The sequence below is a fragment of the Sphaerodactylus townsendi genome, linkage group LG03, assembly GCF_021028975.2.
Source record: "Sphaerodactylus townsendi isolate TG3544 linkage group LG03, MPM_Stown_v2.3, whole genome shotgun sequence".
Lineage (NCBI taxonomy): Eukaryota > Metazoa > Chordata > Lepidosauria > Squamata > Sphaerodactylidae > Sphaerodactylus > Sphaerodactylus townsendi.
Genome location: NC_059427.1, coordinates 127,869,715 through 127,935,276, shown reverse-complemented (window position 1 = coordinate 127,935,276; position 65,562 = coordinate 127,869,715). Strand labels below are relative to the sequence as shown.

The 65,562-nt window shown below is 43.2% G+C and overlaps 2 protein-coding genes across 8 annotated transcripts in view; both read right to left on the bottom strand.

Annotated features, from left to right (window-relative positions):
• Window positions 1-5,124: 5,124 nt before the first annotated feature.
• Window positions 5,125-24,374, bottom strand: CHMP6 (charged multivesicular body protein 6). 2 transcript variants are annotated; one of them, XM_048489803.1, is made up of 8 exons: window positions 24,242-24,374; window positions 21,327-21,436; window positions 15,314-15,401; window positions 13,013-13,099; window positions 12,838-12,903; window positions 12,419-12,499; window positions 10,274-10,328; window positions 5,125-7,554 (listed from the first exon to the last, which is right to left on the bottom strand). In XM_048489803.1, exons 1-8 carry the CDS (start codon window positions 24,302-24,304, stop codon window positions 7,502-7,504), a joined length of 603 nt encoding a protein of 200 aa, XP_048345760.1. In that variant the 5' UTR covers window positions 24,305-24,374; the 3' UTR covers window positions 5,125-7,501. The 2 variants fall into 2 exon arrangements, with proteins under 2 accessions (XP_048345760.1, XP_048345761.1); XM_048489804.1 differs by having other exon boundaries at window positions 24,147-24,283.
• Window positions 24,375-63,624: 39,250 nt separating this feature from the next.
• Window positions 63,625-65,562, bottom strand: part of RPTOR (regulatory associated protein of MTOR complex 1) — a 458,205-nt gene continuing 456,267 nt past the window's right edge. For all 6 annotated transcript variants that reach the window (XM_048488432.1, XM_048488434.1, XM_048488435.1 and 3 more), the window contains one exon: window positions 63,625-65,562. This exon is cut by the window's right edge and continues 379 nt beyond it. The gene's annotated coding sequence lies outside the window, so the exon portion shown is untranslated.

The following is a 65,562-nucleotide window of genomic DNA, read 5'->3' as shown; positions in this document are numbered from 1 at the left end:
TTGGGCTGGGCTAAACTGGCAGAGGCTGGGCTTATTATTGTGTTGTGATTTCGGCAGAGCTTTCATTGTAAGCCCTTTCTTTATTATAGCTTTCTGTTAAGGCATGGCGCAGAGGAACCAGAATGGAATATGAAAGGAGTTCTTCTAATGGCTTCAGTGACTTGGAATGTGCAAACAAGAATGAAGTGGAGAGAAAAATAAGATGGATGGGAGTATCAGTGCATTGAAGATTCCTGAACTTACATTCCTTCTGACTCTTATATTAAGCAGGCAGTAGTAAATGCAGGACCACAAATTGTTCAATTGTTCTCTAGGGATGCCATAGAAAGATGAAAATAGAGTATATGACTTGCATGGTTGGCTGGTTAAAGAGAGGTCCCCCCCCCTTTTTCATGCTGTTTAAACAAGCAGAACCAATTTGAGATCCCAAGGTAGCAAGAGGATTGACTGCAGAGGATATTGGAGGAAATCACTCCCATGTAATGGATCACAACTGATGCTACTTTGTTTGGCACTCTCGCCTGTTTGTTGTTTGAACAGAGAAAATATGTTCTGGTTTATTGCCATGACTCTGCTTTCAGAATCCATTGGTGCAAACTGGTCTCTTTATCAGTTGGAAGAGTACATGAATATCTGGAGAAGGGCCGAGGCAGAAGTACCATAATCCATATGAAGGACAACAGCTCCAATTGAATATAAAATGTGTCTATTGAGAACAGAATTAGAGAGCAGATGGTTCAACCTAATACTTTGGGTTAGGACTTTGGGGAGGGGGAGGTTGCTCCTCAGCCTTCTGCAATTCCTCCTGTGGAGTGCCAAATGGCTCTATTACAGCCACCACTGTTTATGAAGCTGCTGATATCCAGTAAAAGAATGAGGACCCTCTGGGCACTCCTAAGGCTTGATTGACTTCAGGGGCAGGGTGAAAGATGTTTGCCTTGGCAGGAGACTGTGTGGAGGTCACAGAACCACCTTAACAGAAAATATGGATGGAGCAGCAGTGGCGTTGTGGTTAAGAGCAGGTGTACTCTAATCTGAAGGAACTGGGTTTGATTCCCTGCTCTACCGCCTGAGCTGTGGAGGCTTATCTGAGGAATTCAGATTAGCCTGTGCACTCCAACACCCACCAGCTGGGTGACTTTGGGCTAGTCACAGTTCTTCAGAGCTCTTTCAGCCCCACTTACCTCACAGGGTGTTTGTTGTGAGGGGGGAAGGGAAAGGAGTTTGAAAGCCCCTTTGAGTCTCCTATAGGAGAGAAAGGGGGGATGTAAATCCAACTCTTCTTCCTCTTCGTCTTCCTGTCCGCTGGTGCACCTGGATGTTCTCTAGTTCAGTGCTAGAGCATGTTGCAGGGGTTCCGTTCAATCCCTGATATTCCAAGTAGCAAACTTCAGAGCAAGTTCTCTGAGAACCATTGCTTGTAAAGCACGTTTCACAAGTTCTGAAAGATTTGCAATGGTGTACAGAGTTCTTGTAAACTGATAATCGAGTACAGAGGAATGCTTTCCACCCAATCAATAGGTGGTGCTCTAAACATCAACTCCCTTTAACATGGCATCAGTCAGAGGCAGAGCATTATCAACATTTTTCTTAGAGGAGCATGTCCACATGTGGCCCGACCTGTCTTCAGGAGGCATGCCAAAGCATTTTTGGTGAGGCAGGCTTCTTAACTTCCACACAGCCTGAATTCTTTAGCAGGCTCCAGGGATCCATTCTCTTTTCTATGCTGTTTAAGACTGACACAAGAAATTGAATTTCATGCCATATATAGAGCTCTGGCAAGAAAGGATGATGCACTTGGCTATAAAAGATCATATAGAGTTTTCCAGAAATGTGTGCCAAAAACTTGAGGACATTTAGTCAGACTTGATTAGTTGATTAGTGCATTTCATTTGTGGAGTGTTGCTTTCAAAATTTATTAAATAATGAAAAATACGTTGATACAAAATCTTTAGATTGCCTACAATGGATGCCATCAATATGCTAACACAACTAAGTCATGTTTATCTGTAGAAGGCTCAGGGTGCTTTTACCTCTTACTGGCCGCTCTCTAGAGGCTGCAGTCAAACAACTAAGACTGAACAAGCTGAAGTTAAATCCATATACAATGGAGGTGATGTCAGCTGGTAAAAAGAGTGTCCTGGATGGTAATTTGTTGCCTGTGTTAGATGGGGTGTAGCTGAAACTTGTATATTCAGTAAAGACAGAAGAAGAGGAGGAGGAGGAGTTGTTGTTGTTTGGATTTATATCTCCCTTTCTCTCCTGTAAAGAGACTCAAAAGGGGTTTACAATCTCCTTTCCCTCCCTCCCCCCAACAAACACCCTGTGAGGTGGGTGGGGCTGAGAGAGTTCTGAAGAACTGTGACTAGCCCAAGGTCACCCAGCTGGCATGTGTTGGAGTGCACAGGCTAATCTGAATTCCCCAGATAAGCCTCCACAGCTCAAATGGCAGAGCGGGGCATCAAACCCAATTCTCCAGATGTGAAGGTCCTCTATGACGCCCCCCCCTTTTTTTTAATAGAAAAGCAGGTTGGTGAAGTTACTTAGAGTGCCTTCCTTCTACCCAGGAAAAACTGCCCATTTTTGAACACAGCTGATTTGTCCATTGATTGCTACTCTGGCAACCCTAAAACAAAATTACTGTCATACATTCTATTTAGGACCTTTCCTGAAGACAGCTTGGAACCTGCAAATGAATCCGAACACAAGATCCTACTTATTAATGAGAATTAGTCGAACTGCCTTTCTGACAAACTGCACCTGTATTATTCAAGGGCCAATTCAAAGGGCTGTTTTTGGTCCTTTGCAGTCTTGAGTCCCATATAATCACAGGACCTCATGAGACTGAACAGGCCTTAAGATCCTGACAAGGTTTACTCCCTTCCTTAAAGGAGGCAAGATTAATGCCTCCAAGGAAGAGAATGTTCTCTGTGTCGGGTTTGTCCTGTAGTAACGGCAGGTTTTTATCATGCAGTTCAAAAGGCAGCGCAAGTCTGCATTGTTCCAATGGGCTTTTTACTGACTTGGTTTTTATTGGGCTTAATTTTGTTAGTGCTTTAATGTGCCAGATTTCTGGTTGGTTTCAAGCCCCTTGCTTTTACTGCAAGCTGCTTTGAACCACAGATAAAGTAGATAAAGTAAATAAATGTACAGCTTGCATGCTGTTTTCAGCGGGGAATGTGGTTTGCTAACATGTATCCTCTTGAAAGAGTGGAAGCTCAGAGATTCTATAAAGAGTCGGGGTAGTTATAAGACAAAAATACAGCTGCCTGCCAGTGTCTTGATTACTGAGAGGTTAACCTATGAATGTTTCCTATAAGGATTACCTGACAGAGGAATCATCCAGCAAGCTATTCCTTTTCCAAGGCTTTCACTGTCGGATTCAACAGGTTGTGGTGGGTTTTCCGGGCTGTGTGGCCGTGGTCTGGTAGATCTTGTTCCTAACGTTTCACCTGCATCTGTGGCTGGCATTTTCAGAGGTGTATCACAGAGAGAAGTCTGTTTCAAACTGTCTAGACTTTTTTCTGTGATACCAGACCACATACAAAATCTACCAGACCACGGCCACACAACCCGGAAAATCCACCACAACCAATATTCCTTTTCCCATCGCTAGGTAAGTGTAGAGTACACAAGAAGTCTGAGAAAAAAACAGAAATTGCTACTGCCTCTGGCCAGAATTCTTGCACTATTTGCAAGGGGGGAACTGGTCTGACTAGTGTTTCTCCTGTACTTACTTACTCTGTACTTACTCTACATACACACTTCAAAATGCAAGGCTGGGAGCAAATTGCTACTAGCCCCAAGAAAAACCGCTTCATCCTCCTTTGATGGAAAGTATACTTTCTCCGAAAAATCTCAAGGATGGACAGAACAGGAAGCATCTCCTGCCATTAACACAGCAGATGTTCTGGACAGCTCCCCCCAGTGGTTTATCCAAGACAGATAAATGCTGCACGCAAGATGAGGAGCAAAGAACCTCTCAAACAGAAACCAAGAGGTTGAATGCAAAGATGGTTTTTCGCCAATGAGAAGGAGGTGATTTCTGCACTTCTCCATTCATCCTTAAGGGCCCCTGGTTCACTACAAGCAGCCATTCAGGAATTCACAGGAAGGGACAAAGCAGCAGAAATTCCTTCTACTCCCTTCTTCTGGCAACAAGGAGTTGCATTAATTTTTTTTTAATGAATTGAGTGTTAGAGCTTACCCTGTAAAGACCAGACATAGCCATTTTGGGTCAAATCAGAGCAATCTCCCTTCTCCCCACTTCTTTCTCCTGTTAGCCCCATATCACACTGGGTTGGCATAGAAACTGTATCAGGGTAAGGCTTCAGAGGAGCAGTTATACAATTACCACTAAATAAAGACGGAACTCCTCCACAAGAGAATTGTGTAGGCCACAAGGGATGGCTGGTGGGGTGGAAAGGAGCTCACTGGAATGAAGTTTAAAGGCAACAACTCCCAGAAGCTGGAGCAGTGGGAATATACTAAGAGGGGCTGCTGTTTTCTGGACAACTTTTCTGCAATGTTCTCTTTAGAGATGTCACCACTTGCACGAAGGCTGCTGTATTTCAGCCTTAGGATATATTCCAAAGGACACCTAAAGAGGGGGGAGATTTTGTTTTCTTTGAAGTTTCCAGCCACTGAGGGATGCTGGGGAGCAAAACTCCTGAGGACAGAAAGTTCTAAATGTGAAAGCATACAGCACAAGATTACACAAGAAAAATTCTGAGCCTCCCTCCCAGAAAACCCACCAACTACAACAGAGAAAGCCAAAGCAGGCTAGCAATTGAGCATGCTGGATTTCCTGAAGAGCAACATAAACAACTACACTGCCTGGATATTATGTTTACTTCCTTATTAACAATGCCACAGAGTGGTACAGCAGCTGATTAACAGACAAGTCATTACCACCCTTTCTGCACATACTAGGTTTGCAAAGTGTCATTAGCTGTCATCTCTGCGGCTGATGCGCTCAATTATGTCTCTTTCTGAAAGACACTTTCCCTAGAGGCCAGCCTCTCTGCCCGGAAACCATCCTAGGTAGGCCATCTTGCCAAACACCAAGGTCCCACAGAACACGACACCACTTTGCCGCAGACCAAGACAGAGCCCAGAGGGTGATTGTGTTATAAACACTTTATTTTTACTGCCTGTACCGCACCTGCTTTTGCCTCTGGCCCTTGCAGTTCAGTCCAAGAGAGAGAAACATTCTGTTCACATGGGGCAAAGTGGAGTGTGGAGCTTTTGTGGAAGCAGGACAGCAACTCAAATTCCACCTGGTTTCAGCCAAAAAAGGCCTCCGCCAGGAAATCAGAGGAAGTCAGTAATTCTGGTGGCTCCAGGAGCTGCTTTCGAAGGGCACTTTTGCACATCAGAAGCGCTATCTCCCACAGAACCAGCAAACACTGATCTCCAGGAGAGATTTTCCTTGCTTGTACTTACTGGAAGTGAAGGAGAAAAAAACACTTTCCTCCGCTCCCTCGGGCAACAGGGTTCAGTGGTTAACTAGACCCAACGGAGGTTGCTAAGGGTTCCCATAAGGGAGCTGAATGTTAATATAATGCCTACGGGGAAAGCCTGATGTTCCTTCCCATTCACTATTCCATTTGTCTAAAAAAAAATCAATAAAACCAACCCAGAGCAAGAGGGCAAGCAAAGGGTGGGGGAGGGAAGGAACAAACATCCACAAGAATGAAACAGGCAAGGACATGACTGCCATCTGGTGGGCACAGTGAATATAGCAGTGGGAAGCTGGAACTAGTAATGGGTTAACCTGCTCTTTGAAAAACCACAACGTGACTTTCCTTGGTGAGCTCGCGGGTGTTAAGCGTGGCTGAATGTTGCAAAGACAAATTCTGCAATGTGAACGCTACACCATTATAAAGGCAGGGAGGCTATGCAAAGTGTAAACTTGTCCACTCAAGGGAGGTCTAAAGCACTTTGCAGCCACCTAGACATTAATGCTTCACAGCATTTGGGGAAGATGTAGCATTAAGGAGAACAGCCCGAGAGGCAATGGCTGGTAACAGAGGAGCCAGGATGCCTTCGAACAACAGATCAGAAGAGCGAAAAACCTCTGCCAAAACGTGATATTCCCAAATGCCCAACTATGTTACTTCTCTTCATTTGAGTGAACATGACAATACAATTCTGTGCCAGCCAGGATGGGCAGGAGGACTTCAAGAAGAAGAAACTGTTTGCAGCTACAAGCCGTGGGCTCCAGAAAGCAATAAGGTCAGATGGTGGGTGTCTCTAGTTTTCTTAACCTATACATTGCCACTTGCTCAGCTTCGGCCTCTTCAACTGAACATCCAGAGACACAAGCCACACAATCTCAACAGGTAACATGGATACAAGCAGCAGTGTATGCCAGCTGGCTCTTAAGGACGGAGAATTTGGGATACAGGTTACTAACCACAAGGGTAGCTCAGGCCACAGATGAAGGGAGCCTGAAGTCATAGTTTGGAGTCACGTTTTCACCAACCAAGCAGTGGAGCTAGCGACACCACTGGGATCCAGCCCTTTCTAATATTCAGGAGGGGAAAAAACAGCTTTTATATTAGTAAGAGGGGGGGGAATGATGTTTAGCCCCACATCAGTAGCACTGACTCATCATGTTCCATTTTGTAAGCAGAGGAACAGTTCCCAGCACCTCAGAAGGTTCACATACGTTTCCACCTAATGAAGAGATGCAGCAGGCCAGGGAGGACAACAGCCAGGCTGCCTTGCAGCTATCCAACTTCTGTGAGGGAAGTTCAGATATGAATTCTTAGCAAGTGCTTTAGATCACCTTAGTAGGAAATGGCCCTTCTGTATTTTACAGATGCAGCCTAGCAGCCTGGCTCTGCTTCCTGCTGCATAGGACCACAACTGTACATCTCCCAAGCACACTTCCAGTGTAGGAGGATCTTCTTGTATCTCCACTACTGGGTCAGCACAAGAAGAAACCACTATCAACAGAAATGATACTCCCATCTTAATGTCAAGCAAGCCAGTTTTAACAGGTGCAGAAAATCCATTCCTGCTAAGAGGATCCGCTCAAGAAAAAAAAAGTCAGAGAACTGTAAACGAGTCAAGAGAAAAGGCGAGAGAGCATCCCCAGCAGTTCTTCCTGTAGTGTAGCAGAAAACCTTGTAACTGTTCACAGCGCCCACCAGCTCAAAAGAGCACCAGGAGGGCGTAGGCAGTTAGCAAGAGGTTGCACTGGCATCCGAGGCAGGTCTGCAGCCGAACTCTGCTCTGCAGAAAGCATTTGGCTTCAGGGGTTTGAGCGTCACTGTTTAATCCAGTGTTTAAGTTACAAAAAAGGAGAAGAGATCACACTACAAAAAAAACCATCTTGATTTAGGAACAATACCCAGCTGCAGCTTCCATTCTGTGCAAGAAACCTGCCCTGGAATGGCTGTCTAGTGCCAGCGGGATACCACGGAGGCCTCTCTCACTCCCCAGGCATACTGGGATTCCAGGATTCCCTGCAGGGATCTCCCAAGAAGTGGAGTTAAGAAGCTGCCACCAGTTCCGGCTTTGGCTTGACTCTGATGGGCGATGTTTCTAAGAAGGGCATAAAAAGGAACAAGTTAACGTAATTTGACTCTCTCTGGAAGAGCAAGAAGAAGAGTTTTTGGATTTATATCCCCCCCCTTTATCTCCTGTACAGGGGATTACAATCTCCTTTCTCTTCCCCTCCCCCCCAAACAAATACCTTGTAAGGTAGATGGGGCTGAGAGAGCTCTGAAGAACTGTGACTAGCCCAAGGTCACCCAGCAGGCATGTGTTGGAGTGCACAAGCTAATCTGGTTCACCAGATAAGCCTCCACAGCTCAAGTGGCAGTGGGGGATTCAACCCAGTTCTCCAGATTAGAGTGCACCTGCTCTTAATCACTACACCATGAAACTCTGACCAATGACTTATTTTGTGCTTGGACATGTGTGTCTTGAACTCAGCTCTCCTAGCTCCAGGCAAAGGTCTATCATATTAATGGGTTCCCTTCACTGGAAAAATTTGGGCCTGGAATAGGGAAGGGAGATAGACAGGTCTTGTACTTACAATCATATGCTCTTACAACTGTGTAATTGTGTCAGGCTAGGAACAAAATATAAATGTGTTCCTGATGCTGCAGTGGTAATGCTCCAATAGCTCTGATGGCTAAAGGCTAACCTGCTAAAATGAGAAATAACTTTTCCAGTACAATGCCAATAAAAGCCCCCAAGGAGGCTCCTTGTCTCCAAGGAGAAGCTGAGCCTGGGCAATGGGAACCCTGCAGCTTTCCTGCAAAGCTGGTGACTACCAGCCATGCTCCCTGCCTTCTCAAGCTTCAATCCCACCCATTTAAAGGGAGGGAAAGTCCACCTCAAGAGATTCTGTTGTGAGTAGTGACAGACGAAACGGCAATAGCACAAAAGGGCCATTATTCCCCTGTGTGAACTGAAGCTCCCTGTGGACTTTGGTAAATCATTTCGTTGTTGTGGAAAGTACTGAGATATGCAGGTATCTATGTCTACCCTCCAAAGCAAAAGTATGACTCATACTGACAGCTTCCAAGTCATTTCAACAGATAAGATACAACTGCTATTATTTATGTGTATGACTCTGTGATAAGTCACTAAGTATGACTTATGTTTTAACAAGAGCAGATGATTGTAAAAACCAAAGCATGTATCCTTTTCGTTGTTTCTTTTGGGGAGAGGCCAGGCACAAAATCTTCAGGTTTTTAGGCCTTGGTATCACGGAAAATCTGAAAATATTTTCACTGAAGACCTCAGAAACCAGAACAGATTCATATCGGGCTCCTAAGGGTCACAGTTTACATTCTCTGACATAGCAAATTCTGGTCCCTTGCCCAGCTGTTTCTCTACATCTACTTCAGCCCATTCTGTAGAATGTCCCTAAAGCCCCATCAACTCGCGGAACAGCAGTATTTAATTAACCAATTACAGACCTTCAAGGCAATGCATAATTTTGGGGGGTGGGGTGGGCAGGGGATTTCTAAACAAACTCAGCACCATAACAATATACCCAGTGGTTGTTCGCGATGCTGCATTACATGCTTGCTGAAGAAGCAAGCATGTGCATATGATAGAAACTGAAAATATGGAGCCACACACCCACACCCTTCACAAGGATCACTCACAGCAACCATCCTACCACCAGGAGCCAGTGTGGTGTAGTGGTTAAGAACAGGTGGATTCTAATCTGGAGAACCGAGTTTGATTCCCCACTCCTCCACCTGAGTGGCAGAGGCTTATCTGGTGAACCAGATGTGTTTCCACACTCCTACATTCCTGCTGGGTGACCCTGGGCTAGTCACAGTTCTTCGGAACTCTCTCAGCCCCACCTACCTCATAAGGTGTCTGTTGTGGGGAGAGGAAAGGAAAGGAGCTTGTAAGCTACCTTGAGTGTCCTTACAGGAGAGAAAGGTGGGATATAAATCCAAACTACTACTATGTCTTCAAATGAGACCTGTTGTAGTCAAAGATACTGGCTAAAGGACTGAGCTACATATCCGGAAGCCCCTGGACTGAATCTGGTTTCTGCCATGAAATTGATGGCATTTACACTGTGAAGATGAGAGTGACCTCTTGTGCAGAGCTGCTTCCCCGGATTTTAACAACATGAGATACCCTTCGACTATTGCAAAGTGCTTTGTAATTATTATTCATTAATTATTCATTAATTATTATTCATTAATATATTATTATTCATTAATATATATTATTCATTAATATATTTATTAAATATTATTATTAAAGAAGCTGCAGTAGGACACAACAATTGGCGCGAGGCCATTATAAGGGTGCTTTTCACTTGTTGTTTGCGCACCACCTGCCAAGCCTCCACTGGTGACATGTTTGATGCAAAGCAGCCCAAGAAGATTTTACCCAACTTTGCACAGTAGGAATACCACCAAGGCCAATTACCCATGGCCAGCTCTACCCCACCCTTGCCCTGCTCTGGTGCAAAAGATGTGCCAGAAGTGCTCTCGCTTTCCATGGGGAAAGTGAGAAGCACAGGTAGGGCAAGAGGAAGCACGTTGGAACAAGAAATCTCACCTCAACGTGCTTCCTCTCTGGGGCTGTAGGGAGGATGTGTATCGAGACAAGATGTTTGTCCCGACGTGCTTCCGCTCCTGGTACATGCCAGGGAAGAAGCACATCGGGAAAAGATTTCTTGCCCTGACATGTTCCAGCTGCCAGTGTGTGGCAGCTGCCCCGTGGGCAATTGGCCCAAGAGATAGACACAAAGGGGGAAAAAACAAAACAAAACTTCTACCTGGAATCTTTTCTGGGAGGGGCTCTGAAGGAACTTCTGGAAGATCAATCTGCTCCTGCAAGAAAAAGCCATGGCACACCATGGAATTAATATTCTGCAACAAACAGCTTTAATCAGTAACTTCTTGATTCATAGCTGAGATAGGGCTGAGTTCAGGAGTTTTGTTTCTAGTTTACACAAAGTCCTTAAAGCATTTAGCCTCTTTGTCAGGCTGTCTGCTTAAGTATGAGGAAAGAGATATTTGCCTGGAAAGACAGATGTGACAGTTTGTAATACTTTCATTTGCGGATTTTGACAAGCACAGATGCTTCCTGGCAGAGATCACAGCATAGGTCTGGTTAACACCTGCACGTTAGAGCCCTCCTGCCTGATAAGTGGCCTGAAGCCAACTCCATCTACCTAATGTACCCACGCAAATGCAACCAGCAGAGACCAAGGAGGCTTCAGGCATGGAACCTTCTACCACTGTAGCATCCAAGTCAGCAATGATGTAAGCAAATTTATCTTCAAAATACTTTGCAAATAAGTTACAAGTCTACTGGTTTAAAGGAAGACTGAGATTTCTCACACTAAACAGCTCTGCTGGAATTGCATTTGGCTGGCAAAGTAGTACTTCTGTGTCATCAGCACAACTATACAATCAGCACCCAAATGGGCTCAGCACCACTTAGTTGGACTCATTCCCAATTTTCTATCACTTGAGACACAGTCCCTTCCCATCCAGTTTCCGGCAACACCTCAGAAGACCAAGGAAGACATTTTGAAGGCTAGGCCAGCCCCCCACCCCAGAGATCAAAATATTATGATTGTAATTCTGCCTGAACTGACTGAGGAGAAAGCCACTGATGACAGTGATTATGAGTTCTGAATAAATAGACAGCATAAATAAGAAGAAGAGTTGGATTTATATCCCCCCTTTCTCTCCTATAGGAGACTCCAAGGGGCTTACAAACTCCTTACCCTTCCCCCTCACAACAAACACCCTGTGAGGTAGGTGGGGCTGAGAGAGTTCAAAAGAACTGCAACTAGCCCAAGGTCACCCAGCTGGCATGTGTTGGCGTGTATAGACTAATCTGAATTCCCCAGATAAGCCTCCATAGCTCAGAGCGGGGAATCAAAGCCGGTTCCTCCAGATTAGAATGCACCTGCTCTTAACCACTATGCCACTGCTGCTCCTTGCACTGTAAGCCTGTGCAACAACCAAGTTTCTCATGCCACACTTCACAAGGTCTTGTTTCAATTAGTGCACAGCGTCGTTCTCCCTAAGGTTACAGCTATGTGAGTCAAAGGAATGAGCAGGTTTGTCATTTAAATGTCACCTGGCCATTTATATGTCACCTGCCAGAGGTAACTAGAAATTGCTCCAAGGTAGTGACCCAGAGTCCATAAGCTACAACACATTCCCCAGCAGGAGTCTAGCCCTTAAAAATGGCAACAGACATGACTGGTTCAAGGCTTACTGGATTGCATTATTTTTTTTAGCCAGAACCGTCATGGTTTGTTTTGCAAACATCTCTGATTGGGACCCTTTTTCGTGCCAATCAGAACCATGTAAATTAAGATGGCATCTCCTTTAATATACTGACTGTGTCTTACAAACATGGCCTGTCATACGAAGTAATTTTTGTTTTAATTTCCCTAGTCAGTGAGGCAGACTGCTAAGCAAAGGTGAATATAAATAGCTGTGTGCATTTGCTGCAGAAGTTGCATTGCCTTCAGAGAAAACAGCCTGAAATTTCTTTGGTATAAGCAGTATATAATGATATATTGCCAAGCAGACTGTGTTAATTAACAGTGGCCTAGATAAAAATGGAAACTAGGTGCAATTATTTCATAATGATGAAGTAGGTGAACATGTTATTTTAGCAAAGGACAGATTCTACCCTGGAAGAATTCGTTTCAGCCGAATGCTAAGAAAGCAAAATGTAATAGGGAGAAAAACACTGTTAGGAATATTCAACCTCTGGACTGGGCTGTCATCTCCTTTGGTTCTGAAAGCAAACAAGCAGCACAAATGGAGATGTCTCTACCAGAAATGCATCAGCTGACATCAGTATGGGATGAGGGAAAAAATCCTCTCATGCCATGAAAGCATTACCACACTAAAATTCAGACCCAGAATCAGTTAGCAGGATGAACACTCACCTGAGTGATGGCATCTAATTCTGCTAAAATGGCATCTTCATCCTCTTCAGTGAAACTGCCAGCCAGCATCTCATCTATTTGCTGTGAAGGAAAAAGGCAAATGGATTAGGGACCATCGTAAACGACTGCAACACACAACCACAGCAACCAGAGAATCTGTCAATGAAACAAGGAACTCCGAAAGGAAGCAGCTTTTCATGTCCTGGCTCAGGATCTCTGGAAAGTCCTCTTGGCACTCTTCCGGTACTGCTCAAGGAGGTTGATGGGGGATTTATTTTGTATGTGATGTTTATGAGGTTAATTAGCACATTTTATACTTACTGTGGGTTACCAGTCACATGGTAACTATTTAAATTTAGAACTTTTTTATTATGATGTGGCTACAAAATGCCTTGTGTGCTTGTGGAGGCAATACACACCCTCTGGTACTCTACAGCTTCTTGGGTTTCATCCATGATCCTTTCCACTTCTTCTATTGACATAACCTACAGAAAGAGAAGTTCAAACAACACGTAAAGAAAGATGCCCAGAAGAGACATACAAACAGCCACTGTTCAGATTTCACACAGCCCAGGATCCCCAGCTGATACCCACCTGATGCATCTTATTTAAGCACTCATTGCCAATTTTGAGGCCCTCAATCACTTTCATCTCGATTTGGGTGAACTCAATATCCTGGACCTGAGGGTAACAAAAATTAACAGAGGGGTCAGGTCTTCTCACAGGCTGTAAGGAAAGCAGTCACTGCAGCTTGGATATAGTAGGCATTATTTCCCTATAACACAGGAAGTAACCAAGGGGCACAGAACTGGTTTTGTGCAGTGGATGTGCTGTGCTTATGCTAACCAGTGACATGCTTCTGGCCTCTGACAACACTGCTGTGCCTGCACTAAGTGAGTCAGACCCTACCCATGTGATTATTACTGGGCTGCTATTTGTTAGAAGGGAAGCTTAGAAGCATACCATGCAACCTTCCAGACCACAGCCAAACTCAGTAGTCCAGTGATACTGGATAAGGCTGCAACAGTTGAAATGAAAAGTAGGAACCCAGACGTACAAATATGTCTGTTACACATATTCTGTATATAGCTGCTTATCTGTCTAACCAGTATTCCAAGTTCTGCTCTCAAGCCTGAACAAGCCACTCTTTTCAGGATGAGACTTTATTATAGTCACAATGCAGACACTACTAGGCCCTTTTCACATGGAGGCGGAAGGGCTTGGGTTGGCGTTTCTGACGCCGAACCGACGATGCTGGGACCGTCCGCACGGACGGTCCCAGAAAGAACCGGGGAGACGGCGCCGCTGGGCGCTATCGCCCGGTCGACTTACCTGCTCTCCAAAGTGGCGAGGGCCTGGGGATTTTGCCTCCTGCCCTGCAGCGCCTGCTTCCGTGACGGAGCAGTGTCCCCAGGCCCGCAACGCCGGAGGAGCTGAAAAGAGCAGGTAAGGGGAAGTGGGGGGGGGGGGGGCGGCGGGGAGCTGCTGCGTTCTGCGGCGAGCGGCTTCAGGCGTGCGCGCCAAAAGTCGCGCTTCCAAAGCGCGCTCACAAACGCCGGCTTAGTGCACCAAGCCGAAGCGCAAAGGCGGTCGCGGCTGCTTGAAGCAGCGCTGCATCCCTGAAATGGCGACCTGAGGGGCGTTTTTGCGCTCCATGCCGGAGCAACGCCCTAGAGGACTATTATGCAATGGGAGCCTGGAACTTAGGTAGGCTGCAGCAGATGCTAGCAAAATAAGCACATTGGGATGTTTCAAGAAACTTCAAAAGTCCAACATCACTGTATCCTGCCAAGCAGAGCGCAGGGCAAAAGTTCTATTTGGGGCCTGCTATTTTATTTTTTGTTTTAAGAGAAAATGTTTTAACTAGTATTGTAAGCCGCACTGAACAACGAGGAAAATAGAGATATAAATATTTTAATCTGTATATCGTGCCATGTGACCCTCCCCATCTGCAGATTCCTAAATCTGTGGATTGGGACCACACTGTTGCTAAATTTTCCTGCAAACTTGGGGCACTCCCCCGTGCAAGACTCACAGACCTCCCACTTTTAAATATTTGTAAACTATTCATGTTACACTTGGCTACACAATTCCCTATTCTTAAAGAGAGCTTAAAACTATACTTCAGCTAGAAAGCTAAGGAAGAAAAAATAGTTATCCCTTCCTAGTCGAGACTTTCCCCATTGTGGTTTTGATATATTGCAGGGCAGCATAAGAAGTTAAATGGCAATTTTGGGGAAGTTTTGCGGAAGCCACAGACAATACACAAATGCCAGCAGATGACACAGAAAACATTTAGAAACTCAGAAATGCATAAAATATATGCATAGTATTGTATAACATCAACATATTTTATCTTTCAATATCATAATATCAGTTTCTTTCTCACAGCTAAAATAAAAGAAAAAAAATCAGAAATTCTCTGGTATGAAGGGAGGGCCAAAACATTTTATGTGGATTTCCACATTATTAGAGTATTGCTAACCCAACTTAATCTTGACAAGGATAACTATGTTTGTAACCAAGATACTGATCGTACCCTTCAGTACAAAGTCTCATGTGCACTAGGGACAAGAATAGCAGAATCCAAGGTGAGCTGCAGAAGAACTGTCTTTTTTGACAGGCAACCTTGGACAGATCTGAGAAGACGGGCACAAGAGGAAGCACATGTCTCCCTCCATGCAGCCTCTGCAGCCCGGTCCACCAATGACAGATAGTCATGGCACTGGCACAGCAGGCAATAATTGGCTCAAGCTGTCCTCCCATGTTGGCCACTACCAGCTTGCTATTCAGAGTAGCTGCTTGGTGGTCTAAGGCATTAAATTCAGCCACCCCCCAGGTTCAGAAGTCACGAAAGGGAGGAGGCTAGTCATGCACTGTCGAACACTCACATACCATGCGCTCCAAGTTGCTAATTTGGTTGTCTGTTTTATCCAGCAGCTGTTCCTGATACCGCTTTTTCTTCAGTAGCAATTTGGCTTTTCTAGATGCAGAAAAGAGTACAGATGGTAACAAAAATGACTTTTAAAAGTGTGATACCAAAGCCTCATGCTTTACTGGACTATAACAAAATTAAATCAAGTCTAATGTTCTGAAGAGATATAGGTCATCCAATAAGAAACGTCTTAAATATATTAGAGCATGGAAAGAAAAACAAATATGCTATGATAAAACTAGATGTATATAAAGCATTTGATACAGTAAGTCATGAATTTCTTTTCCAAACATTAAATAATTTTGGATTTGGAGAAAGATTCATAGACATATTAAAAGAAGTATATAGAAACGCTAAGGCCAAGATAAGAGTAAACGAAGGATTATCAGGAATAGTTAATATAAGAAGAGGCGTAAAACAGGGTTGCCCGTTGTCTCCGTCTCTATTTGTAATGGCAATGGAGTTCTTGGCAGATAGAATACGAAATAACAGAAGAATAAAAGGATATAAAATAAATAAGGAAGAAATTAAAATAAACATGTTTGCAGATGACGTATTATTGATAACAACTAATCCTGAGGATACAATGAAAGAGTTAAAAATAATTTTAGAGGATTTTAAGAAATATTCAGGGTTAACAGTGAATATGGACAAGACAGAAATATTAGGGGTGAATATAGAAAAGAAACAATTTAATAAAGAAATATTGAAGAAGAAAATTAAATATTTAGGAATTATAATTTCTAACAGAGAAGATAAGATGTATAAGTATAATTATGAAAATAGATGGAAAAGAATTCAAAATCAGATAAAAAGTTGGGAAGCAAAAACCTTATCTATAACAGGGAAGTTAAAAACAGTAAAGATGTGTATATTGCCTAAAATCTCTTACCTATTTAGAACATTACCAATGGAAATTGCTAAAAAACAATTTGAAGAATGGGACAGGAAAATAAAAGCATGGGTATTTAATTTTAAAAAAGCGAGAGTGATGAATAAAATAGTATATATGCCAAATGATCTCCTAGGCTGGGGAATACCGAAAACCCAGGAATATTATGAGGCATTCCAGATAAAGAGCTTATTAGATATTAATGAAGATAATACCTCAAAATGGTTGAAATTTGAAAATGAAGTAAATAATGGAATAGGTAATCATGGTATTTATATAAATGATTATAAAAATGTAAAACATAGAGTAATAGGCCCAAGAAAAGTGAATATGGATATTTGGGAAAAATGGAGAAGTAAATGGATGCCTGGCATTCTGGATTGAGCCCCAGTGGCAAGCGTGACTGGAATAGAAGGTGAAAAAATTATAAGAAAACTGAAAGAAGAAGGGATATATTAAGTATCTGACTTAGTTTATGAAGGAGAAATTATACCATTACAAAATCTAATAGAATTTGGGGGTGGGGGGGGGGGGGGAGAATTGGCTGGCAATAAGAGGGTTATGGGAAAAATTAAGGAAATATAGAATAAAAGGTGAATGTATAATGAATCAATGGCTAAGACTTCATGAAACGATGAAAGGGAAGATTATAGGAGTAGTTTACAAGTACATGGTAGAGGATAAAGTATTCATGATAAGAATGTTGAAACAAAAAATGGGGAGAAAAGAATGAATTTTTTAGAAGAAGAAAAAAATAGAAAAAGAATAATGGACAGTATGAAGAAGATAAAGATTGAAAAATAATGTGGAACTAGGAAAGAAAGGTTATGCCAAATGGTATAGGAACCCCAAATACGAAAGCTAGCCTATATGATCAAAGGACTAAGCCCAAAGTGTTGGCATTGTGGAGAGAAAAAAGGAGCATATTACATACATATGTGGATAGAATGTAAAGTAGTGAGAAAAAAGCTCTTTTGGGAGAATATTTTTAAAATATGTATGCAGAACTATTGTTAAGAAGTAAAAGTGAAGTGATAAATAAAAAGAATTATTAATTGTGGGGATAATAGACGATATCAGAGTGAATAGAACCTTGGAACCAATGTATATGAAATAATGATTAAGAGCAGCACATGCAGTGTTGGTACGCTATTGGGCTGGAAAGATAATAAAAAAATGGACAGTTTCAAAATGGTTTGGAATATATATGGGGAACAAATACAGCTAGAGATATTTGAGACTGACAAAAAATAATTCTTATGGAAAGAAAAAATAGAAGATACTCATGAGAAGATATGGACAGTGTTTGAAAAATGGATTGAAGATGCCGGATGCTTAACGAAGAGCCATGGAACCAAGAAGAATAAACCTCCCTATTGCTTGCATGAAATAATTAATAGAAAGAAGGGGAGGGGGGAGAAAAATGGAAAAAATGTATAGATGGAAAGAGAAAAAATATTAAATGTAACAAATGTATTAATACTCTATACAATAAAAAATTATTTTAAAAAGTCTAATGTCTCTGTCTTAATGTGTCCAACAGGTTGCTCAGTTTTTGCACTCTAACTCATCCAAGGGCGTTTCCAATACGCGATCGCCTCCCCTGTCAGCTTCCATCACGGCAAGAATTCGGATGCGGGCGGCCTCAGCAGAAGGCAAACGGCAGGCAACGGGCAGGTGGTCTCCATACAGTAGCGCCTCTTCCCAGCCCGTCCACTCACCTTGTCCCGTCATTAAGCCTGCTGGAGCCGTCGAAGCCCCTCGCCTTCACGCTGCATTCCTCCAACCTCCAGGGGTTCCGGAGGACAGCTGGGCGCTCGTCAATGGCCGGCAGCATTTGGCATAATGACGGGACAAGGTAGACAAGGTGAGCGACGCAGGCTGGGACAGCTGCTGTTCAATGGAGGTGCGGTGTACAGACTGGGCTTGCCGGAAAGGCGCTTTCCCCTAACAACAACCCTTTAAAGGGTTAGTTGTTTAGAAGCGGCCTGTAGCCTTGCGCCCACAGAGAGCGCGAATCAGGTCGGCAACAAGCGATTTGCTAAGGCAAAAGCTACCGCTTCGTATGAAGAGGCGGCCTGGGGGCGGCGTTTTTACCGCCCCCAGGCCGTCGTTTTTGGCCCATGCGGAAAGGGCCTAAGCTTCTGTTACATCAGCTATGTCCCCTTCTGTTCATGGCTAAAAAGTTTAATCTTCCTAAACCTTTTTCAGAAGATCCTTTTTGACCATTTTCATTTTTCTTTCTTTTCCACTATTTACCTTTTGCAGCTTATAGTCAAGATGGTGAAAACCTAAACAGCTCAAACCATAGCCTTTAATATCATGGCATGACGATATGTGCTGTTTAATTTTCTCTCTTTATATAGTTTATATTCTAGTAATTTACTTCTATGGTAAACTATAGTACATTATATTATCCTTTCAATATGCCTTAATTTTGTTTTTCTCAACATTTGCTTAAAAGAAAGTTTCCTTATAAAATATTTCTCTCTTAAATCTTTCACTTTCCTTTTTTACTTAATTTTTCTCCTGAACCATCATCTGTACATGTACAAATAGTACTCCGTTTCTCTTGAAACTCTGATATTGGTCTATTACATATATAACATGTTAGCTTTGCCACGACAGCACACTCAGTTAATTTACTCTTCCATTTATTCATTTTTCAGCATACATTATTCTTGCTACCATCACCTTCTATTTGAATAACTTATTACATACTTCTGGCATATTACTTGGCAGTGTATTTAATAACATGTGACATATTTCTGAGGTCCAAAGTACACTTAATTTTTAGAATCCTTTGCATTTCAACATGACTCTTCATCCAGTATTTCCTTACTTTCTAACATGACCACTATATAAGACAGACGGGTGCATACATGTCCTAATACTTCCAGCAATTCCCACTGTAGTTCCAGTTAGTTTTCACTATTGGAGTGAGATACACCTTCTGTAGAATATTTACCAGTTTTCTTAATGCTTGACACTCTGTAAGCTAAACTTCTTTCATTCATAAGTACTCCCATATGTACGCTGCCTTCAAAATTTCGCAATCCATTTTATCATGAAGTCTTTTACCTGCTCTGTTTCAGTGTCATATTGCAATAGGATTTTATAACTTTCTTAACAAATACGTATCCTATATTCGTAGTTATTAACTGTTCAAAATCCATCTTCCTTAGTTGGCCTCCCTCTGCAGCTATATGTTCCCTTGGAATGCAATCCACTGGAGGGGGTGAGGGGACAGTCATGCAAGACGCAGGAGGATGCACTGATGTATGTGCCCTGTACACCAGCACAAGGGGCAAATATGCCAGAGGAAGGGGCAAGGCACCAGGCAGCTCCTGAACACAAAAGCTGCCACTGCACTAGCACTCCTCTGATGTAGAAGCCTGCGCTGGTGTTGCTGAGGGCACATTTCTGGGGATGGAGCCGACTTTAGTCAACTTCCTATGGCTATAAGAACCTCCACTGGCTGGCATAGAGTTATGCCAGCTAAAGATGTGGCACAGCCCATTTGGCCGCATAGGGGTTTTCAAATCAGCTGGGGGTTTTGGCCCATTTTCCTGCTTCCTGCAATGCCTGAAACCCCTTTGGAAGTGGCACAGCTGTGACATGTGACATCCCTGGGTGCCATAAAACTACTTCCCCTATCCCATGGATTGCATTGTTAGTCTTGTCATTTGAGCCACTGAATATTCTCTCCTTTTTTATTTTTTACTAAGTTCTTATTTTATTTTGATTACATTCTGCCAAGCTATAAATTCAGTTATTCTCATTATGCTCCTTTCACAATAAGTATTAACTGGCAATATCAGTGACGAGATTGCGGGACTTAGTTTACTTCTCAACTTGTACCGTATTCTTAACAGAACATCTCTCAAAACATTTTTCCTGTCTTGGATTTATCCTTTTCCTGTCTTGAATTATCCTTAATGATTTCTTGATCTACAGATAATTTTGTATGCCTCTGTTGACATCAATCGTTTCCAATTTTACCATCTTTCAATAGTAAATGACCCAATCTGCTAGCCAGACGAACATAGTTACTCAATGGTACAATTTTATATTTGATGCGGTTAAAACCCCTCATTTTTCATTCTGTAGATATGTGCTGTTTAATTTTCAACTCCACATAATAACATATAATCACAGGGACCTGATGCTAGAAATCTCCATGACTGCAGCAGCTGCTGCCAGGCACTCCCAATAGATCTACAGCTCAAACCTGAATCAACTGTCAGCAAAGCTCAGAATCCTAAAATGGTCTTCCGAGTCTTAGCGCTCACAGGGACCATAAAGATCATATAGTCCACGATCCCCTTCCAATGAATAGTAGTAAAAAAAATACAATAGTAAAAAAAATACAAAGTCAATTTTGATTGTAGAGTTAAGCATGTTTTAATCAAGTATCCCTTGCATTTCACACACACAAACACACAGAAGGAAATATAGCACTGCTATATTTGGGGCTTCCTTCAGCTTTGTAAAACGGTCCAATGTGGAGCACTTGCATCTGTCTACAAGGCGGTCTAAAAAATATGTGCAGTGGAAGATGTAATAAACAGATCTGAGCTCAAGCACAACCAGTCCATTAGAACTAACACAGTAATTAACTAAAAAAATGAAAGTTCGACCATGCAGTTTTAAACTGTCCTCAATTTTTTGTGAATAATGAAATGCTCTTGTGCTGTTAGGACACATAGATTGAGCCAGTGTTAGAACTTTAACTGAAGCAACAACAAAGTTCAGGCTAAAAAGAGCCATTTCAAACATTTGCCCATCCCCCTTGACAAATCTGCATGGACAAAATGGATGAGACAGGTTGACCAAGGGGAAAAAAACTTTGAAAAGACTGTAACTTCCCACTGGCAGTTTCTTCAATTGCTGAAGCACTTTTTGAAAGACATTATAGTCATGTGAATCACTTCCAAGCAGATATGGATGTGTCAGAGGATTTTACATTCTCTACTCACAAACTTGCCAGAGGCAGTTGAGGTGAGAAGACTTGACTGTCCGAATTAGCTTATAAGCACACCTCTGAGTGGAAAGGATGCAACCCACTGATCCTCACTTACTCTTTCTTGCCATCTCTCAGTAGTTGCAGAGCAACTGTTCTCTCTCGCTCCAGCTGCAGAGATATCCTTTTCTGATATTGCTTTAATTTGTCCCGCTGCTGTTTCAATTGCTAAGGACAAAGGAAATTGGCAATTAGAAGATACACTGCCAAGGTTATGACTTCTGGAAAGCAACACCAACACCCCCCCCTCCCCCCCTTTAAGCAGACTGAGCTACAGCACCATTTATCCTGTTCTCCCATGTCTTCTGTTAGTGTCTTCAGTAGCTCACTGCACAAGCAGTAATAAAAGCTGAATGTGACAATGTGCAAACTTAAGCACAACCCAACTGCTGTTGTGTTTCTGGTACCCTGCTCACATGTATCAGCAAACACATTACAACCTGCATGTATGTGCACACACACCTGTTCATAACAGCTAACATACACTCACTTTACAAATGAAATTGTGATCCAGAACCTGAATAAATGTGGGGTTTCAATCACTGGTAATATGAAAATGACTCAATGCTTGAACAAAGAAAAAAATCAAGTGTATGCCGTACATGGATTGTATGTGCATTTACTGTAACTCATGAACAAAGATAAGATAAGAAACAGAGACCATTAGGTTTAGGTTTAAAATAAAAAGGTATTTTTTATCTAATGGACAAGTCTAGTATAGCCAATCAAACACATCTTTCAGGTGGCAGGACAATAAAACCACAAGTGTTCAGTTGGCACCTTGTTAAAAAATATACTTACTCAACAGAGAACATCAGACAAGATTCAAGATGTTCGGACTTGAAAAAATGCCTATTTACATTGCAACCCTATGGAGAATTACTCCAGCTTCAGTCAACGGAAATCAACAGGATGAGACATTCAGCAGGAGTTAGTGAAGCAAGTTCTGATAGGGATTGATCACGGACACCTCCGTCTAACGAAAGAAATTACAATCTTAAGATGCAACAGTTTTAATTAAGAATTATATTATGCTCAGAACCCTACTTTCAATTGTGCCCAGAGACACTTTATAAATACACTGCACAAACAATTGAACTGAACTGGCATTGCTTCTGATACTTGCAAGTTATTTGGAACATCCTAAGCATTAGAATAGATATCTCAGATGTTTGCCACAGTAATTTTTACATTGCTCTCTGCTATTAGTTTGGCAACTCTGAAATAAAAATCAGCCTTTATTTTGGTAGCTTCTGCAAGAGAAAGGTGGTAAAACAGATTCTGTATTTTACTCTACAATCATTTTTACTCCCATCTTCAAGATGAGACAGCAATACTTAATCTAGCAACTAGAGTCGAAAGATCTGCCAAACCCCACCCATCGTATTGGAATCTTTGGATGGCCAACGACGGCAAAGGATCTAGGGTTATTACACATTCACATGGTAGGGCAAACAATAATTCTAGACGTATGGGAAATGGAAACAACGGAGAAGGGAAGTAACTGCCATTAGTTGTTGACAGATCAAAAAGGCTCAAAAGCATAAAAATGAACAGTTAAAAAAATAAAAGGTTCTTAACATAAAATGGAACCTGAAGAAAGAAAGGGTTTTCCAGCTCAGTGTCGCGGTGTTCTGGTAGAATTTACTGGTGAAGCCAGAGCCTGTGGCCAGCATCTTCAGAGGTGTATCACCTACGGGGAATGTGAGATATGCATCTCTGTGATACACCTCCGAAGATGCCGGCCACAGATGCAGGTGAAACATTAGGAACAAGATCTACCAGACCATGGCCACACAGCCCGGAAAACCCACAACCACCAGTTGAATCTGGCCGTGAAAGCCTTCAGCAATACACTGAACCTTTAGTTGTCCAAGAGCCACTTGGGTAATGAGTTCTGGTGCACACCCAAACTAAGCAATCACTGCTGGGACTTTACAACTGCAAACCTCAAAGCTGCATGGCAGAGACTTTGAACCAAGTATGGACACTCAGGTAGACAGAAGGACCACCCCAGCTATCTATGGCATTTTAATGAGCAAGACATTTTAATGAGCAAAGCAATACTCAGGGCTCTCTAAGGCATTTTAAGGAGAAAGGCAGTTTGTAATTCTTTCAGGAGGATAGCCCTGTCAGTGCAGAAGAAGAGCAAGATTTGAGTCCAGTAGCGCCAACAAAATGTTTTGAGGTATAAGCATTCTTTGAGTCTGTTCCACCTGTGTATAACAACCAAGCAGAAGAATGGAAGAGATGTCGTTTGGTGGCTGGCCTGTAGTCGATAAATCCCAGTTCTTCAGAAGATTAGCCACATTCCAGGGCTAAATAGCTTGTGGAAGCACATTTCATTCAGTCTGCAGTGGCTACAGTTCAGACAGTGTTTTGCTCAGATTTCAACTGTTTTATGTAGATTTGATCTTTGAAATGTTGATTTAGGGCAGGATGAAAAAAGTCTCCTTAGAAACGGACATTTGAGTTGTAAGCTTTGTCACAAGCATGATAATATGCAGATTTATTTTTTTCCCCCAAAGTATTAACAATATGCTCAGCTGTCAAAAGTGACAACTCCCCTAGTGTACCCAGGATAAGATAAACTGGAACTCCAAACTAGTAAGCAGCAAAGCATGAAGTTTTTCCCGGCCTTCATTTCCCTCGTCAAAGGAGTCTTGTGGCGGCTACCTTACCCAAAAGCAAACTACTCAGATGAGAGTTAAAGAAGAGTCCTCCAGCATCAGATCAAAGATTCGTCCAGTTCAGCGTTCTCTTTCCTAAAGTGGCCACCCTGATGTGCCCAGGAAGCACGGAGAGGCCAAAGCCTCTCTTTGTTTTTGCCCTCCACAGAGATAAACTACCTCTGAACATGGAGGTTCTATTCAACTACCTTGGAAGCCATCCGCCGTAAAATCCTCCCAGGCCCAATCCACCCATCTCTCTATGACCTGCACGACACCGGCTACCAACAGCCGCTGCCCTCACCAACACGGCCTTGTCTTGCTCGGTCACCCGGCTCCGCCGCTTGCGCCCGAACAGATTCCCCATCGCCACGGCCCCGCCCGCGAGGCCCTGGCCTACATTAGCCCCGCCCAGTACGGCAGCCGCCAGGGCTCCATTCCAACCAGAAAGCAAACGCATAACAGAAGCGGGTTTTTCGGGCAACAAGTATCCGCGCAGCCAAAATGGGCGGAGCCGGGATTTAGAAAGGAGGTGGCCTTAATCGCTGAACAGGCAGGAAAAACGACCAATAGGAGAGAGACTGGTTCAGCGTCGAGCTTTTCGGTTAACTGCCGGTGCTGCGCTCGTTTTCCCTCAGCTCTTTTTGTGTGTTTGGGTGCCTTTGCCTTGGGGCTCTTGTGAACGGCGAGACAGGTTGCAAGCTATCTCGTCCTTCTGAAGAGGCCGTAGATATTTTTAAAAAATAAAATAAAACGAGTATTATTGTTTAGACTGGCTTGTTTAAAAAACAGGAGAGCGGGGATCGTACCTTGCCTTTGCAAAGCACAAGACTTGACCAACCACCCCCCAAATTAAATATAAAAAATTAATACCTCACATGCCCAATATAATGTTCTCGATTCGGCTTCCATATAAAATTAAAACGATAGAAGTATGAATAAACCAAATCGCCCACATCAGTAGTTAAGTATTCTTAAAACAACGTTTTAACAAGTATTCTTAAAGAACGTTTTAGCAACATATTTCCCTGCATTAGTTTCCATTGGTTCTTATAATCCTTTTCCTGCTCCTCACCCTCAGCTCCTCTCTGTCTATATACGAACAAGCAGTTTTAAGCGGGTGAAGCTTTTCCAGTCCCCCGATATCCTTGCCAGGAATTCCACCTGCCTAAGTTCCCCGCGGCGTCCTGCTGTTGAAAGCGCCAGAGCTGGATGGGGCGTGGCCAGAGGAAGGTGTGATGGCGCCTGTCATTTCTGCATATGACCTCTTGTGGGATGCTCCCCACAGAGGCAGAACGAAGATAGTCATCTATTTCAAAGTGAAATTTTAATTGGAGACAAAGTTTGAGGCGCCACCATCACTGAGAAGGGGGGCGGGCTTGTTTTGTGAGGTAATGACAATTGCTACAGCAAAACAAGCAAGGAGAGGTAAATAGAAAAGAGTAAACAAAAATGCCTTTACTACGCTTTACTTTACTACACTTAAGAATAAAAGAGGTGGCCTGCTGAATTAGACTAGTGATCTACCTCGTCCAGCATTGTGTTTTAAAGAGTTGTCAGCTATTGGCCTCAAAGGGCCAATAAGCAGGGCATACCAATGAAGGCCTCCTGCTTATGTTACTGGTATTCTGCCTCTGCATGTGGAAGTTTCCTTCAATCATCATGACGAGTAGCCATATACAGACCTATACTCTGTAAACCCATCTAATTTGTAAAGCCATTTATGCTAGAGTTTGTCACTAAGTCATTTAGGGATGCAGGCCTCCAGGTAGGCTGGAATCCACCCTAATTACAGCTCATCTCCAAACTAAACAGATCAGTTTCCCTGGGGAAAATGGATGCCCTGGAGCAGAGGTTCTCAACCTTCCTAATGCTGCAACCCTTTAATACAGTTCCTCATTTTGTGGTGACCCCCAACGCTAACATTTATCCATTTTACAGATGGAGAACACTGATGCAGAGTCTTAGGTGACCCCTGTGAAAGGGTCGTTCAACCCCCAAAGGGGTCGTGACCCACAGGTTGAGAACCACTGCCCTGGAGGGTGGACTGTATACCCAGTGGAGCTCCCTGTCTTCCTTAGGCTCAATCCCCAAATCTTCAGGAGTTTTCCAATGTGGATATGGCAACCTTACTCCCCATCCTCCACTGGTGGCTAGGGTGGAGGATGGGACCTGGCAACCCTAAAGTCAATTCCACAAGTCCTGAATGTATTGCCCATCAATATAATTGGATATCCGCTCACCCCGCACCCCGAATTCTAGTGTTATGGCAGCGGAAAAAAAAGTTCTCCCTATTCGTTTTCTCAGCTTCTCGCTTCAACATTCAAAGTGGCTTACAAAGAGTTTCCTGCAATGTAATACATATGATACAAAAGGAAGGAAAGAGGAAAACAAGGAATCTTGGGTACTAAGTTCTAGATATTGTGCACGGTGGTGGTGGTGGTGGAAAGTGCTGTCAAATTGCCACTGACTTATGCCGACCCTGTAGGATTTTCAAGACGAGAGATGTTTGGAAGTGGTTTGCCATCGCCTGGCTGTGTTTGGACCGAGAGAGTTCTGAGAGAACTGTGATTGACCCAAGGTGACCTGGCAGTCTTCATATGAGGAGCGGGGAATTGAACGTAGTTCTCCAAATTAGAGTCTCCTGCTCAATGCCACTACACCATACTGGCTTTTGATAATGTGCATAACAGTTAGGAAATGGTGATTTTGTCCCAAATGAAGTTCTTTAAGGCCTGCTGGATAAATATTATTCAAAGTGGAAATATGGAAACTGAAGTAAATGAATCCGCTTTCTATCACTTGTCCTATGTTCTTCCATTAACAAATTTACATACACTGTTAGTTCATAGTCTCTACAATGTCTGGTTCGCTAACTGATTAAAGATACAGACTGAATATTTTATTGGGTAAGTCCTGGGTCACTACAATCATATACTCATTGCATGCTACTTATGAAATTGTTAGAGTATTTCACATCCATGTATGTTTGAGTTTTGTAGGAGCAATACCACTTGCATCCTTGGGATAATGCTGAGCTGCTGCCTAATTGAAGTGACCTTTACCAGCTGCTTAATTGGGGCTTGGCTTCTACATTCTTTCTACTCCTACTGCTGCTATTGCTACCTCTCTCTCTATTCATGCACATTATTGTGTATGATTCTTCTTCTTAATATTGCTGTGTATGTTTTATGCCAGTGCTTATGCACTCAAGTTTTTTACTGCTTTCTTTTGTATATATGTTTTGTAGCCTGCTTTGCCTTTTTAAAACTCTGTATAAAAAGAAGTAACTTTCTTAACAACTCTGCTGTGTGTATCATTCAACTCTGCCAAAGAAAGGTTATGTGAGCAAACCTTCTATCAGGTTTTGCACCCAGGTTCTATCAGAAATCACATATCATGCAATTAATCCAGCTGAAAACATTCTTTTAGTAAATCACTTTCAAGCAATGTGCTTCTGGAAATTGCATTGCTTTATTAGTAGAAATGTAGCAGAAAACAAGAGATTAGTTTGTGCATTCCAGTATAAGCCTTTACTATCCTCATATCATGTCTAGGAAATGATTGTATCACTAGGAAATGATTGTATCAAGTCACTCCAGATCATACACTGCTGATATCTAAAATCTGTTAAACATTCCCAGAGTAGGGTGTTAGCGGAAGGGATGTATGATGGCAGAATTTATTTTTGGGTACTTTGAAGTCGGTTGCAAATTGCAAGGGTTTGGGGATGGAGCAAGGCATATTTTGTGGTGCAGATCCCAAATCTTTAGGGACAGAGTAGAAATTTAAAGGGAGATATGTACGTAACTGCTTTTGAGTTTATCCCCACACACACACACGGGATTAATTTAGATACTTTCCCACAGGTATCACAGGTATCAATTTGGTCCTTTTTTTGTCAGTGGATTTTCACCGTGTGGGGCATTTAGCTGAACGACGTCTGGACCTGGAGAATTTACAGAATCCCCAGGTGTCCAGTGGTCCCAAAATTAGAAAGCCAGTAGGTAGATCAGATGGGTTTATAATGGAAAAATTAGACATTTCTGTCCTCCACGTATCTGTATGAGTAAGTCCGAATGATTTGCACAGGTGGGCAGATGAGATTGGCAGTGCAGAAGGTAACTCTGATTTTTAAAAAAAATCATGCACCAGTATCAGCTGCCAAACTCATGAATTCTTTTTCACCAGTATGACAGCAACTGCATTGTACAAAGAGTGGAAATTACTCCGCACAAACCTTTCCTTCATTTATGTCCATATTTTGTATATGATATACAGCCAAAGCCATTCAGCTCTAGAAGACAGAAGGGACCAAAACTCTTGAGAGGCTCATTTGCCATCTGTCTGCCAGCAGTGCTACAGCTGATAGGTGTTGAAGGACAGTGCATAAGTTTCCAGGCAACTGAAATCGCTTTAGGGATGGTTTGTTTAAGAAAACAGAGTGGGGTAGCAAGTCATGACATAGGGGAAGCAGAAGGAAAGTACCTATGAAGCTGCCTTATACTGAATCAGACCCATGGTCTGTCAGTCAGCACTGGCTATTCAGATCAATAGTGGCTGTCCAGGGACTCAGGTAGAGGCCTTTCACATCACTTATTATCTGATCCTTTTAAGTGAAGATGCTGGGAGTTGAACCTGGGACCTTCTGCATGCCAAACAGATGTTCTGCCCCTGAGCCATGCTCCATCCCCAGTCTTCTTAGAGATTTGGAGTGAGGTTTTTATTTTATTCATTCATATTTTTTTACTTATATCCCACTCCCCCACCCCACTCAAGTGGGCTTCAGGCAGCTAACAACAATTTTTAATGAAATGAATAGCAAAATCCCAGTATAACTTAAAACCAGTCAACAATCAACAGTAGATGACACACTCGAATTCCACTGTTAACTCACCCTTCTTTAATAGTCCCATAACCATCCACTAACAAATAGGAGAGTTATAGGGAAATAAAAAAGGATTCTGTTCAGTGTACAGTGCAGAGTGTCTACAAAGTCCTCAACTATATGTCTGGCAAAACATCTCCATCTTACAGGTTTTGTGGAACTGAGAAAAGTCTTTCAGGGCCCCAGTCTTCACAGACAGATAGTTTCACCAGGCTGGGGCCATGCCCAGGAAGGCCCTGGCCCTGGTTGAGGACAAGTTAACTGCTTTTCAACTAGGGCCCTGCAATAGACTTTGAGAGCTAGAGAACGCCATCCTTGGCGGGGGGTGGGGGGGTGGGGGAGGACACACAACACAGCAGGAGAGGCGGTCCATAGGTATGAGGGTCCCAGACTATTCAAGGTTTTAAAGGATAAAACCAGCTCCTTAAGCCTAATCTAGAAGCCAATCTGTACCAGTGCATAGTATAGGCTGAATCGAACCTTTTCAAGAAGACCTAGTTAAGACTCATGTACCTGTTACCTGTGGATTCCCAGAAATCCGGTTATGAAAATATACTTTGCTGTGCCCTGAATCTATGTGTGTGTGTGTACTTAATAAAGAATGTGTGTACGGTTTATTGTTTCCCCTTTTTCTTCCTTGAAAGCCCTTTGTAAGCCTCCCTCTAGAATAAGATTGTATTAACTTTTGATATGAGTCCTTGGATGTAACCTAGATAGATCCTTTGCCCTATCCTTCCCAATATAATAGATTCCTTGATGTTATAATAATACTATTCTGTTAACAAGGCCATATTGAAACCCTTGGCTATGGCTTAAAAGCAACTCTTTGGATACGGCGTAGATTCTTTGATAGGCCACTAATGTCACCCTGTGTATGGTATTGTTGTCATAGAAGGAGAAAACAAGAAAGGAACCAAAGAAGCATGTTGTTTTATTATATTCCCTTTATTTTATAAGTCATTTAGGGTTTTCAGTAGATTTCTAGATGTTAGGTAATATTAAGTGAAGAAATGGAGAAAGCAAGGACGTCTCCCTCATTCCAAAGGAATGAGCAGCAGGAAGCCAAGCCTTTGGACGTGTAAAAACTGCCTTCACAAAGGAAGTCCAACCGTTGGAGAAGATATCTTCATGCCTCGCCCCAGATCCCACCAACTGGCTTTGTTCGGACACTGGATAACAGCCCCCAGGAGGAGGGTTAGGGCTGATCCTTGGGTGTGATAGCAACTACTATGAATTTTGTGAATTAACTGTGTTCCCTTCCCAACCCGAAAGTCTTGTGAGAAGACGCTCGGCAGCGAGACTTCCCAACTTCATTCATAAAATTCAAACTGGGCTGTTTTCTTTATATTGTAAATGTTTTTCCTTTGTACTAAAGGTACAGGGACCTGTCCCCTTTACCTAGCCTTTGTTGTATCTGTATAGAAAGGGCTGACGTGCACATGTGCAGCCATGTGTGTGGTCCTTCTCTGGAGAGCTTTTGAGACACAATAAAGAATCCACTGTTTTCGAAGAAACCCCGGCTCCTGCGGTCTCCTTGTTCACTGCCTTTTGCTGAAATCACTCTGAAATCACTTTCTTGTTACCTGGGCAGTGGGTAACATACCTACATTCTGAACTAACTGAAACTTCTGGAGCTCTCAAGAGCAGCCCTACAAATAGTAAATTACAGTAATCAAGTCTGAAGGTGATTGTTGCATGGATCACTGTGCTCAGGTTAGAATGAGACAAGTAGGGAACTATGAAGATGGTAGAATGCCATCTTAGCTACAATCAAAACCTACTTCTTCATAATTAGTGAAGCATCTAGAACAGCACTCAAAGCCCTGATGGAAGCAGAAGTAGTTAATTGCATGCTATTAAGAGCTGGGAGTCATAGTTCTTGTCCTAGTCTGGTCCAACTCAGTGACAAGACCTCGGTCTTTGATGGATTACATTTCAGCCAACTCTGTCTCAAGTCTCAACCATCTCACCACAGCCTCTAGATACTCAGCCAAGTCTGTGGATTGTGATCCCAAGTAGTCATCCACTAACAGGTAGAGCTGGGTATCATCTGCATATTTGTTACAACCCAGCCCAAAACTTCTGACTAACTGGGCAAGAGGGTGCAAATAAATGTTAAAGAACATAGGGGACAAGATCAACCCCATGCTGCCATGTATGAAGTATACAGTTGTATAATGAGAGTTAAAGGTAATGTGTGCCATTGAGTTGCAACTGATTAATGGCTATGTCATGAAGTTCGACTTCATAGAGTTTTCAAAGCAGCAGATGAGCAGAGGTGGTTTGCTATTGCCTTCCTTTGTGTAGCATCCCCAATCTTCCTTGATGGTCTTCCATCCAAATACTCAGCCTGCTTAACTTCCAAGCTCTGATCAGATCAGACTAGTGGGGGTTATTAGGGATGCTACTATGAGGGTTAAATTAGGATTGATAGCCCCAGGTAGCTGGATCTCATTAGATCTCAGAAACTAAGCAGTGTTGGCCCTGATTAGTGTTTGGATGGGCAAGGTTTAAGGGACACCAAGATCTTGATGTGGAATCAGGCATTAGCAAACCACCTCTGAATGTCTCTTGCCTTGAAAGTCCTAAGGGGTCACAATAAGTCAGCTGTAACTGGACAGCAAGCAAAAATCCATCAAATGCATATAATTATATCAAATGTCTTATCATTTAGAAAATTTTCCAGACTGATTTTCTTTTAACTAACATTATAATGCCCAAAAGATCATTTTTAAAGCACATAGTTATTTCCATTTCCTCACTGCCCAAAGATCATGGGCTTTTTCTTCCCCTAGGTGGCATAAGAGATCCGCTGTCCAATCTTTGAGGCACAGCATCTTAGAAACCAGATTTTACTGCAGTGGTATATATTGCAAACAAGAGTATGTCCTGACCAGGTGGACAAGAAACTGCCTGTTTGTCAGCATTCAAACAAAGCCAGTCAATTCTAAGATTGCCCAAAGAAATACGATGTAGTGCATCAATAGGGTATTTCCCAGGATGCTAAATAGATCTGTGTTTTATGGGCAGCTCTGGAAGTAAGATTTGCTTATACTGATTTAAGGATTTTTCCACAAAATACCATTATGAAATGGAGGCAGTGATTGAACTCAAGCAGTCTGCACTAGACATGAAAACATCTGGAGTTAAATTCTGCACCTTTCCACCTAAATAGAGCCCCTAAGATGAGGAATTTAAAAGCATTAAAACATTTCAACTGTTCAAGCCTGTAAGCTAAATGAACAGTATCATTAAAGTAAAACATTTCAACAATTAAAATGTTAAAACAGCATTTAAAATAAACTACATATAACAATGCAAAAAAACCCCAACAAAAGCATATAGACATAAAAACCACATATAGCAACACAAGCAGGGAGGTAAACCAGTAACAATGATTGGGGGTACACCAAATAAAAGAAAAAAAGTCTTCACCCACTGGCAAAAGACAACAACAGAGAGAGACAGACAAACATCTCTGGGGAGGAAGTTCCAAAATGTTGGAAGTTGGTGGAAGTTGTTCCTGGCCCTTGCTGATACCTGTTTATCTAAGAGGAGACCTGGTCCAGGAGCACCCCCAAACTATGAACCTGCTCCTTTTGTGGGAGCACAATCCCATCCAAAACAGGTAGTATCTGAATTCCTGGGTCAAACGCCTTCCCACCATGGCACCTCCATTTTGCTGGGATTAATTTTAACTTTATTAGCCCTCATCCATCCCCAAACTGCCGCCAGACACCTGTTCATGGTTTCTGTAGTATCTGGGATCTGATAGAAGCGCAAAATAGAACTGAGTGTCATTGGCTACAGGAGGGGGAAAGATTATCCTCTCCCAGCTGTGTCCCCTGGGGTACTCGGTGACATATCAACATAAGTTTATCAGGTGGGGAGGTGGTGTCACTGTCATCTATAATGACTCTGTTCCTTAGCACAGTGCCCTATTGCTTAGCCTTTTTACTGCTTCCCCATAGTGATGGAATGCATGATGTCACCTTAAAGGAGATTCACCTGTTTTCATACATAAAGGGATGGTGTAAAACGATGCATTAAGAGCAGGTGCACTCTGATCTGGAGGAACTGGATTTGATTCCCAGCTCTGCCGCTTGAGTTGTGGAGGCTTATCTGGGGAATTCAGATTAGCCTGTGCACTCCCACACACGCCAGCTGGGTGACCTTGGGCTAGTCACAGCTTTTCGGAGTTCTCTCAGGCCCACCCACCTCACAGGGTGTTTATTGTGAGGGGGGAAGGGCAAGGAGATTGTAAGCCTCTTTGAGTCTCCTACAGGAGAGAAAGGGGGGCCATAAACCTTCTTCTTCTTCTTTCCTTCTCTTCTTCTTCTTCTTTCTTCTTTCTCTTTCCTTCTTCTTTCTCTCTCTTCTTTCTCCCCTCCTTCCTTCCTTCTTTCCTTCCCTCTTTCTCTCTCTCTCTCTTCTTCTTCCATACAAATGAGACCTCAGTCAACATTCCGTCTAGAAGAAAGTGAAAGTTTTCCAGAAAAAGTTCATAAAACAAGAAAAACATTTGCTATACCTAATTTCCTTATCTCACCCTTGGAGGAAGAGCCCACTTGGGACCCTTTTATCTGCATGTTTTATGTTCTCCATCCTTGAGATCTAACAGCACTCGTAGCTCCTTACAGACTTGCTACTACACAACCACTTTTTAATAACATTGGCAGACTCCAGGAAAGGTGTTGGTAGGCATCATGGTGCCCTAAGGTGCCCTGTTAGGGGCCCCTGCCCTACGTTGTTTGTCCTGACCTCAGAATTCATACCAAATGTGTCTTTTCAGGAGAAGCTCAGGATTTCATGGATTCCATGACAACCATAGACCTGTTTTAGGTAATAATTGGTCCCACACATTTTGCAGGTCACACTTGTGATCTGATACTTTGCTCTGGACAGGAGGAATGTGATCTGAGGGAGGAGGAATTGACAGTAGTTCCTTTTCATGGACAGATCACTATATTTGTTTATGTTTAGACTTACAAGATTTTGTTGGAATGGAAGATGTACTAAAATGATCCACCCCAGAACCAGAGGGATTTGAATGGCTTCCTGATGACGCTAGAAAATTTCCTGGTTGATATAACTAACTGGTGATCTTGGTTGAACTCTGGAATGAAGAAATGACCCAGGCAGTTGATACAATCTCTCCCAGGCACCTGCTTTCGAGTGTCAGAGCTCAAGTAGCCCCATGGTTTAATGAGAGTCTGCAGGCAATGAAAACACCAGAGAAATCGCTAGAGCAACAGTGGAGGAAGACTCAGGAAAAACCCAATAAAACAAGGACAAAAAGCTGTACTTCAGGACAGTGATGGCACCAAAGGAACAACAGTTTTGTGCCACTGTTGCATGTGTGTAGTGTGGTCAAGGGCCTGTTGGTATCTGGCCTGTAAGTGGAAGTGGATTGCTCAGTGGCCTGTGGTGACTATTTTGCTCAGTACTTTGTGGATGTATGTCCCATCTTGGCCTCTACATTTATTTCATTTATTTGTTTAGTTGATTTCTATCCCATCCTTCAAATACATCGCAGGGTGGGTTACAACATTATGGTCAGTGTGCCATCCTGTCCAGTTGTTTGGAATACTTTTCAATTAATTCAATCTGAGGATGCGCACAGGATCCTTGGAGATTTGAAGCCTACCACTAGCTTGTATAATCCTGCTCTTCCTGGCTAATTAATCTGCTGGGGGGTGGGGTTGACTAGATGTGAGAAGTAGTTAGTGCTTCCTCAACAGTCCTGAAACAGGCTGCTGTGCATCCATTACTAAAGACACCTGCTTTGGACCCAGGGAATCATCTCTGTAACTATTGACCAGTCTCAAATGCTCCTTTCCTGAACAAGGTAATACAGTGGGTGGTGGCTGGACAACTTCAGGCTTTCCTGGATAAGGCAATTTGTTGAGAAGCAGACTCTTGGAGGAGAATTAGAAAGTATTTAGGATCTTCCTAGGCCAGGGTAACAGAGGTTATATCGATAGAAACAGAGCACATTTTATGTAGGCTGGTGTTGCTGCAGCCTACAAACATTTTTCTTGTTTCTTTTTTATTAGATCAAATGTCACTCACTGGTATGCTTGTGCAGAGGTCAGTGGTCAGACAATTAGAGTCACCAAAGTAAAGCCAATAATTTTTCCTGTCCCATCTATGTACTGCTATTACCTCTTTGTGTCTTTAAATAGTGAGGGAAGCAGTTTTGCGACAAAATGGTATTATGTACAGTGTATAAAGCTGAGAGAAAAGTTGTTCCTTGTATAAACAACTAATGCAGAGATTTCCGGCTGCAAGATAGCACAAGTGGGAAATTAACCCAAGACTGCAGTTGACACACAGTACAGCTATGGCTCAGCAGATACTTTATTTCTGAGACAGAGATTTCTGCTTAGAGCAGCAGCTTTGCTGGGAAGACATGGCTGTATAACTCTTATGCCTTGCCCTCCAGATGTTCATGAACTACAATTCCCATCAGCCCTTGCCAGTATAGTCAATGCTCATGTTGGGAGGGACTGATGGGAATTGTAGTTCATGAACATCTGGAGGGCCACGAGTTTGACACCCCTTAGCACATTTTGTTCTAAGCCTGGCAATTCATTTCTGTTTCTCTCTGCCTTCAGCAACAGTGCCATCTACAGCAGGGGTGGCCAAACTTGCTTAATGTAAGAGCCACATTGAATAAACTTAAGAAGTTTGAGAGCCGCGACACATGACCAGATATTACACACACGCTTTTATTATTCCATGAACCTTTTGTTACGAATATTTTATGTAAATATTAAGAAATGAATATATGTAATAATTATTGTTCATGTATTATGTAGTTTTTACAAACATTAAATGAGACTGCCAAAATTGAAAACAAAAGAGGTAAAACGGGTGCTGCTAATAATACTTCTTTGCCAAGCAGTCTAATCTGGGGGGGGGGGGATTGCCCTTGGAACTGGTACAACCCAGTGCCAGATGGGTGCCCACCCCACCAGCACAGAATGGTATTTAGCCACACCTGGCCCAGAAGCCGCTGCTGTTGCTCAGGGCCACTGTCATAAACAACTGCATCAGTGTGGGTGTGAGCTTTCCGGGGCCAGGCTGGATAGGCGACTTTATTCAGCCTGCACTGCCTGACTGGGCCCTGGTGCTGGTGGAACTACACCATGTTAAGAACATAAGAACAAGCCAGCTGGATCAGACCAGAGTCCATCTAGTCCAGCTCTCTGAAACTCGCAGTGGCCCACCAGGTGCCTTTGGGAGCTCACATGCAGGATGTGAAAGCAATGGCCTTCTGCGGCTGTTGCTCCCGATCACCTGGTCTGCTAAGGCATCGGCAACTTGTGACTAAAAAATAGGATCATGACTTGCAGCCATAAATCGACTTCTCCTCCATAACCTGTCCTCAAGCCCCTTTTAAAGCTATCCAGGGTTAGTGGCCATCACCACCTCCTGTGGTATATATTATTCCAAACACCAATCACACGTTGCGTGAAGAAGTGTTTCCTTTTATTAGTCCTAATTCTTCCCCCCAGCATTTTCAATGTATGCCCCCTGGTTCTAGTATTGTGAGAAATGTATGTCCCCTGGTTCTAGTATTGTGAGAAAGAGAGAAAAATTTTTCTCTGTCAACATTTTCTACCCCATGCATAATTTTATAGACTTCAATCATATCCCCCCTCAGACATCTCCTCTGAGTCCCAAACGCTGCAGCCTCTCCTCATAAGGAAGGTGCTCCAGTCCCTCAATCATCCTCGTTGCCCTTCTCTGCACTTTTTCTGTCTCTTCAATATCCTTTTTGAGATGGGGCGGCCAGAACTGAACACAAATGTTTTTTGTGTGGTATCTCTATTCCCCCCTATGGGGGATTCTCAGGACTTAAAAAAAACTTTTTTGGGCTTCCTGTGCTTCAGGAAATCCCCTTGGAGAGTGTGGGGCAGCACTGAAGCAGCAGTGCCGTCCCCGCCTGCCATGCCCCTCTGAATGGAACTGTAAAACTCTAAATATCCAGTCAAAACATGGAGAAAAATATGTAAATTGGAGATAGTTACTGGTTATTATTGCTAGTAGAAATATTGTGAGTCATTTGAAATCTGGCCGAGATCTTGTCAAGGCTGTACAAATTAGCTCCATCAGGTGCTGATTTGTAAGGATTGAAGATGCTTTGACTTCAAAAATTTCATTACGGAATACAGTGATTCACAGCAGCATGTTGTGCTGAAAACTGGTTTTCTTCAGTTCCAGATATTTTATTTCTGGAACTTGCTTCCAGAACTCAGTTGTAGATGGGGATTTATGGATCATCTTTATGCTCAAGTCCCCTTGTGATTTGATTAGTTTCATTTCCGCAGCAGATGAGTCTGTAACCAGGGGCTTGGGAATTGGACAACCATCATTGATTACATCAGCCAGAAATGGATTTACAAGAAAGGTGCAGCAGGGTTTCAGTTTCTCCCGGTCCTTAAACTTAAGATCACTCCTTGTAATTTTTCCTCCTTGTAATTTTTCCTCCTCACTCCTTGTAATTTTTCTTTTATTTCAGTATTAGGGAATGCATTGGCTTTCCTTTTGAGATTTGGAAAGTAAGTGAAATTTCTTGACAATATGTCTCTAAGAAAAACTCTTATTTTGTTCTGAAAGCTGAAAAGTTTCTGAGTAAAATCAGAAACAATCTTTTCCTTTCCCTGGAGTTCCCAGTTGAGAATCTGTAAAAAGGGAGACCTGGGAAAGGAAACATTGCAGATAACCACAGCCAAACCTCTGGCCAAGGAGCAGCAGTGGCATAGTGGTTAAGAGCAGGTGTACTCTAATCTGGAGGAGCCAGGTTTGATTCCCCAGTCTGCTGCCTGAGCTGTGGAGGCTTATCTGGGGAATTCTGTACACTCCAACACACGCCAGCTGGGTGACCTTGGGCTAGTCACAGTTCTTCAGAGCTCTCTCAGCCCCACCTACCTCACAGGGTGTTTGTTGTGAGGGGGGAAGGGAAAGGAGTGTGTAAGTCCCTTTGAGTCTCCTATAGGAGAGAAAGGGGGTTATAAATACAACTCTTCTTCTTCCTCCTCTTCTTCCTCTAATACCATAGCAACCTCCCTTACCCTGCCTGTAAGCAGGCAATATGGCTGCCTCTAGCTCTTACATGCATGGCCAGTTTCCTCCTGACTGCTGTTCAGCTGCCTAGATTGTCTCCTTATTACCCTGTGCCCCTTCACCAGCTGCTCACTTTGCCATTGCCACATTCAAGTACCGCTCCTGTCCTATCTGCTTCTAAACACACTGGCCCACTTCTTACTCAATCCCAAAGCACAGGCTAGCATGCATAAGTTTATTTACAGTACAACCACAAAAGCACAAAACCTCTTGTCTTGATTACAGACTGCCTGGCACTTCCCACATCCAAACCTCACAAACCGACTTTGCTTTGGGATATTGGTTCAGTTTTCTGGGTTCATCATAGTGCAGTCCTATGGGCCCGTGTGTGGGAATAAGCCCCAATGAATAAACATGAATAGGACTGTACACCAGCTTAGGATGACATTATCAGTGGCCAGAGGGAGGGGTTGTTGCTCAGTGACAGATCATTGCTTTGCATGTGGAAAGTCCCATGTGAAAAGGCTCTCATGTAACTGATGTTGGGAAACACTTTTATGTGCCTGAGACAGAGAAGCGCTGCTGCCAGTCAGGAGAGATGGTTCCAACATAGATGGATCAGTGGTTTTTCTCAGTATAAGGTGGCACAATGCTGCAGAGAGGTCCACAGGCAAGACGCAGAGGCGTAGCAAGGGGGAAAAGCACCTGATGCACTGGCGCATCCTTTGCCCCATCCTGCCCCAGAACGCCCCTGGAACGCCCTTGCCACACCCTCGCCACACCACCACAGCAGTGCACCTGGTGCGTTGCGCACCCCCCGGTCCCCTTGGAGCTACGTCTCTGGCATTACATTAAAGGGTTCACCTTCTCTTGTTTGTTCCTCTTATGTATTCATCTGAGAGATGCTCAGATGCTTGAACATGGAGGTTCCATATATACATGCACGCACGCATGTGCACACATCAGTATTTTTACAAAGTTCACAGGCAGCATGGTAAAAGATTCTGCGTTGTCTTTCACATTGGCCAGGATGCCTGTTCCAATGTGAGTGTGACATGCAAAGAGTGGCAGCATGGCCAGGAGCAAGGGTGCACACAGCAGGAGACAGGCCAGGAGAGGTGGAGACATGCTTTACTGACTAGCCTCACCAGCCGCAAGCAGCACATTATGTGGCAAAAAGCTGCATGAGACTCCTGAGCTGCAGTTTGGGCCCCCCTGATCTAGAACATCACAGAGGAAACCACACGAGGGACACATGATGCCAACGATGCTGAGAACTGAAAGTTTCCAAAGGATGACCTCAAATGTTATTAATTGATGAAGAATTCTAATTCTGGATCATGTGCTCTGCATGCAGAGTTACTCATTCCCTAGCCCACAGCGTGTGCCTCTCTGTACACCACTTATGCTGAATTGTGTTTTTAGCAGTGGAGCCTTTGACGTCTATTTTTCTCACACTTGTCTCAATACTTGGTAGTCTAGCTTCTGTGAAAGAGAGCACAATCGTCAGCCTGGTTGGAATTAAAACTGCAAACAGGCCCCAGAGACCAAAGCACAATTGTCAGCCTTGTTGGAATTAAAACTACAAACAGGCCCCAGAGACCACAGTAGTTTTGTCGAACAGCACTGAGAACTGGAAGGAGAAGCTGGGGAGCAGGGAAATAACGGGGCGCAGAATGTGGAGAATGCAAGACTGGCATTATAATGAAGCAACTGGTCTCTGCTGCTGCCCCACATCTCCATTCCCATCCACTCCCACTCAGAAATTTGAGTTCTTTCCCTCCCCATTCCTGAGGTACATATCATGACAAGTTGCATGCACCCTTTAGGGATTCTTAAACTTTTGAAATCTTGACTGGGATGGAGAGAGATTCTAGGTGCAGCTATAAAGGGATGATATCAAGGGAATGGGCACATGTGTTAACCTACCATTGATTGAAGGAAAAGAACAGAATAAGCAAAGGACTTAAACAAAGGAAACTAGGAGGGGGGAGAAGGAAAGGCTTGAAGCAAAGGACAGTGGAGGGAGGGAGCTGAAGCTAGAAAAGGCTGTCATAAGATGGACATCTCAAAATATCTCTCAGCACTCATCATCAACAAGAGACAAGGAGTGACCAAGAGAATGTTCAAAAATGGAGGGACCAAGGGAAAACCAGGAACGGGGCAAAGCTCTTGTAGGGACAGGAGGAGCCACTGCCACCAATTGTTACAGTAAATGGGGGTGGGGGATGTGTGTCTCCTATCTGAGAAATTCCTTTAGATCAAGGTTTCCCTGGAATATACCCTGGTAACTAACTGCCACCACTCAGAACATCCTGAGAACATCTAGACTGGCCTGCTAAGAAGCTACTCTTCCAGTACAGTACTGGAACAATAACACAGTGATAAGGGAGAAACCCTAGAAAACGTTTTATAACCAACTATGTAGCATCTGTGAAGTCTAGCATGTAGCAAAGAGATTCAAAGAAATATTTCAGAAATGTAAATAGTACTAAGTGAAGCCAAAAAATATATTTACAAAAATATTTATTATAAAAGAGAAAAAGAAAGAAAGTGTGGTTGGATTTTTTAAAAAGTGGTGGAAAAGGGGCAGAAACAAAATATATGGAAAAGGGATATAGCAATACAGCACAGAGATGTTCAAATAAAAGCCAATACAGAGTTGAATTAACTAAGCTAAGCACATTACCTAGACTGTAGCAGGTTCCTCAGACTATCTGCAGAGTTCCTTGCAGTGAAAAGATGTTGGAGGAGTCCTTTACCCCTACCCAACCTTCTGTGGACACATGTTCCATTGAAGGCAAAGAAAAATCACAAATGTCCAGTTATTTATGTTCAGTAGAACTGGACTTAAGCCAGCCTCTTTTCTAAGAGTGAGAGGCTGATGCAGGGAATGCCTCACAAAGCCACTTCTCTGATGTCAGAAACTACTGCTACCAATCAGAAACTTATAAAATATATTCCCACCCACAATCAGACATCTGGTAGTAGCTCTGAACTTCCATGGCAATTAGGTGGTCTGCCAGGATGGTTCAATATAGAATGAAAACGAATGAGTCATTCTATTGTAACCCCAGGGGTCCCAGATCCCAGACACTCTAGCCGTAGCCCTAGTCAGGTTTTAGGGTTTCCTGTCATGGGGCTGTGCCATGTCAGCAAACCAGGGAAGCTTGGATGGCTCGGAACTGTGTAACCGCTGGGTTTAGAACGAGGTCTTGGAAAGACTGACATCATTGAGGCTCAGATGGAGTTATAATTGACTTGGAAGACAAGGCATTTGTTTCACAAATACATTGGAGTTTTGAATTTTTAGGCCTTACCAGCAAGAAAAGCTGAAGAAAGCCAGATGCTACCGTGTTTCTCTGAAAATAAGACAGTGTCTTATATTCATTTTTGCTCCCAAAGATGCGCTATGTCTTATTTTCAGGGGATGTCTTATTTTTCCGCTCCACAGCTGCATGCTCTGGTGTTCTGTTCAATGGGCATGCTTCCAAACAAAAATTTTGCTACGTCTTACTTTCGGGGGATGTTTTATATTTAGCACTTCAGCAAAACCTCTATTACATCTTATTCTCAGGGGATGTCTTATTTCCGGAGAAACAGGGTAAGAATGGTGGAGATTAAATGTGCACAGGGGTGGGGTTGACCAATTTTTGCCTTTTGCTTATGCAAGGCTAAAGCTGGAAGTGTGACACTTCATCACAGCTACTCCACACACTATTACCAGGACTAATGAAATCTGTCACTAGCCGTTGATTACTCCTTGCCTGTATGCCAATACATCTCTCACATGTTAAAGAAGTAATTGATTCTGCAGATCATATAAAATGCCAGTGCAAATCAAAATTGAAATAACATTCCATCAGTGTCTGCAGGTTAGGTTCATAAGCCATAGTAATTAATTTGTGTACATATGCTGCCCATCAGAACTCTGTGCATGTGTCTATGCCGGGGGGGCGGGGGGCGGGCGGATATTCAGCATCACCTGATTTTGCTACTGCCAATATACTACTTTTGTTTGTCACTCTATCCAAAATGCTTCTGAACTCCTAACTGGTCTGCAAAAACATTTCAGCACAAAATCCATCTTGAATTCCATAAAACAATTGTTAACAGTGGAGTTCTTTGGGAGTTCAGAAATTTTCACTGGAATTGTCAAAGGTCAGAACTGACAAAGTATGGAAACTAAAGATGGACGAATTAGGAACATACATTTGAATTTCAGTTGTCACAGTCCAAAATTAATATGGAAACCAATGAACATTTTTCCACAGAATTAGCCCATCTGTATTCTTCCTTCATTTATGCATCTGCACAGAGGGTTCCTCATTTCTCACCATCCTTCAGGCTTATTTCTGCCCGTATCTGCTGTCCTTTCTTTCTCTCCACTATTAGTTCCCTGCAGCATCTGCAGAAGACCCACTATCACAGACAGAAGGAGGGACTCCTTTAACCCATGTGTTCACTGAATCATGCCCTCTGTCACCCTGGGAAATTCACAAGACAAACAATCTGACTTAGAATGGTGGTAGCAGCACTGAAGGCCTCAATGGAGGCCGTGAAGGACATACATCACCTGAGTCATGGCATCCCACTGGGTTCTCCATCTGTCTCACTGGCCTCAGCTCTGCAGTGCCTCATACCCATCCCCATCCCCTGCATGAGGTAATACTGCAATATGCTTGGTCTTCTGCAATATGCTTGGTCCATCTTTAGTTTCCATACTTTGTCAGTTCTGATCTTTGAGAATTCCACTGAAAATTTCTGAGGTAATGCTACAACTCTGCTTGGTCTTCTTGCAACATCTGATGGCCTTTCATGCCTGCCATATTCCTGCCCACTTGCATCCAATCATGCAAATATTCCTCTTTATTCTAATTCCACTCGGTGATCCTGATGCCCGTGCCACATGTGCTCACCTTCTCTACAATGATCTGGCACTACTGCTACTCAAGAGTAGGGAGGAGAATCAGACAAGGCTTTCTGATTCTTTTACCTCCCTTTGCCCTTACCTTGATCTGGAGAGAGGAAGATGTTTGGTTCCTGTCACCTCTCTGGTCTTGCAGCAGCACCGAATTATGATGAATCTTAAAGGAGCAAATTGCTGAGCTGTGATTTTCTGAGTGATTTCCTTCCTCCCCACACAGAAGGCAATTCAGAGCACAGAAGTACTCCTCTATGGTTTGTCTCTCTATGGAATGACGACTTTGGGTTGAAGGGCATACAGGAGTACTGATAAGGGGAAGTGGACTCCTGTGGGAACTTTGCTTTTCCTGTTCCCAAAGCAATACCTGGAGAAGCAAGAAGGCCCACTGGACCAGGGAAAGCTGGAGCTTTTGGAAAAGCCTGGAGCTAGCATTTATATGGGGCTCTTTGGGGACATGAAAACAGTGAGGGGAGGAGGCTACAGCCACCTCTCCCTGTGTGCTGTGTAGTCTGTGGTTGCAAACAGAAAAGAGTTGGTGTACATCTGGGAGGCACAAAATTCACATTGCATGTGTGATACAAAGGCCTTGTCCAGTTCCCCAACAAACATAAGAATTTTGCATAACATGTAGATGGACCCTGGGGCACCATTACCATAATTTTCAAAACAATACTCTGATGGAATAACTGCTTGGTGGAAATCACTTTGTGTGTCACTATATTTTAATGAGTCTCTCTCGCACACAGAAATTATTCACGTGTGTGCTGTCAGTAATATGACAACAAACTGATATTTCTGTACGTAGTAATTAATGACAGTAATGCACAAGATTAAAAATTGCAGACAGACACACTAACAAAGTAATGACTATAAAGGGTATATAGGGAAATCCTAAGCACTATCTATAATAACAAGCATTCGCTCTCAAAAAGCTCAGTAATAATAACAGCAAGGCTGATGAAAAGCCAAACACTGCCCCGAACTTGTAAATACTCCATCACAGAGATCAAACTAAAATAGAAAAAAGCAACATTTGGAAAAAGGGATTGCTAACACAGAATCTAGAATGCCCTCTCTTTCCCCTCCATGTCAGTTACAGACGTCTTGATTATGACCTTGGTAAACTCTAAAGCAGACAGCCCAATAACAGAGATTCTAGTACAACAGAGTAATGTTATTTCTCCTATTTGGAGTGTGACATTACAGACATGGTTTGTTTGTTTGTTTGTTTAATTGATCTATGTGTTTCTCCCTCTCCATCCCCTGAATTTGAGTTCAGACCTAATGTAGGCATTTTTACAGGATTTGTTGCTGATTATATTTATATGATATAATAATCCACATCTTTTATAGGGCATGACAAAACAAGTAAACACTGTAAGAACATAAGAACAGTCCTGCTGAATTAGAACGGGGTCCATCTCATCCAGTATCCTGTTTCACATATAGGTCTTGGAGACCAACAAACAAGGAACGAAGCCCAACATCATCCTTTAATATTGCCTCTTAGAACTGAGTTTCAGAGGTTTACTGCCTCTGAATACAGAGGCTCCCTTTACTCACGATGGGCACTTTTGCACAAGCAAAATAATGCACTTTCAATCCACTTTCACAATGGTTTGCAACTGGATTTTGCTATTTTGCACAGCTGCAAAGTGCATTGAAAGTGGATTGAAACTGTGTTCTTCTGCTTGTGTGAAAGTGTCGTATGGCTAGTAGCCATTGAAAGATCTATTCTCCATGAATCTGTCTAACCACTTTTAAAGCCATCTATACTTGTGGCCACCACTGATTTCAAAGGTAGTGAATTTCATAATCTCATTTACTCAATGAGCAAAGAAATATTTCCTTTTTTCCATCCTGTACTTATTGCCCATCAACTTCTTTGAGTGTCCCCTGAGTCCTAGTATTATGGGAGAGGGGGAGACAGCTTCTTCTACCTACCATTTCCACTCCAGGATAAATAAAAGTTGAAATGTCTCATTTTATTTTGTTTCATTCTTTAATTAGAACACTTCTATCTCACCTTTCCAAGAGATCTTGTGCAAGGCCATACACAAGATGGCTGCCTGTAAGTCGCCCAACTATAAAAGCAACAATTTGACTTGCAAAATTTGTTGGCACTAGGTTGTCATAGGCCACAAAAACTAATCTTTTTTAATCACGACAATGGACTAGAATTACTTTGCCACTTCTGAAGAGAGCAAACCTTGCATAAAAGAATCTATACCTTTTGGATGTTAGTTTGGATGAGACTGTGAGGAAATGTATAGGCTCAACGTACTACCAGGGATAGTGTTTCTGTGCCACTGTATCAAACAGAGATATCAATATTAGTGTCGTGGACAAAGTTACTGAGAAGCATTAAAACGGAGGATTTTGTGAACCACTCTGGACCAGACAGTCAGGCAGTAGAATAACAAACTGATCTGATTATTGTCAAACATGAATAGACATCATTTTTCTTATTTGTTATTAATAACCTTAACAAAAATCATGTTTTGTTTAATTGTTTGATTCATGAACATATAAATGTACCTCTACTGATGTGGAGCAATAACAAAAACCATTCATTACTAGCAATAAAAGCAATACTCTGGCTCCTTAAAAATGCTTTTGCTTTTGTCTGAGATGAGTCTATCCGACTAATAACAAAAGAGGATGTCGTCTTTTTTAAAAAAGAAGTGTTGAGAATAGTAAGTGGATTTTGACATATGATGAGAATGAATCAGCGGGATGGATGCTCAAACAAAACCCAGCCTCAGGTATTAAAATGTTGCAGATCGTATCATGTGGGATATAAAAGGAAGAAAAGACCTATGGTTGTGCAGTTGTGACAACCAAGAGGCTGTCCTGTCCCTAGAGGTAATATAAGCCACTCAGATGAGCTCACAAGAGTGCTGCTCCAGGCTCCAATCACCTTCAAGAAGCAGGATGAGCTATTGGAGGGAACACAGGAAAAGAGGGGGGTGAGTTCTGCCTCAGGGAGAGAGCAGTGACAGCTCAGGTCTGACTCAGGAAAAAAAGCAGGCAGAGTGGAGCATTGCTTTGCCTGACAGTCTGGCAGATTGGTTCAGCTTTATCTTCCGGGAAGGGGTAGTATGGTATGGATAGAATCCTGTGTGTGAGAAAGGATCCAACCTAGTGGATAGTCAGTAAAAATCTGTTTGGACCCAAAAGTATTATAGAAAAGTCAGAGAGAAAAGTCATAACCAGTTTAGTGCTTCATCCAAGTTTCTAAATTGTTTACCTGGAAACCTGTGCTGCTGGTTTGTTTGTTTTTAAACCAAAATAAACAAATCACAATCCTGATCAGGAAAGCTTAAACTGAGCTATGTGCGGGAGGGAGGGAGTATTCAAATAGGCATGAGTTCATCAAGTGCTAGAGATAATAGTCTAGACTCTAAAGCAGTGGTGGCGAACCTTTGGCACTCCAGATGTTATGGACTACAATTCTCATCAGCCCTCTCCAGCATGGCCAATTGGCCATGCTGGAAGGGGCTGATGGGAATTGTAGTCCATAACATCTGGAGTGCCAAAGGTTCGCCACCACTGCTCTAAAGGTTATAGAGAGAACTGAGCAAATAGTTCAAGAACCCAACAGTAGCAGGGGAAAAAACTTAAATAAGCAGCCAGTAGGAATGAACCATGGCCTTAGCTGTCTCTGCATTAATGCACAGAGTATTGGAAATAAACAAGATGAACTTGAACTCTTAACATGGCAAAGTAAATATGATATAATAGGCATCACTGAAACCTGGTGGGATGAGTCTCATGATTGGAATGTAACAAATTGAGGGATATAACCTATTTCAGAGAAATGGGTCAACTAGGAAAGGAGGAGGAATAGTATTATACATCAGGGATGAATACACCTGTGAGCAGGTGCATGAATTAAATCCTGGAAGCCAGGTTGAGAGAATCTGGGAAAAAAGTAAGGGGGAGAGAAACAACAGTGATCTCATTGAGGGGGCCTATTACAGACCCACAAGCCAGACTGAAGAGCTGGATGATACCTTCCTGGAACAGATGACCAAACTTTTAAAAAGGAGAGAAGTAGTAGTGATGGGAGATTTCAATTATCCTGATATTTGTTGGCAGTCAAACTCTGCCAAGACTTGTAAGGTCTAACAAATTCGCCACTTGCTTTGCAGACAGTTTCATGGTCCAAATGGTGAAAGAGGCAACAAGGGAATGGGTTATTTTATATCTGCTCCAAACCAACAATGATGATCTGGTCAAAGGGGTGGAAGCAGTAGGATCCAGCAGTGGCGTAGGAGGTTAAGAGCTCGTGTATCTAATCTGGAGGAACCGGGTTTGATTCCCAGCTCTGCCGCCTGAGCTGTGGAGGCTTATCTGGGGAATTCAGATTAGCCTGTACTCTCCCACACACGCCAGCTGGGTGACCTTGGGCTAGTCACAGCTCTTCTGAGCTCTCTCAGCCCCACCTACCTCACAGGGTGTTTGTTGTGAGGGGGGAAGGGCAAGGAGATTGTAAGCCCCTTTGAGTCTCCTGCAGGAGAGAAAGGGGGCTATAAATCCAAACTCTTCTTCATCCTTAGAAGAAGAAGAGTTGGATTTATATCCCCCCTTTCTCTCCTGTAGGAGACTCAAAGGGGCTTACAAACTCCTTTCCCTTCCCCCCTCACAACAAACACCCTATGAGGTAGGTGGGGCTGAGAGAGCTCTGAAGAACTGTGACTAGCTCAAGGTCACCCTAGGAGTGCAGAATCATATCTGGTTCACCAGATAAGCCTCTGTCACTCAGATGGAGGAGTGGGGAATCAAACCTGGTTCTCCAGATTAGAACCCACCTATTCTTAACCACTACACCACTAGGAATACCAGACTACTTCAAATGAATTCAGATTTCCAGGGCCTGATGAACTACATCCCAGGGTATTAAAAGAACTGGCAAAAGTAATCTCAGAACCACTTGCAATAACCTTTGACAATTCCTGGAGAACAGGAGAGATCCCAACAGACTAGAGGAAGGCTAATGTTGTCCCCACCTTCAAAAATGGAAAAAAAGAGGACCCAAATAATTACCACCTAGTCAGCCTGAGATCAATACTAGGAAAGATTCTAGAGCAGATCATCAAACAGACAGTCTGTAAGCACTTGAAAGAAAATGCCATGATCACTGAAAGTCAGTAGGGGTTTCTCAAAAACCTGTCATGCTAGACTAATCTTTTTTTATATAAGAGTGACAAGTTTGGTAGAAAAGAAAATACTGTGGATGTAGCATATCTTTACTTACGGGAGGGCTTTGACAAATTCCTCCATGGTATTCTTGGAAGCAAACTGATAAAATGTGGGCTAGACAATGCTGCTTCTAGATGAATTTGTAATTGGTTGACTGACCTAACCCAATGGGTACTCACCGATAGCTCATCTTCATCCTGGAGGAGACTAGTGGGGTGCCACAGAGTTCTGTTCTGGGCGCAGTGCTGTTCAATATTTTTATCAATGACTTGGATGATGAAATAAAGGGCCTGTGAATCAAATTTACAGATGACACCAAATTAGGAGGGGTACCCAATACCCCAGGGGACAGGGTCAGAATTCAAAATGACCTGGACAGATTAGAGAGCTTGATCAAACTAAAATTCATTTCAATAGGGATAAATGTAAGATACTACACTTAATCAGCAAAAAAAATATATGAAATCCATAGATATAGGATGGGTGACACCTGACTTGACAACAGTACATGTGAAAGGGATCTGGGAATCTTAGTAGACCACAAACTGAACATGATTCAGCAGTGTGATGCGCCAGCCAAGAAAATTAATGCAATTCTGGGCTGCATCAATAGGGGTATAGTGTCCAGATCGAGGGATGTAATAGTACCACTCCATTCTGCACTGGTTGGACCTCACCTGGAATGCAAGTCAAGTAGGATGTTGACAAGCTGGAACGGGTCCAGAGGAGGGTGACCAAAGTGGTAAAAAGTCTTTATTCCATGCCCTATGAGAAGCAACTTAGGGAGCTTGGTATGTTTAGAATGGAGAAAAGAAGGTTAAAGGGTGACATGATAGCCATGTTTAAATATTTGACGGGATGTCATGTTGAAGATGGAGAAAGTTTGTTTTCTGCTATTCCAGAGGCTAGGACAAGGAGTAATGGATTTAAGGTACAGAAAAAGAAATTCCACCTACACGTTAGGAAGAACTTCCGAACAGTAAGGGTTGTTCAACTGTGGAATACATTACCTTGGGGTAGGGGGTGGGGGCTGAGTGGAGTTTCCTTCTTTGGAGGTTTTTAAACAGGCTGAATGGACATCTGTCAAGGGTGAATTGATTGTGTCTTCCTGCATGGCATGGGGTTGGACTTGATGGCTTTTGTAGTGTCTTCTAACTCTATGATTCTATTATTCTTAGTTGTTTATATATTAATCCAGCCTCAGTGATCTCATTAATCTCCTTGTGTGCCACAAAATCTATTTCACAGCTATGAACCGAAAGCCTATATACTCAGTACTTATAGGAAATTTGGAAACTGTGGGGAAGGTTTATAGTTCAAAATTAACCTAAATCCCAATAACCTTAGGCAGCTGCATGTGTCCCTCTCAGTAGGCAGAAAACACGGCTTGCCACAGGAGTCTAATTATCTTCCTGGAGAAAACAGATCAGAACTACGGCCTGAATTCCTCCAGGGTTCAAATGCCAGTTAATTGAGAAAATGAAATGAATTAAGATAGTGAATTAAGGCAGAATACATGTAGAGACCCAGATGAGTTCCTTAGTAAAAAAAAATTGATTTAAGAAATTTAAATCAATTTATTTAAGAAATTTTAATCAATTTCTAACTGTCTGTGAGAAATATAAATTAAAAGAATGTCAAAATGCTTTCAATGGGACAGCCACTAACCCAAGCGATAGAGTCGAACAAATTGGCAATCAGGGAAATTTATTCATCCAGGCTTTGCACTATTCTTGGTACGGAGTGTTCAGAAACAGTTCCTTTTTTATTAGGATGTTATTACTCATCAGGACTGAAGTCTTGGGAAGGTAACCAACAGCTGCTGTAAGACTTACTTCATTTCATGTCTTAAACCGGCTGGAGAGTTCCCAGCTGGAGTTGGGACTTTTCAAAGATGCAGGCCATTCTGTTGCCATCCAGAGTGTCTTACAAATCAAAGGTGCACTCTGAAGACACCTGAGTCTGAATCTGGGACCTTCTGTGTGGAAGGCAGATGCTCTACCTCTGAACCACAATCTGTCCCCACTAATAGACAGGCAAACTAGCATTGTTTCCACTTGTTCCATCCTCCTCTTTCTCAAACCAGTTGGAGCTCATGAACCCCCTGTTTGTTTTATTCATAATATGGGAAGGGGGATGAAAGCATTCTCTTTAAAAGCCTAGACCTAGAACAAATACATGCCAACAGTCACCTTTCAGATTGGGTAAACAAGCAGGGCTTTTTATAGTAAGTAGGCCAAGGCAGGGAGAAAACGAACACACCAATCTTACTGCTAACATTCACTCTGCTGAGAATGACAAAGACAAGCAAGCAGGCACTTAAAAGCTGGGATAAAAGTTTAGGTCAGGGGTAAAATATCATCAATATGCAGATAAAATCCAACTGTTATAATTTGTCTATATATCTATACCCTGCTATTTTTTCTCAATGCAGGTCCAACTTGGGTTACAAATTTTTTCTCCCCTGTTTCATTTTATCTTTATACAATTACCCTGTAAGGTAGGTTAAGCTGAGAGAGACTGGTTCATGGTCACCCAGCAAAATTCCATGCCAGAGTAGGGACTTAAACCTGGATTTCCTGGATCCTAGTTCAAAACTCTAACCATGGTGCCACACTGTTGACAATTGTTTACCACTACATCGCACCATTTACCAGGCTTAGTGGTCACAACTCATACTGCTTGGCAAGTGTGACCAAATGGATGATGGTGAAGTTGTTGCAAGTGAATCTAGGTAGATCCGTTTTGAAGCCCGGTGACACTACCTTGTAAGGGAAGGCGGGGCTGAGAGAGTTCCGAAGAACTGTGACTTGCCCAAGGACACCCAACAGACTTCATGTGTAGGTGCAGGGAAACAAATCCAGTTCACCAGATTAGAGTCCACCACTCATGTGGAGGAATGGGGAATCAAATCTGGTTCTCCAGATTAGAGTCCACCACTCTTAACCACTACATCATGCAAGAGCAATCATCATTCATGTTCTTCAAACCTTCGAGACAAGTTACTGTTTTGTGGTCTGCTTTGGAGTGCCCTTGAAAACAGTTCAGAAGATGCTGCTAATGGTAGATATGGGTGGCTGCCTGCCTGCTGAGAATAGGGACAGATTGGGCCTTTAATTTACTGGGGAAGTTCCTTGGGATCTACAATCCTGGAGAACTCCTGGCAGTTGGAAAGAAACTGTTTACTGGAATGCTTTTTGCACATTGAAACATCACAGCACATTACAGTACAATAGGCAGCATTATTTCACTTATGCATGTTGTCATATAGCCCCATGGGAATCCCAGATTCCCCTTCCTCCACAGACCTGTTGTTGATGCTTTCTGCTTAGCAATCAGCTTAGGTAAGGAAAAAGTAAACAAATTACAGTATCATCCTATGCAGAGCTTCACTATTCTAAAGCCATTCACTTCCATTTAAGATTGCACTGTTAATGGTCAGCTAGTAAATATAAACACTGTATTTTTTTAAAGTTCTATAATTTTGGTGTTTAAATAGTGATAATTAAATTACTATAAAATCTTGCATCGATTTTATTCAAGATTCCTAGTTATCAGACAAATTGCTAGAGGCATAGCATAAAAGATGCTCAGTTTGCATATATGTTTAGCAGTGCAAGGTCACAATGCCCTTCTGGAAAAAATGTCTCTTGATGCCTACATTTAATTAAAGTTCAAGAATTTAAGTCTTGGCCAAATTCCAACAACATGGACTTTGACTTTAGGCCACTATAGGTAGCTAGCAAAGGGACTTGCAACAGCCAAAAGACTACTTTTAATAGACTAAAATTCCAAGTCTGTCCTATCAGTTTACTCATAGCTAAACCAGATGGCAGACTGAAAAAGCTAAAAAGAAAATAGTTTATCAGAACTGCAATAAAGTACTTCCTGCAAAATATGGACTTAGTTATCACAGTCATTGGAAGAAATTATTTTTAAATAGTACATCATTCTAGGGTTTTCAAAACAAGGAAAATTTGGAACTGCATAGAGGTATGAGATTGTAATTTGCACACTGCTGCAACACACCTGTGTCCTTTCCTTGTGTGCATGTAAACACTTTGTTGTGTAGAGTCACATTCCTTGCTGTATAGTGCCATCGTAAGCAAGTCTTCTGGGAATCCTACTCAGATCTGTTTAGTAGTGCTTCCTCCCATGAAAGTGTTCTGAGGACTGTAGTGTTAGAAGCCTAGACTGAGTGGGAGAAAATCCTCAGAACTAGGACTATGACAGCCTCAAAACAGAACATAAAGCAGAATGTGCTTCCATGCAAAAGGCATCATAGAAGGCAACAAATCTGTCCCTTTTTAGGATGGGGAATTAGTGAGATCAGACCCTGCATTGCAAGGGAGGGTAACCACAGATCTTTGCCACCTGAGTTTATGAAGATTTTTGTCCTTTAGAAATCCACAGGAGTTAGAAAGAAAAGTTTAACTGGAAAATAAAATAAGTGGAAAATAAAATAATAAATGTACACACACACAATGGTCAAGCAAAAACACATGGAGAAGTTTTAACAGTCCTAGGATTTAGAAAGAGGTGAGGGGATAGGTCTGAAATACAGTAGGTTGTTGTGGGAAGGAGTAGGTCCAGAAGCCGAGTTGAATTCCAAGAGGGATAGAGCAGTTGGCACACAATGCAACCACATGTGAAATGAGCAAACATTTTTTAAGATATCAAGCAGGACTTGCTTTTCAAAATGTATTGTCTGTAGAGATCTACCTCTGTTGGAAGAAGTGCAAAGTTTTTGTATATTGAAAAATGGTTAGAGGCTGATTAGCTTATGGCAACTACCTCCCTTTCTAAACTCTCACTTGTTCCAATAGTATATGGAATAGACAACAGATATTCTGAATAGACACCAGATAGTCAAGGAGTGTCACTATTGCCACATATCCAAAAATACACAAGGTACCAAGATTCAGTGTACTAAAACAACCATTTCTGAAAGCAATCCAAATGAAAAGTTGTCCATACTTTACTTTGACCTCCTAAGCAAAGTTATTCCTTTATAAGCCCACAGAATTCTCTGGACTTAGAAGGGTACAAGTGGGAACTCGCAAAACTCACAGGGTGTGTGTGTATGGGGGGGGGGGAACCAGTGGTGGGATTCAGAAGGTTTGCACCACTTCGGCAGAACCAGTTGTTAAAATGGTGCTTGTAAACAACCAATTGTGACATTATTTGAATTCCACCACAGGAACCGGTTGTTAAATTATTTGAATCCCACCACTGGGGGTGAGGGGACACTTTAGAATTTGATATATACTCTTAGGATGCCATTGTTAGTACCCAGTGATTCACAAAATATAGCGTTTAAAGAAAGTTTTAAATGCAAACTGCACAATTTTACAGTTCCTGGCTGAATTCCCTCCCTTCCAGACCAGCTAAAATGTGAAAGGTTGTATTTGCATGTTCTAGAAACAATACATTCTTCTCTGAAATACAGCTTTCCCCATTTTATCACTGGTAAAGAATACCTCTCCTCCATTCTATTGAAAAAAACACACGTTTTCTGTCTCTTAATTGGAGTCAGTGAAGTGGCAGGAACAAATGGGCTGTGGGAAGAAAGAAATCTCTTCCTTCCCAGAGAAATAAACATGAAAACAATTATTAATCCTTTCATTTTGGGAGTTCTTCAGTTTTAGACAGAACGAGATACCGCATTTACTCTCTGCCATATACCAGTGGAAGTGGCTGGTTTCATTCTCCAAATCCCCTTTGGAGTTGCTGAATTTCAAGTTAGGTTATATTTAGCTCCATACCATTGCTACCTGACATTCTGTCAAGTGATCAAGGCTCTGTCAAACAATTATTGTGCAGAAGATAAAGGATGCTTCAATAGCTTTTTTGCCCTCAAACATTGTGACACCTTACTCTTCAAGATACAGGTACAAAAGGACAGCTACTACCACCAATTAGAAGATTTACAAGTTTGCAACCTCCAACCAAATAAGCCTAATATAACCAAGCAGTGTGGCAGAATGTTTCAAACACCTTACTTGTGCATTTCCCCCCTGTTTCCACACAACATCATCCTACATTCATGCCCCAACCACAGTTTGCTCTTCCCCTAAAAAGAAATACTTTTTTAAAACCTGAAAAAAGAGGCTTTTCTCTACATGGCATTACTGGAGTGTTCTTTTCAGCGTGCCTGGGATGATAGGTATGCGGAGGGTTTCAATTAGAAGAAATACCTCCAATTCTCCTTCCTCCCCCACTATTAAGTCTCAGCTGACTTATGGCACCCCCTTAGGGTTTTGAAAGCAAGAGACAGTCAGAAGTGGTTTGCCATTGCCTGCCATTGTCTGCCTTGGGTAGCAACCCGAGACCTCGTTGGTGGGTAACCTTGGGCAAGTCACAGTTCTACAGAGCTCTCTAAGCCCCACCCACCTCACAGGGTGTTTGTTGTGGGGGGGGGAAGGGAGAGGAGATTGTAAGCCCCTTTGAGTCTCCTTACAGGAGAGAAAGGGGGTATAAATCCAAACTACTACTACTACTCCTCTTCTTCTTTTCAAGTACTAACATGGATAGTGTGTGTGTGTGTGTGTGTGTGTGTGTAATATTCAATGAGTGTGTGTGTATGGGGGAACCCTACTGTGCATGTAGTTCTAGCCATTGGAGCTCTTTGCAACAGAGAGTACACTAATTCCAAATTCAAAACTATTACTAGGAGTGTGTGTATGTGTGTGTGTGTGTGTGTGTGTGGGCAGGAGGGGTGCTTGCTACAGTCTAGCTAATCTCTAAAGCAGCCTTCAGTTGCGACATCACAGATCACTGACAAGACAGGGGAAAGAAGTAGGGCCAGCCTTCCTTTCTTAAGCCTGTAGCGCAAACCTGATGACCATAAACTATGAGGCAGATCCGGCTAAAGGACTCTGTAATTCGTTGCATGCTCATTGTCCTCCAGAAGATGTGGAATGTTGTAAACATGCGGGGGTGGTGGGGGGGAGGACACTGAAAAGAGACAAAAAAAGTTAGCCTGCTCAAGCCCCAAAGAGTTCATAATATCACAGATGGGGAATCTTTTATAGCTTACTAGCTGTACCCGGCCAAGCGTTGCTGTGGCAAATTTCCTCCTAATCACAGTCTGCAACCCACACAGATGTCCATGCAGGTCCAATGATCCCCAGCATAGCCTTTTGGGCTGGTCAAATAGAACCCCTCTTTCCCTTTTCAACAGCAGATTGGATTCACAATGTTGTATTATGGTTTGTAGTTCGTTTAGTAGAATTCAGGGATGGTCCAACACCGGCTGGGACTGACAGTTCAGACCTAATTTACCTTGGAGTATGCAATGGCAGAGCCTGGTATCAGCAGCCGTTATCTAACCACTCCTCAAAGGTCAGGGCAAACCCAACGTTACTTCAGAGATCTCAGATTAGAACTACCTGCCCAGCTCCCTTCTCCCCGTATGAGTTGGGTTGTCCACCAACGGGGCTTCTTGTGAAGGGAGCCTTGCAGATCTGGCTGGCCTAATTTCCGAAGGGAGTAGGAGTCCCTGCAGACAGGTATTCTGTTGCGAGTTAGCATCTGTCCAAGTGCTTGGTGGACTGAGGGTGAGAGGGCAGTTGTGAGAGTGTTCACTGTGTTGGACTGTATGGGGTGATGATGTGCAAACAGTGTAGGAGAATCACTTTGCCTAATATTACCTAAAACCTAAATATTACCTAAATATTACCTAAAACCTAATGTGCACATGTGTGTTGTGAAATTGTCACGCACATCCAGCCATGTGATCGTGTGAAGTGGTGGGTGACTGTGGCTGCACTGAGATGTGTGGCTGGAGAAGGGAAACAGAGTCTGCCTTCCTGACCTCTGTGTCTCCGTCCCCAAGGCACGCAGTTCCCAGTAATGTGTGAGGTAGAGCAGGCCATGCAGCATGTGGTGGGGAGAATGCTCCTGTGGCCTAACTTGCAGGACCTCCTTCCAATTAGAAACTAGGAACATTTCCCTACCGGAAAAGTTAAACACAAATACAGTAGAATACAGTGTGTGTGGACTGCTGTGGCTAGGCTTTTACTACGTACCATGCTGCAGAAAAACCAATGTACTCTCTGATTACTTGCCATACAGGGGGAAAACCTGTTGCAGCATTCGTCTCTGTACTCATTGTAAGCACAGTCTGAAGAATGAATGTATTTGGCTAGCCCCCCCGCAAATATGTACAATGGCTATGTATATGTGAACTGGTTTTATGATTCTGCCAATGATGCTGCGCTCAAGGCAGTTAAAATCTCTAGTGGAAGTTTTTTTTCATTTCCAACGGAGTCTGTTCGTTATCCTGGATTAGAATATATAATTAGCAGTGCAATTACTTATTACTTATACAATGGCTTCAATGGTCATGATGAGCATGGTCTGAAGAATGCCAGTCCGTGCTGTAAGAGGTTTGTATTCCTAAGGCTTGGTGAGACACCAGAGTGGGGTAGATTATGCGTTCTGAGGTAATATTTCATTCAGGGAGAAGGCCAGGAGGTGAGGGCAGAGGCTTCATGTGTAAGTGTGATTGTATTCTAGATAATAGGTTGAGAGTGCTTTTGTATTTCATTTCTGTCTGGCCAGTACCTCTAGAGCAGCCATTCTCAACCAGGGTTCCGTGGTACCCTGGGGTGCCGTGAGCATGTCCCAGGGGTACCGCGGCAACACTACCGCCCCCCCTCATTTTTGTGGTGTCTCCCACCGGCGCCAGCAAGTTCATGGGGCAGGCCCATGGGGCAGGGCCTGCCACAAGATCAGCAGCCACCCCCCCCAGTGCTTCCCTTCACCCTGGGAGGGGAAGGTGGGGTGTGTGGCAAGCAGGGGCAATGGGAGGGGAAGGTGGAGGGTGGCGGCAGGGGTACCGTGAGATATATTTTTTTATTTTTTATTTTATTTTTCAATTTCTATACCGCCCCATCCCCGGAGGGCTCTGGGCGGTGTACAGCATATTACCCAACATGTACAAGATAAAACGACTAAAACTTATTAAAAGCAGCGATAAAATAGAAAATTAAGCATACTAACTAGAATTGGTTTGCAGAATGGCGTCCGACGATTCCATTTCAAACCCTCTTTCAGGGGAGGGAAGCGCAACCAGTCCCAGGATGACAGAGGCACAGATGTAGAGGCCGGGGGAGGGGGGGCACCATCAACGGCTGGTTCCTCCAAAAGCCCGGCGGAACAGCTCTGTCTTGCAGGCCCTGCGGAATTCAGTAAGGTCCCGCAGGGCCCGGACAGCTGGCGGAAGAGCGTTCCACCAGGCTGGGGCCAGAGCCGTAAAGGCTCTGGCCCCAGAGTGAGGTCAAGGGTACCCTGACCTCGAAAAGGTTGGCAAACACTGCTCTAGAGAAATGCTGCATGCTTGGGTTGCCTCAGCTTCTCTCGTGTTTGTTGTGTTCTAAAGTAATATTTATGCAATCTGAAGTATGCATTCTGAGGTGATATTTCATTCAGGGAGAGGGCCAGGAGTCAGTGAGGGAGCAGAGGGACGACAGAAGCTGAATTAGGGTTAGGGTTAAGACAGAATTTTAATTTATTCAGTCATAAATTGTTCCCAAAATTGTAACAAAAACTAAATTAAATAAAAATAGGTTAGGGTTAGGGTTAAGGCAAGGGCACAGGCTAATGCTTGCCTTAGTGTTATGTTGAGTTCTAGGGCGCAGTCCGAGAATAGAGCTATGGTCAGTTTTAGGTTTCGGGTTTTTGTTACAATTTTGGGAACAATTTATGACTGAATAAATTAAATAAAAATAAAAAAGTTAGGATTAGGGTTCAGGCAAGGGCAAGGGTTAAGGCAAAACCCCAAAAGCTGAAACTGACCATAGCCCTATTCTCGGACTGCACCTTGGAACTCAATGTAACACTAAAGGAAGCCAGAGCCCCTTCCCTTCCCTTAAGTGGGGAAAGGGCCCTTATTTGGCCTCCACCTGCTGTGGCTGGAGCACTTGGCTGGCTGACTGGAGAGAGGTGCGTCGTCGGAGTTGTAAGGGCGTTATAATGGCATTGTAACAGTGTCAAAATGGCGTTATAAAGGCGCTTTCATGGCTTTATAACGGCGCTATAGCTGCATCATAAAGGCGCTGTCATAGAGTTATAACGGCGTTATAACGGCGTTATAACGGCGCTATAAAGGTGCTATAATGGCGTTATAATGGCATTGTAACGCCATTATAATGTGGGGAAAGGGGGGAAAGTGCCCTTATTTGGCCTCTTCCTGCTGCAGCTGGAGCACTTGGCTGGCTGGCCGGAGAGCTGCGTTGTCGGAGTTGTAACGGTGTTATAACGGCGTTTTAACAGCGTTGTAATGGCGTTATAATGACGTTATAACGGCATTGTAACGCCGTTATAATGTGGGGAAAGGGGGGAAAGTGCCCTTATTTGGCCTCTTCCTGCTGCAGCTGGAGCACTTGGCTGGCTGGCTGGAGAGCTGTGTCATCGGAGTTGTAACGGTGTTATAACGGCATTGTAACGGTGTTGTAATGCCATTATAACGAGGTTATAGAGCCGTTATAATGCCATTATTTTTTATTTATTTTATTTTTTATTTTATTATTTGGTTTTATAACCCGCCCTATCCCCGAAGGGCTCTGGGCGGCGTACAACAAAGGTAAAATCACAGATCGACTAAATACAGTCAAAACCAAACAATTAAAATCCAATATAATAAATTACTAACTTACTAGCTCCCCATTTAAAACAGCGGTTGATACAAGATTAAAATCGAATCGGGCGCCCAGCAAACCCATTTTTAAACCCTCCCTAAATGGGAAGACTGCTGACTCCATCAGTAAAGATGCGAACAAACAAGGATGGGAGGAGGGGCACCATCAACGGCTGGTTACTCCAAAGGCCCGGTGGAACAACTCTGTCTTACAGGCCCTGCGGAATTCACCAAGGTCCCGCAGGGCCCGGACAGCTGGAGGGAGAGTGTTCCACCAGGCCGGGGCCAGGGCCATAAAAGCCCTGGTCCACGTGGAGGCCAGCCGTATCATTGAGGGGCCGGGGACTACCAGCAAATTGGCCTCTGCTGAACGCAGAGGCCGAGTGGGGACATATGGGGTAATGCAGTCCCGGAGGTACAGAGGTCCCAGGCCGCGTAAGGCCTTAAAGGTCAAAACCCATACCTTGAAGATGATTTGGAACTCGACTGGAAGCCAGTGTAAGCGGCGCAACACAGATTGGATGTGATCCCGAAAGGGGCCCCTGTGAGCAATCGAGCCGCTGCATTCTGGACCAGTTGTAACTTCTGAATCAACCGCAGGGGAAGGCCCGCGTAGAGCGAGTTACAATAGTCTAACCTGGAGGTGACCGTTGCATGGATAACAGTGGCTAGGTCCGCTTGGGAGAGGAAGGGAGCCAGCCGCCGGGCCTGACGAAGATGGAAAAAAGCAGTCCGGGTTGTAAGGGCCACCTGGGTCTCCATTGAAAGAGACGAATCCAGGTGGACCCCCAGGCTGCGGACAGAGGAGGTCGGCGCCAATGAGACCCCCTCCCACACCGGCGGCTGAAAATTCCCAACCACCCCCCCCGTGGCCAAGCCAGAGAATCTCCGTCTTCGATGGATTCAGTTTTAACCTGCTCTGTAAACCAACCAGCAACCGCCTCAAACAATGCTGTAGAGCCGCAGGGGCGGCGACCGCTCCCCTCCATCGACAGAATGAGCTGAGTGTCATCAGCGTACTGGTGACAGGTCAGCCCAAAACTCCGTACCAGCTGAGCAAGGGGTCGCATATAGATGTTAAATAACAGCGGGGACAGTAGCGCTCCCTGAGGCACCCCACAATGAAGTAGGGACCGTCGAGAGGCTTGGTCCCCGCACCACACTTGCTGACTCCGGCCCCGGAGAAACGAGACAATCCATTGAAGGACAGTGCCCCGCACCCCGGAAACGGCCAGGCGGTGGGCCAAAAGATCGTGGTCGACCACATCAAACGCTGCGGTAAGATCTAACAATACCAGCAGCGCCGATCCGCCTCGGTCAAGCTGCATACGGAGTGTATCTGTGACGGCGGTGAGAACAGTCTCCGTCCCATGCCCAGCACGGAAGCCGGACTGGAAGGGGTCGAAAGCCGATGCGTCATCCAGGAAACCCTGAAGCTGCTCCAACACCACTCTCTCAATTACCTTCCCCAGAAAGACACTTGGCTAGCTGGCCGGAGAGCTGCGTCATCGGAGTTGTAATGGTGTTATAACGGCGTTGTAACAGTGTTGTAATGCCATTATAACACTGTTATAGCGCCGTTATAATGCCATTATAATGCCGTGTCAGTGCCGTTATAACTTGGTGACAGCGCCTTTTTAACGGCGTTATAACGGCGTTATAACGGCATTGTAAAGCCGTTATAATGTGGGGAAAGGGGGGAAAGGGCCCTTATTTGGCCCCCACCTCCTGCGGCTGGAGCACTTGGCTGGCTGACCGGAGTGCTGAGTTGTCGGAATTGTAACGGCATTATAATGGTATTGTAATGGTGTCGTAAAGGCGTTATAAAGGGGCTTTCACGGCTTTATAACGCGCTATAACGGCATCATAAAGGTGCTGTCATGGCGCTATAACAATGGGAATAATTTATGACGGAATAAATTAAATAAAAATAACAAGTTAGGGTTAGGGTTTGGCTTGCCTTTGAGTGCTTCTTGAACAGCAGCAGTGTGATCCTTGCCTCTCTGATGGCTTGATCTGACAAGAGACAGTAGTTGTAGTACATTTCCATGCTATAGTTGAGTTGCCAGCTTAAGTGAGAATGTGAGCTGGTTCGAAACCATTAAGTGCTATCCCAAGATCTATCCTGTACACTAAATAAGCTGGCTTTTGTCACCAAAATACTGGATTAGTCATCAACATTTCCCCAATAGACCAGTTGGTTTTCAGTGGGCGGGTGATGCTCAAACTGAGTGCCCCAAAGCTACATACTAACCATTGGACATTTTTTCATCTTGCAATATTTATCAGCATACAATCTACAGCACTAAATATTTTAATTTCCCTTAAGACTCCTTTGGTAAAGATCTGTTGGGTTCAAATAGAAGTCAAATATTGATGTATTTCGATATCAGTGGGTCTGAGCTGACAAGTAAGAGGCATTAGAAGAGCTGTAAAAATAAATTGGTTGGATGTCTATTTATAGGCCAAGACAGGGGGAACTGGCAGAATTAAAGGTCCAGAATTATTAAAATAAGGAAAGTCACTCATTATGTAAACATATATTGGAACTTAAGCACATACGGTCACTGGGCAGAACATGGGCAGTATACTCTACCACAGCTTGGTACCAAATGATAATCTCTGCTAATGGGAAGGGTGGCATGGTTTCTGCTGAGTCCCCCCTCCCATTATAGACTACTGGTATACAGTGGGGGTCCTCTGTTCTCCAGGAGTAGCAGTTTGGAGAGATCAGTGCACTGCAGTGGGAGAAAGAGGCAGGGAAGTGCCATTTCTCTTCTGTTGGAGATTATCATGGGTGTCGAATCCAATGGCTATAGATTTAGGGTAACGGCTACAAGCAACTGGATGGCACAATACTATTGCCACCCTGAACAACAAACCCAAGACCAAACTGAAGTAAAATCTTGGGAAAGATTATTGTTTAAAATAAAGTAATTTAGTACAATCACTGCAGTCAATTGGAACAGGTGCTACAGACAGAGCTCATTTACAGTTACCATGGTAACCACTTCGACTAAGACATAACTAAGTACCATGTCAATTAATCTTAAACAGCTTCAGACAAGCAAGCAGACACATTAGGTGTTTGTTCTATATTGTGACTGTGTTTCACAGAAGGCAGCAGTTTGTACTGAAGACTTTTCCATCCTCCTACATCTTCACTCAGCTGTGCCCTATTTCCTTGGAATTTGTAGTGTACTGCCAGACCAGTGACCAATTCTTAAGAACTGTTTTCATAGTTCACCAGTCTTGCATCTAGGGGAAAGCCCCCTTTTAAGTGCTCGAGGCTACAAAACAAGCTGGCCTGATGCCCCTGATGGAATTTTGGCTCCCTTTTTTTTTTTTTTTTTACCAAAGAGTGATTTTGTGAGCCTGATGAAACCACAGAACCCAAGCAGATTGGTCCTCACTCTGCTGCTCTCAAGGTTGGCTTCTGTTGATGGATAACAAATACTTCGTGTCATGCTTAATATGTGATGCTCATGCATATTTCAGTAATCTGAATGACTCATTAGTGTCTCCTCATATTGACTATATCAACCAACACTATGCTTATTAGACCTTTCTTTGTACAAAATTTTATTGACATACACTGTGTAACTTGCTTTGAATCTCTGAGAAAGATGTATCATTCACTAAATGATGACAACCCCTCCAAGTTATCAGAGTAGTAATAACTACAACAGGAGTACTCAAACTTCAGCAACTTTAGGGACCCCCATTTAATCTTTTTGTTCAGACCCCAAGCCTACCCCTCATTCCTCAGCAGTGCCTGCCACACACTGGACAGGCACCCTTGTGTGTAAGCTGCACACGTCCCATGGAGGTCTCCATCCTCTAGTGTCCACAAACGCTAATGAAGGCCACACCAGCTACACTTTAATGCAAATAAAACACATGTACTGTCTGTACATGGCCCACAAGGCCAGGTCTCAGAAGGCAGCTGATGTTATAAGGGGCACAACTCAATGTAAGGTGGTGACTCAGAAGTCAATGCAGCTGTTGAGATAGGGAAGCAAAATAAGAAGTCAAGAGTGATTGCATGTGCGGTGCCAGAAATAACAGCTGCTACTTTGCTCGTCCCTTTGCCAGGAGCAGCCAAATACTCCATACAGCTTCCATGCATTCACAACAACGTGCTCCACATCTGTGAAGGAGAGTTTGCTCAGGGAGTTCTTTCTCTCTCACTACATCTGTGATATATGTATGCCAAGAATTCTCTTCCACCTGATTCTCCTCCACATCACTCTTAGAAGCACTGGAAAAGTGGGGTGAACAAAATGTGGGGAGAGCAGAAAATCCCACAGCCAGTGTAATGTTGGACAATGGACTATTGTGTTAGGACTATGGAGCCCCTACGGTTCATATGCTCCCTCTGATTTTGAGTTTACTCTGACTCTAATGTATCTCACATAGTTGTGAAAATAGTGTGAAGTAGGAGAAAGCCATGGATGCTGCCCCAGGCTCCTGAGATCGCTAGATCTGTACTATTGCATCAGTTCTGTCAGAAGGTCTTGTGGATTAGACATACATGGGAAATGGTGGTGGTGGAGAGGCGGGTGGGGCTGGTCCAGATTATGCCAGCATGGCTTTTATTGTGTTGCAGGCTGCTTCAGAAGACTGAGTGGCATGTTGCAACCTTATAAATATTTATTACGATTACATTCAATTGAACTCGTCATTATTTTTATCTCACTAAGCTTAGGGTCGCATTTTTAATTTCCATTCCATATAGGTCTAAATCTAATGAGCTTTGAGAAGTAAGGATAGTCAGGTGTGCTACTATTTTTATATTGCTGTCTCCTCTATCCCAGGCTATAGAACTTGGGATACCTGAGATACAGTTGACTGGCCGAGGCACTCCAAGTCCTGAGCAGATCTCCCATTTTGTTATCTGCTAATCTGAGCTACCTTGCCCATTAACTAAAATGAGACTACTGTCACCAGAGGTGGTTTTGCCATTTACATTTTATTAACCATTTTTTCATTAATTGGTTTACTCTCACATTACAATCTTGTGGCGGTTTATTATTAAATGTATGTAGTTTTCCTTTTAATTTCTTGTGGGGAAAATAAATAGAGAAAAGTGAACTGTGTAGGTAGGATGCCTTCTGGAGACTTGGTTAAACTTCATGATTAAGAGCTCCATATCAGACCTGTGAAAAAGCACAGCCCACACATACACCCGCTTGATGAAAGCTGACCGTCTGGCATTTGTTTTTCTTTTTTTTAAAAAAATGCCACAACCATGGTTCTGGCTGCTCAAGCTGAGAGGAAGCACAGAGGATCTTGTTCTTGAAACAAACACGCTGGATACAGGATACAAAACAAAACAAAAACATATTCCCATTCTTTTAAAACCTGTGTTGGTTAAGTCAGTTAATAAATGGATCCAAGAATCTGGCTTGATGCTCATTAGCAAAATCCATCATCTTTCTGTCCTTCCCTGAGTTCATTGCCACTGACCATAGAGGACCGGCATGGCAACTGGGGCCAAAGACTGCATGTCCCACACAACTCACACGATGGCCAGCAGATGGGTGTGTCACACCATCTCCTGATTATTCCCATAATTTAACTTTGGTGGACTGCAAAGCAAGTTTCTCGCTATACAATTAATCTCCCTTGGTCTATGACCAAAAATCTGCATGGTGGCTATCAGAGTACAAAAAAATAACATAGAGCAGGCTTTGTTTGGGAGAGCCAGGAGATGGATTCTGCAGGCAATGCAAGGCCGACATCCATAATGAAAGATTAATAGGATAGTTCTCTACTCTTAGTACTATCGTAATCAACAACATTATTGAGAAGACTAAATTCCCATGACTCTCAGCAACTTTGAGGACAGCGGGTAGCACAGCCACTGCCTTGACAGCTGCACAGTTTCTATGGTGGCCCTCGTGCAATCCTATGTGAGGACTCCTTGCCTTTGAGCTCTACGCTACTCATGCAGTTTTCCTCTTGGGATTATCCTCCCTTGGGCTTCTGAAGGGATTGGAATTGTCATTATATGGGAAAGGGATGGTGTGCAAGATGAAACCAACATTCTCAAGAGAAAGGAATAGCAGTAATTAATTATCTTACAGTCAGCATACATGCATGCAAGCACATATACAGGTAGGGCAAGTATGTACAGCTGCCCCTCTGTACTGCCTTGGTGCAAATGCCTGGAGAGGAGGAGGGAGGGATGCCTGGAATGGGTCTGATCTGTATGCATGTGCAGGTATCTGCATCCATTACCAAGCTGAATAATAGCACTTCTGCAAAAGGAAAGCATTCAGGGGAGGGGAGGGGAGGTTTAAGGCAGTGGTACAATGATCAGCGAACTCCTTGCTGTCTAGCAGAGGTAGCAGGCTATTTCTTGTGCTTATGGGGTTTTGCTGCGGGCAAAGGGAGCTGACAGTGGTTACAGCAACTTAAGGATGGAGTGGACACAGAGGGGAAGGTCTCCAGTCCCGTAACATGCACTGTTGCAATTAAAAATGCATCACACTGGTTTCCCTATGGACACCAAAGAAGTGGGGGTCGATTTCTGCTTTCCCCTCCCATAGTGGCAGCCAACCCTGCCATTTTTTTTTGCAGCATCAAGATTTTTTCTCCCTTAGGGTTCCCACTATTCTCTTTATTTCCAGTGGGAATGTGAATGCTAGAAAAGGTGGCTAGTGGCACACAGAGTAGAAAGATACACAGACTATCCAAGACCAGGAAGCCCACTGACATATGGATGCCAGGGCTAGCACTTGGCAGAAGATAGGTAGCAGCCACAGAGGTTCTAGATAAACTATGTGGAACGGCAGATAAGTTCTGAATTCATTCCCGTCTTAAAGGAAACCCACCCATTTTCAAGGCAGAAATCATCTCAATGAATTCAGAAGAGTCATGTTTTCA

Excerpts from the sequence above, each read along its gene's own strand:
- CHMP6 (XM_048489803.1), bottom strand. The coding sequence starts at position 24,304 with ATGGGGAATCTGTTCGGGCGCAAGCGGCGGAGCCGGGTGACCGAGCAA. Across the intron at positions 15,402-21,326 it reads CTGAGAGATGGCAAGAAAGA|AAAAGCCAAATTGCTACTGA; the intron begins GTAAGTGAGGAT and ends TTCTGCATCTAG. Across the intron at positions 12,904-13,012 it reads GCTTAAATAAGATGCATCAG|GTTATGTCAATAGAAGAAGT; the intron begins GTGGGTATCAGC and ends CTCTTTCTGTAG.